Below are 71254 nucleotides of genomic sequence, written 5' to 3'. Positions count from 1 at the left end.
TGCATTTTTCCCTAGTGTTGTAAATGGTTTGTATTTGTGTTCCTTTGGCTAGTAGGGTTTGGCGGTTCTCACATATTGAAATTCTTGTAGTCTTGTTAGTGCTTTTGAACTGGGATCCCTTTTCGTGTTAGAAGGTGAATTATATTTTTTGATCGGTTGTTGATAGCAGATATTTGTCCTGGGATGATTATTTCATGGCAATTGCTTTTTTGTCGGCTGAAAGATCCAAAGATCCTAACAGGCAGGTCATATTTCATATCTTTTGGGGTTAGCTAAACGATATTCTTTAATTCCAGAGTAATTTATGCGGCCAATGCAGTTAGACGGCATAAATATTCAAATTTATTTGGCGGGTTAAAACTGATGGAGCTTGCCTATGTAATGATCTTGTAGGTGGGGGCATGCTTGGTGAGTCAAGATGGTATAATTCTTGGTAAGTTCATTCAGTTCAGCTATCAAATACTTAAGAGTCTATGACTTGTTCCCGACAGATTAGAGTAATTGTAGTGAGGAAAAGTGGTTCATTTTTTCAACAAGTCTGAAAATCAGGATTGAGGACCAAAGATGTTTCATTGAACTATAGCTCACAAAATCTAATGTGTGCGCTAAATCTCCGCCATTACTTTGATTTCTAAGTAGACCTTGAGTGAGTTGCAGGAAAGAGTATTGCTATCTAGCATGTACTCTACATTTCCGTAACCAAACATACTTCTGCTAATGAATCAGTTTTAATAAATGTTGTGATGTTAGATGTCAAATACTCAGTAACTTATTAATGCAAGAGGCCTACTTTGCTATCTTTGTGTCAGGCATTGGCTATAATGGATTTCCAAGAGGTTGTTCAGATGACAAGCTGCCTTGGGCAAAGGTTGGTTGGCATAAACCAAAAAGAGTGAACAGAAAAGTTGCTAAATTTTTAAGAAAATAAGACTTAAATAATCTCTCTGTTTCAGAAATCCAGGACCGGGAATCCTCTGGAGACAAAGTACCCGTAAGTCTTTTGCTTTCAAATTATTACTCTGATTGTAACCTTCTTTGTACGCAAAAGTCTGCTTAAACATACATGGTTCAGAATAGGGTGCATTCTGTCTTGAATCCTGCATGTGGTTCAGTTTTGTCATTGCCACCACCATCACGTTATATTCAGTTTATAATTTTCTTGTTCTATTTTAATGGCTATGTATTTACATGTCTTCATACTGCTCATCGAATCTCACCAAATTTAGATATCTCCATTGTAGTTATGTTTGTCATGCAGAAGTAAATGCTATCCTTAACACAAATCATGCCTCTGCTGCGGGACAGGTGCGCTCCACTGGATTCAGTTTCTTTGTCTTTTATGTCTCATTTGATCTTCTGTTTCCTTTGCTATTTTCATCTGTTAGCCTCTGCTTGGACTGAGCCATTTACACATACACACACACAGTGCACTGAGCCTGGAAATGCTTACACTGATTAGTACTTAAGGAAATTTATTCATTTGCATTACTCTGGATCTGTTACCACCTGCTGCTTAGGGAATTCACACTTTAGTTATTCTTGTTTAATCCTTGCAGCGCCTGTATGTGACCATGTTTCCTTGCAATGAATGTGCTAAGATCATAATCCAGGTTGGTAGCCTTGTTCTGTATGGTGCAAAAGGAACTCTTGCTGATTTTTCTTTTCAAAAAAGAAAAAATCTGAGTTCATTTGAATGCAGCAATAGCACTTGTTCCCCCTGCATTTGTTTGCTAGTAAATTGCGATAAATCTCCTCCTTTTGCTAATTCTATCTCCTCAGACCTGTATAGCATGATGGGGTCAACTTGACCCAGTGCAAAATCCAATTTTTGTCTTTGATCAATCGTACTGGAGAATGTAATTTATGGGAAAGAGTGGAGTGAACAAGTTGGATGCCAGTGTGAGTGTGAGGTACAAGCTCTTTACTCATGCGATCAACCTAATAATGCATTGCATGAGCTGAAATGTAAAATTATATCCTATTGTGATTGGTAGCCACTTCGAATAATCTTTCGCTTTAACATAGCGGAGGAGATTTAAAGATGATCAGAGGCCAATTTTAATAGTTTCGTGGCAGAATTAATTTCTCATTGATCTCTGACTGATTGTATATTTTTTTCCTTCCAACTATTCTGTCGTGCATAATACGCCTGAATTCTTTCTCACAGTCGGGAGTTTCTGAAGTTATTTATTTCGTGGAGAAGAGATTCGAAAATTCAGATGCCGCATATGTTGCCTCACACAAGCTACTTTCATTGGCTGGGGTAAAAGTAAGCTTCCAAATTTCCATCAGAATTCTGTAAAATGGCTTTGCTCAGTTCAATTGACCCTGAAGATTATTACCTTCCTAAAATAAACGCAACTGCCTTCTTTTTCTTTATTTAATTCCTTGTGCGAATTTCATGTAACTGGCCAATATTTACGAGAGCTATAAATAAAGCGGTGTCGTGAGCATATCCTTTGCAGGTCAGGAAACATCAACCACAGATGAATGAAATCCATATCAAGTTCGAGGAACGCTAGATTTTGATGCCCAAGTCTTCTGTTTGAACTTTGACTCTACACATGTGACTTGTCTACCATCATTGTCTTGAAAACTGATTCCAAGATGATGACTGCTCTATGTTATAAAATTCTACAACCTTGTGATAAGGGCATAAGATTTTTCCAATCACAGGTTGGCGAGGCAGATTTTTGTTAAGCGTACAGAGTGAATGTATTTGAGTGCATTCAAAGTCTTAATCTGGCAACTGTAGCCGGAGAGAGACCTGGCTGCGTGCAAGATTTTCCTTGATTCTTTTCATTGTATCTGTCTGAATTGCAAATAGCGTGTTTAATTCGCTTGACTCCGTAACTCAAATCTTAAATTGTCTCCTAATCGAGCCATTTATTATTTTCTCATTATCTTATCCTTTGTGATTTGAGTATATCTCTCTCAACCGTTGCAAGACCAATTTACATGACAATTAACGACTGGTTTTTACCAAACTCTTGGAGCACATTATCACCTGTAGCGTATCTTAATACAGAATTGTATTATGAGCAATGAATATAGCGTAGCTTTATATGGTTCTGTTATTTTAATAATGGGAAGAAGTTTTTTATTTCCTAAAAAAAATCTAAATTATTATCTTGTGCATTGTCAAAAGCAAGAAATAAACTTTGATCCAATGGAGCGAAGTAGAACCTTGTGATGAAACTCTCCTCACTTATCAAATCAAATCAAAATCGAATCACTTTGATGTGTCCCGCGAAGTAAGGAGAACGGCTGAATAAAAGTCCAATCAGGTTGAAATACTTGGTTGTTTTCCCTGTTGGTTACAAATTTCAAAGAATATAAGAAATCTAATTGAGGAAAACAGAAAACTACAAAGTATATAAGAAAGTGTGGATTTCAGGAATTAATATACTCTTTCGATTCTTAATATATGACCTAATTATTAAGTTAATTTTGATTCTAAATATAAGACATATTTTTCATAGTTATCAATTTTTTTTTAAATTTCCTCTATGGATACCCCCTCAATGATAATCAAGTAAGTGAGGGAGTAAGGATATTAAGAGAGTGTTTGGCAACCCTCAAAAACACTTTTAAAAAGTATTTTTTCGTAAAACGAGATAAATTTCTCTACATATTTACTTCGTAAACTGTAAAAGCACTTTTGAAATCATGATTTGGTTTCCATCTAAACACCCCTTAAGAAAGATAATTATAGTGTTTTAGAAAAAACATGTCATATTTTTTATAATTAACTAACTTACCTAACTTTTTAATCTAATCTAAGTAATTAAATAGATTTTATATTAAGAATCAGAAAAATATTATATACTGCTGAGAGAGAAAAATTTGGAAAGCAAGGGTAGGAAAAACATGACAAAATTTGATCCAACTTTCAAGGTTACTTGCGCAACAATCGTAGCGTACAACAAACAAGGCACGACGACAACTTTAGGCGTTTGGCAGAAGCCGTTTATGTGCCACAAGCTATGCTGACCAAATAGGATTTGATTTGCGGATCAACAAAATATCTGTGACAGTAACATACGCAATCTCAAAAAATAGTCTTCTCTTCTGTAATAATCTTGTGTAAGAAACTTTAAAATTCGTGGCTAAATATGTGGTCATGCATAATTGTGGCGTAAAAACTGGGGTTCCAGAAGTTTCTGCAATCACACACCCTCCTGAAAGTTCAACAAGTTATAAAGAAAGAAGAGAAAAGCAGTGTGCACACGCAACGCCAAGACACCAAAGTTGAAGGCAGTGCGAGTGGTTCAGAGCTGATTCAGAGAAAAGAAAAACATGTAATCCCACAAAAATCAGCACCTTATAATAGGGACCATCAAATGTGGTAGGCAAATCCTATTCAATTTTCCATTTAATATATTCAATAATAAGCTAGAACATATTATCTTCGGTCCTTAATATAAGATCCTGTTTGACTTTTATTTTGATCTTAAATATAAGATCTCAATCCATTTTGTCTCTCATATTTACTCAATTTTTTTCCAAGATAGTCATTCTAATAATTATAGTTCTAGTTAATACATTTAATTAGCAAGGATATTTTAGGAAAGATAAGGCTTATTTAGGACAAATAACTAACTCAACTTACTTCTTTAATCCCCTCAAATTAGTCAGCTAGCTCTTATAATTAGGACTGGAGGTAGTATAATTATGTTGCTTATTTGTTAGGACTTTTTAATGATTAAATTGATTAACAAGTGAAGAATAGCATGAAACTGTTATTATTTTTCATATCAGAACTTATCATTTATGGGAGGTCTTTTGAATGATTAAATTACTTATATGACCCTGAAGAATAATTTTCTCTAATAGATAAACAAAGATATATCATATAGAATCAAAAGGATAGATATGAGACAGAAATTTGCAGCCGACAAGTATGAGTGTAATGATATAAGAATAAAATAATGGAGGCCACATCAGTGATGGAGGGAACACCAATGCGCAAGAGATATATAAATTGAATTGGAATTATAGAGCAGACAATAGCCCTCACCCTTCCAACGTCATCTGTCCCCCATTCGTCCTTTTTTCTTTTCCTCCCAACACTCTCTACGCTACCTCCTTTTCATTTCAAGTTGTCCCAATTTAAAAAGAAAAAAAAGAAAAATCAACGCTTCAATTTCAGCCCTTCTTTTTTTTTTTCCCTTTTATTGTACTGCTTCTTAATATAAAATCTTTTTAATTAATTTAAGAGAATTAAAAAACAAGTTAAGTTCGTAAAATATCTTTATTAATTATGCGTATTTAAATTACTCATTGATAGTAACTTCTTAACATATACAACTACTATAGAGTTTACTTGAGAGCGAAATAGATAGATATTATAGATAAAGTGAATTCAAATTTTATATTTAGGATCAAATTAAATATTAAACTAACTCTTATATTAAATAAGGGTTAAGGTGAAATTTTGACTTTAATCTTATTTTTCAAATACAATTTTGTCTCTCATCTTTTTAATAGTCCAATTTTGACCCTGATCTCTTTCTTTTGTATAATTTTGACCCTGATTTTTTTTTTTGGGTATAGTTTTGACCCTAAGAGTCCAAATTTCACCTCAGGATGATGGGCAAAATTACACTCTAAAAAAAGATGAAGAACAAAATTACACTTGAAAAATAAGGTCATGAGCAAAATTGCACCACTAAAAGATCATGGGTAAAATTGTACTTTCAAAATAAAATCAGGATAAAAATTACACCTTAACCATATAATTAGTTGGTAAATATATGATCCACATCATATCCGAGTTTAAATCCCACAATTAATATGATAATCTCACTAATGAATAATAATACAATGTGTGCCTCATTTTTCAATTCTGGTGCACTGTGCAGAATTGAAGACTCAAATCTCGGGTATGCAAGTAATTTTGTTCCTTAGGCAAATAGTACTACAAGAAATATTATAATTAGTAACAGTACAAATTTAAAAAAGTAAATTTTGACGAATATACAGAGTCATCCAATCCAGCTTCATTTCACTAATATTTTTAGTTAAATTCATCACCCCCTCCAATCTTAAAAGTAAAAATTAGTATAAAAACCCCATTTGGTCCTAAACATAAGATGTTAATTTTTAATTGAGAAACTAGTTTCCAATTCAAATAGTTAAAACGACTATTTTAATAAAACCAACACACATTTTTTTAAAAATAATTAATTTAACTATTTTTTAATATATACACATAAAAATTAATTATCGAACACTTAGATTTAACATTGGAAAAAATATATATATTATTATTGGGGACCCAGTTTGAGGAGGACCATGTATAATTGGATAAACGAAACAATTGTTGTTGGTTGTTGTTTTCCATTTTTATAATGTAGCACTTAAATCGGGCGAAAGGTCACACGATTAAATATCATTTTCAATATTAATATCAGTATGCTTTTGATTCTATAATACGGAAGTGACATTATTTCATTTCCTCGTCATCTTAAAAATGACATTTATTTCTTTTTCTATGAGAAATTTCCATTATCCCTTTGGACGGTTTACGATATGATCGGGTGAGTGTGCTTCACACGAAGGCCTTCCAAACACACTTTAAAAGTTTCGATCGGTCCCATCACTATTATTATGCGTTTATTTAATGTTTTGATTTGATGTGTTCATTTTTTTTTTCTTTATTATTATTTAATTTTTAAAAAAAATTCTTATCCTGCGCACTAATACCTCCGATCCTAATTATAAGACCCAGTTAACTTATTTGAGGAGATTAAAGAAGTAAGTTAAGTTAGTTATTTGTAATAAATAAGTTTTGTCATTCCTAAAATATCTTTGCTAATTAAGTGTATTATTTAGAACTATCATTATTAGAAGGACTATCTTAGAAAAAAATACATAAATATGAGAGAAAAAATAGATTGAGATCTTATAATTAAGACCAAATAAAAAGTCAAACGGGATCTTATATTAAGGATCGGAGGTAGTACTTTTCTTAATTAATTGGCTGGATTGAGATTTATCAACTATCTATGTGGATAAAAATGGCCGCTAACTAGGAATACAGGAGATGCAAGTTAGTTCGAGAGTGAAAAAAATATAAATATAAATATAAGAGAATATATTGAGACAAACATTTAACATTATATGGTGTGAAAAATTTATTTTAACCATCAAGTTTATCGCGATTGAAGTCTAGAGTCTTATCTAACTCAGTTTGTGAATTTAATATTAGGTTGGGCCAACCTACTTTTCCCTTTTGAAAAATAAAGATGTTGCCGTTTTTAGCAAAATATAGAATTGAAAAAGACAAGTTTGGTGGTTGACCCGGGTTTGCCCTTTTTTTTTTCAAAAAAAAAATATGTACGTATAAATATTAAAGTGTAGGGGGAAATTATTTTTTTTTTAATTTAAGGTCCGGTTGATACGAAGAAAAATAAGAAGAGAAGAGAGAATATTTTAATAAGCTTAATTTTAAAAATTAAAAATGTGAGATTAAAAGTTTTAAATTAATTTTTATTACTTTTTTTATCACTCGTTCTTTTTATTAAAATTTCAAAACATCACTTTTTTAATTTTTTAAATATAACTCATTAAAATTTTCTTTTCTGTCTCTTCTCTTCTATTTTTCTCATAACAAACAGTAACTAAAGAGACAAAAAGCTTGATTTGCCAAAACGGCTGGCTGTCCGTAACCAAATCCACTGTGTCAGTATTTTTCTTGTACTTGTTAAGCGTATATAATTAAATACTGTCAGTTACCAAAAACGAATAGCTCTCTCAAAAAAAAATTTATTCACGTATACTTAAATCTCATCTAAGGATTAAATACCGTTCTACCAAGATGAATGGTGTAATTTTTTTTCACTCCGAAAGAAAACAAAAAGGTAATGAAGGAAACTTCAATATGCAATGGAGGTTAGGTTGATTTGCTTATATTTATTAGGTGTAATTTTTCAATTAAATTTTGTCACTTGGACTTTTCTAAATAATAAAAAATCATGATGATAAATTTCAAAATTCTACCGTTGGACCTTCATTAATACTCCCCCATCCTAAATATAAGATCCCTTTTATTATTATAAAAGAAACTTATATTTAGGACTAGAGGAATAATAAAAATTACATACGACAAAAGTTGATTGGAGAATTCAACTTAATTATATAAGTAAACCAACCTTAAGTTTTGTCCATATGTTAACAAAATTTGGGTGAATTTTTTTTTTATATTCATTAGGGTAAATTCTCTAATCACATTTATTATTTTACTCTTGTTAGTTTTTATAATACGTGTAGGCGGCTTTTATAAATTCACGTATGAACACTTATAAATTTTTATACCAATTCGTAAAATATAAATTATAATCTATAAATTTTAATATGTAAAGTTGGTATTTTGTTATATGTTGTTAGTTATTAAAATGCGCATATACACTTATAAATTTGGGTATGAATTTGATGCAATGAATATGAGCAATTGAGTTAAGTTTTATATACCTCTTAGAGATAATTAATCTTTCTGTCTTTATATTTTAAACTCATTTGTAATTTAGTTCTTGTATTTTGACTCGATTCAACTCAATCCCTATAGTTTTTGACTTGGTTAATCCCTAAGATTTGACTCGCTGCAACCGATTTCTATATTTTTAACCATTTTATAATTTAGTCCCTCCTTTTATTAAATATATAATTTTATTTTTCAAAAACACAAAGACTAAATTGTAAAATAGGTAAAACTATAAAGATCGAATTACAACAAATCAAATTTCAAAGACTAAGTTAGACACGAGTTAAAATTATAAGGATCAAGTTGCACCAAATCAAAACATAAGAAGTGAGTTATAAGAGCTACAAACGGGTTAAAACTATAAGAACCGAAAGATAAATTTTTCCTATCTTTTATATATGTATCTCTGGTCCTTAATACTCATTCCAGTTTTTATTATAAATTTTAAATAATTAATTCACTCAAAGTGTAAGAACTGAGTTAAAAACAACAAACATGTTAGAAGTATAATTTCATTTACAAATATATCCTTACAACAAATAAAAAAAATAAAAGAGAATGTATGGGAAAATGTGGTAAAAAAATAATCAAGAGCAACATTAAAAAAATATTTAATATTAAGACAAACTGAAAATTAAGGTTTATAAAATAAATCATACTCTTTATTAAATTTAAAGATTACAAATAAGACAAAAAATGTATAAATTTAGTTTATAGTATAAATTACTCCCTCCGTTCTTTATTATAAGAGACGAATAACCGAATTACGTTAATAAAAAAAACAGTTAAAATTAGTTAAGAACAATTAATATGTAAAAAGTATAATTTTTTTTCCAAAAATACCCTCATTAATAAGGAGAGAGAGCATGAGAGAGAATAATAGTAAATTCTTAAAAGAAAGAGAAGTGGAAAGGAGAGAGAGTGTTAGTTGGAGACAATAAATATGGATAAAATAGGAAATTAACACAAAAAAGTAGAAACAACTTTTAAGTGTCTCTTATATTTAGAAACATACTATAAATATTAAATGTCTCTTATAATAAAGAACGGAGGGAGTATATTACTGATCCGATCTCATATTAAATAAAAAGCGCAAGTAGTAGATGGAGGCAGGTGATTGTTGGGAAATTGCGGGACAAACAATTGGCGCGGCTTAATCTTTCGCACAGGACACACGGTGGCAGTAATGAATGATGGAGTAAAGCAGAATCCAGAAAGGTGGGCTGTTCATCAATCCCTACAAACCTACCTTGTTTAGTTGGCCAAGCAACCTTCTTCCTCTTATCTGTTTCTGTTGTTGTTGCCTTGTTTCATCGTACATGTTTTGTTTACATGCACGACACAACAACACGTCCTGCCATAAATGTCGCCGCCGCCGCCGTTTCATTTGCCTCTATCTGCATCGGCCATAGCTATACCTTCCCCTTTTGGCTGCCTTCTCAACTCAATTAATCAAACCTTTGTTTCTTTCAATTTCATTCGGGGAGTCGGGGATAATTGTAATAAGATCATTAAAAAAAAAACATATTCACATAAAAATTTCATAACAATTCAGCGGTAATTATAGATTTCAAAATAAAAAATAACAATAAGGGGTTGTTTGGCAACATCCAAACCATGATTTTAGAAGCACTTTTCTGCAAAACGAAGCAAACTCTTCAACATATTTATTTCATAAACTGTAAAAGTACTTCTGAAACCATGGTTTGATTTCCATCCAAACACTCCCTAAATTTCAGCTGCTCATTTGTTATTAGAATTTTTTACTAAACCTCACAATAATTCTCTCTTTTATTCACTTTAAATATGTTATCTAGCCACGTGCTATATGTCTTGTGTAGCTTTGGGGTGTTTAGATATCTTTAAATGTAATTTTTAAAAGTATTTTTCTGTAAGGCGAAACAAAACTGTTATCATATATATTTTGTATATGTAAAATTACTTTTAAAATTATAATTCAGGTTCAAACACCATTTTATTCTTTCTTGTTTTTGCTTTTGCTTCTTCTAGTTTGTTTATGCTTCACAAACACGTCTTTATATCCAAAGCTTGGAATCATTTCGTGGTGTGGATTTTTAGTATCTCTGGTCTTAATTATAAAATTTTGCTTATAGACTATAAATAAAATTTTATAATTAGAACCGGATTTGGTATTTTCTTAATTTAATGAAGCACACGTGCTAACAAAGATTGGTTCGTTCTTTGTGTTGTAAGGACATATCTGTGTATATGAATATTTTATAAACTCGAAAGGCCTGGTTGTTAATGTCATCATAACCTTAATGAACCTCTAAATGGCTTCATATATTAATTATAACATCTTCTATTAAAGGTTGCACATTTTTCATTTAAACATGTAAATAATAATTAACTCCATTTGATCATTGCAATTTTAAAAAAAGAAATAAATAAAAATAAAATCCTCACGACATCAAAATTACATAACGATTACTAGAATAGGATACACGAGATCTATTGCAAGGAAAATTGGATTTAATAAAAAGAACTTCTATTTATATATATTTATATATTCCCTTTGATCGAGCGAATCCAAGTGAAGAAAAACAATGGACTAATTTTTAAGTTTTTAATTTTACGAGATAAATTTTCATTAGCTATGAATCAAAATACTCCTCCGGTCCTTAATATAGGATCCAATTGTTGAGCTGGGTTTGGTCCTAAATATAAGACCCATTTGTCATATTTATCAATTTTCTCTAAACTACTCCTATGGATACTCCCTCAACCATAATCAAATAGAAGAGGGAGATGAAGTATTAAGAAAGATGATTATGGTGTTTTAGGAAAAATGTCACTTTTCTTATAATTAACCAACTTATTTAACTTCCTTAATTTAATCAAATTAGTTAAATGGGTCTTATATTAAGGACCGGAGGAGTATAAGATTTAAAAACATGATAAAAAATTCAATGAACTTTTTTTGATACAAACTAAACTTTCAGACTATATATACGTATATATATATAGTGTAAATATATATACTCCTCCGGTCCTTATTATAAGACCCCATTTGACTTTTTATTTGGTCCTAATTATAAGACCCAATCCATTTTATCTCTTATATTTATGCATTTTTTTCCAAGATAATCCTTCTAATAATGATAGTTTTAGCCAATATACTTAATTAGCAAGGATATTTTAGGAATGACAACACTTATTTATTATAAATAACCAACTTAACTTACTTCTTTAATCTCTTCAAATAAGTCAATTGGGTCTTATAATTAGGACCGGAGGAGTATTGAATTTCGGCTAACATGAGAATAAGATGTGGGTCATGAGACACCGTCCGCGAATCATATGGTCAAACTCGACTAATAGAAAGCTATGCCCTTAATAATTAATAATATCAATGGTAGGTACATATGTTGATAAAATATATATATATATTTATATATATATAATAGGTACACACACATATATATACATATAAATGGCATATATAAATATATATATATATATATATATATATATATGTACGCACACAAATTAAACAAACACACGATAATAATAACAAATAATAGTTGAAGACGAAAGTCGGTAAACATTGTTCACGTTGCAATGATATGACCATTAAAATGTACTTACATGAATAACAATTAATGCTAATTAATATGGCTTGCCCCCCAAGATGTTTGTCAAAATATAATAAAAAGTGAAGCTAGCTACCTGGCTAATTAAGGACAACTCGCGTACTTAACACGCAATTTAACAACCAGACCACAATCATACCTTACGTAGGACTCATCATCATCTACGTTACACACACACACATATAAATAAATATAAATATACACTCCATATATGCTCTCACTCACACGAGCTTATCCATTTATGTTATGACTGTTCATCTTCCCTGTTAACAACGATAAGATAAGAGTCCCATGAACTTGTAAACCCAATTAATGATTTATCAACTACCAGTATCTATCCAAAACTCAATATTGAAAATAAGCCGCCCAAAACAGCCCAAACTACGTAAGATCTAGGGCAGAAAAATGACCAAACCTGGCTATTACAGACATATATACGACAAAAACATATATACAAATTAAACGTTGGCAAAAAAAAGAAACATATGTACACGCACACAACAATTACGTACGTGACTCTCAATATTTCTGTGGGCGTGACCTTTCAACATTGTTCATTTTCTATACACGAAAGTGTACATATGTACAGTTATTTTCAAAGGAGCTGTTAGCTTTCTTACTGTGATATAAACATGGTAGAGGCCAATTCAATATATTCTATATTTTCAAGTTCAAAGTTATATATATATATATATATATATATATCAACTCAGCTCCATTCAAATTGATGAAGAATTAACGCAGTCTCCGAGATTGAAAAACTTTATCCCACAAATACTCGTACTTTTTTTGGGACATTTGAGAATAAAATTAATTAACTCTGGTTAATATATATTCTACTCCTCAAGTCTTAAATATAAGACTGATTTTGTAATATAATTTATAAATTAGGTTTTATATTTAGAACCTCAAAAGTAGTAATTATTAAATTGTCTTGATACATATTATGAGCTAGCAGCTGATTTTGATAATCTGGGAATTGACTGGTGCTGCTGCTGGCAATTGACCAATGGCTTTAATGGCACGGAAACTCTCCAATAAGTTGAAGGCTATATGTTCAATCTCACTTTTAAGTTCAGGTCGGCGGTATCTGCTTTTTAATTTGCAAAAAAAGATATAATCTATTGGCTATATTATAAAATACCACCTCTAGTCCTAATTATAAGATCTCGTTTGTAATTTACAATTTATATTAGAAAACAAGAAGCTGTTCTCCCGGAAAATATTTAGTCAATTTACTTCGCCAAAAAATATTTATTTTGGTTAAATTATTATTCATTTTAATAAAAACTTTAGAAGAAAAATATTTGTGAATACTAAGAAACAATCTTTTTTTTTTTGCAGCAAAGAGAAAATACAGAAACTAGAATTTCTTATTTGAAGGTGGAAAAAATTAAAACCATCGATCTCCTCTCAAAGCCATTGAAAATACAATACAATTATTAATAATTTCTTCTCCAATTTTTTGCCCATGCTATTATATATATATATGTGACTCTTCTTATAATTTGGCAATGAAAATTTTAAAAATATCTTTCAAACATGTTGAAATTAAACAACACACTAGCGTCCTAAATTATTAATTAATGCCCTCACGAGGGCAAAATATATTTCAGACACAACCAACAATATAGAAGTATGCTCATATCATATATGCATAAAATATTTTAAAATAGAAAAAATTCCACAGGTGAAACCTAAATTAAGGGTTCACATGGATCCCATAATATATTGTAACCTCAATTATTTGTCTCTTCGCGTCCGTAGTGCCGCAATTTTTATTCATCCAATCCCAAAATTCAAAGTCAAATAACCTTATTTTTATCTAATAATCTCCGATGATTCAGTTGCTTTCTCAGGTTTTTCTCCCTATAAATACATATATATACACCCCAAACAATTAAAATGAAAAATAAATAAACAGTCTTCATCACTTATCATCAAATAGGAAACTTGTGGGCTATCTGCTCTTCCAGAATTTTGAGTAAGTCATGCAGCAATATGAATCACGCCATACCCATGCAAGCTAGCTCCCTGTAATTAATTATAGTAATTAATTGGTTAAATTAATTAAAATAACTGACCGGTTTCATGATGACCCTGTGGGTTTCTTCTTGTTTTAGTAAAAGTCATTATATATATATACATCTCTCTAATTCCTCAAGCTTTCTTCTCAATTAAAAGAAATCACACATACACACAGCTTTACTTAATTCCATTGTTGTTTGATAATTAAGAAAGTGACAAAATTAGAATTAAAAAAATGTGGAAATCATGAGAGAATGCAAACGCAGCACTGGTTTTCTACCTAATTGAAATTATTTAACTAATTAATGTTGCTAGTGGGACTGGGAAAAGAGGAAGAGGATTTGTGTTTCACCAACTCCTTGAGATAGGTCCTTATCCACACAAAGTCACACTGATAAGTTTCATATCCAAATTTGAATCATACGATAATTAATGCATACATTAATTTAAGTTTCTTTATGGCCATATATGTCCCCACTTGATCCATCGAGGCTCATAAAAATTATCTCTTCCTACTTAGTTTTAGCGTGATCTGCAAAACTCCTCCTTCTTACACACATATTTATGTCATGATTATCTAGAACTCCAATCTTAAGGATCACAAAATAATATATATATATATATATATATATATATAATGCAGAGGTAATGTTGGAGTATTGCTTTCAAAATGAAAAGATGCATTTTGTTGAAAAACAGTGTTCTTATAAATTAAGAACTAAGAATTAATTGCTAAAGAACGTAATATTTGAGAAAAGTTGCAACAAACGGTGTAGTAACTATCACTTGGTAGAACGTTACGTTATTTCAAGAAAACTCTGCATATTAGAAAGATGTCATTTCTCATGAAAATGTTATTTTAAAATAATAATTGGTTATCGAATTTATGTTAATTAATTCATGAAATAACATATAATGATAATTTTTTAATTGAAGAGGTATGCTATTTCAAGAACACCACTTCAAGGCATCACCTCGTTGTCTATAAGATCATCCTCCCCATCCCTCCATTTAAACACAACAACATCAAAACTCACTATATATCTTTCTGTCATCAATTCAATTTGCACCTGACGATTAGAATAGGTAGAGACAAATCAAACTTAAAGAAAAATGCTGTCCAGACCTTAAAGACTTGGCACATACAATTTTCATATGGCGTTTTTAAGGGGCTGAAAAAAGGATACATATATAAGTAAGTCTAATTAACGTAAAATCTCGTAGATCTGCGATCCCTTCAACTTGTGTTTCGTAAAATATTTTGCTTACAATAATTAATATATATAGCTTGTGTTTTTGTCCATTATTGTTCAACTTGCACGATGCGTAGGAACACAAGAAAGTAAGAAAGATAAAGAGATATTATGCTTTCAAATTAGGGGGCATGCACTTGTTTGTTCAATCAAATCCATCTCATGTGTTTTACCAAATACCAAACTTCTCTTGTTAGCTATATAAAAACAAAGCTTAATCAATATATGAACCTATTCGCGTGTGTTGTGCCGTGAAAGTAAGATCAATCATATTGTGGGGTTGGCTTTAATTTTCTTCTTTGTGGGGTTGGTTTTTTTGTCGAGATCTAGCCACCCAAAGAATTAAAATATGTTGTTGTCATTATTACAATTATAACATATTTGATTATTAATTAAAACAAAATCTGACTTCCTCTATAGACTGTCAATTAATTAACTTATAAATATATGCCGGCCAGTGTATTCAATCCATCTAATTAATTAAAGTCTAAAGGGTCGTTTCGATGCATACTTCTGTTTCTATAATTGACAAAAATGATTAAAAATATATATATTATAGATGCCAGTGCAACTGAGCTTGTTAAGTAATCGGCAAACTACTATTAATTAAATGAGGAAACTATGGGTGATTAATTGATGTGCTAAGTTAAACCAGTTCTTAGATTGTAAGAAAGATATACATGGACCAGCGTATTTGCCAGTTGGAGTGAAAAATATGATAACTCAGGAATTGACCAAGCTTTTTAAATAACTGGTTTCTGTTGCGCGCAGCCAATATAGAAAGTCAATTATAATATTTTGGATATATTGATTACTCAAAGCAACAAAAGATAATTGAGAATTCGTTAGTTAAAAGGTCAATAACAATTGTTCTCACCGAGAGGTTCAATATTTGATGGAGTATTGATGATCATTCTCATAAACTCTTACGTGTCAATTGATAATGGAATAAAAACAAATATGTCTTTTTTTTAATCAATTTTATAGTAAATGTTTTTCTAATATAAAAAATGACAAAATATTAAACTTAAATTAATAAGAAATAATAAATACATTTCTTGGATATAATTCATGGGATATTTTCATCTACAATTATATTAGTTATATCAATGAAATTATTCTATGGGAAAAATATAAATTGAACTATTGTTCTTGTCATTTTTTACTTTGTTGGCCATAGGATATTCACTGTCGGTAACAGTAAGCCGATGACTAATTTTCTCGTATTATAGACTTCCTGAAAGGATTTTAGTACATAAAATCCTCTTTATGCACACCACCAAGGATTAGATCCTGACTATATATATGTTTAAGAAATCTGACTAGTTAAGTGTCAACTGTGCTAAATCTTGTGATTTTTGTTCTTGTTATGTTCATCAGTGAAATGTTGTTCTTTGTCATTTAAATTGACCTTTTGAATTTTCACAAAACAATTGATTATCCACATAATGATAAAAATTATTATTAAGCCGTGTACAATTTTTAATTCTCCAATTTATGTAGATATTAAAATGATATTTATTAAATTGATTGATAAAGGTTATGACCTTACCATCTAATATGTTAATACGTTTTCGATGCAAAAGGTTTAATATAGAAATTTACGGTTGGCAAAAAGAAAATATAGAAATTTATGAAATTAACTAATTAATGCCATCTTTACACAAAATAACATTCCGAACTATAAATTTCATTTATAGGTTAATTTTAGATTCTTAAAATAAGGGTGATGCTTAATTAAAATTCAGAAAATATTCATTAAAGCATGGTCACATATTTATCAACTGAACCGATATTTATCGGTCTTTTTAATGTAAATATATACCATCTAGTATAAATCATAATCACCCATTAAATAGTTTAGTGCATTAATTTTCTCCACTTCTAGCGTAAATTTATTAATTTAAAATGATAAGATTTACCATTTCAAAAGACCAGATAGAGCATGACATCTTTTTCTAAATGAAAAGCTAAATAATCTTTCAGTCCTAAGTATAAAACTCATTTTATAATATAAATTACATTACAAAACAAAGTTTATATTTAAGACTGAAGGAATATAATAAATTAAAAATAATAACTTGTGGCTGAATTCCTCCCACCAAGAGAAATACAATATATGTATACATATACACATACATAAGTATAGTGTAAGATTATAATTATCCAAGTGGCGTGAAATCATTAAGTTAAGTGGACATTTTGAACTTTATATCTTCTATTTAAATGGTCAGTTTAACACTTATCTTTTTAAATAAATGCTTAAATTCAACCTTTATATAATAAAAAAATTATCATCAAAAGAGCTATCATGAAACATGAGGTGTACAATAGAATAATAAAAGGAAAATATAAAAAATATACATTTGAATTTTAAAATTTTAAATTAGTTTTATTCGCTACACTTCAATAACAATTAACAACATATGAAAAGCAAATGAATACACATTTTTGTAGTCATGCCTAATTTGTGATTTTGAAATTTTAAAAGTATTTTTTTTTCAATTTTCTGAATAATAAATTTTTATACAATAAATATTAAAAATATTGCCTCTGGTCCTAATTATAAGATCTCAACTACAAATAATATCTTATAGTTAGGATAAGAGGTAGTATATAATAAATACTAAAATATCTCTAATTCTCTAAGGAGTAGGCAAGCAATGGCTAAGCATGAAGGGTGGATTAGGTGTTTCAAACATAAGAAAACTACGTTGTTACAAGAAATCAAATCACTAACTCTGAAAAGCTTTCCACGAAGATGAATATTAGAAAGTTTGAAGAGACAATAATGTAACTCAAACCTTGTTAAATCATAGCACCCAAAAAAAAAATTGTAATATGGAGTAGGTTAATCATATATAAAATATGTATATTGTTATAATCAAAATAGCTCTAATCCCCTTACGTATATTTTATACTCAGGCAAGTTATGCACTTCACCTTCACATGTTTTGATGAGTTCCCGACCTATTATTTATGATACTGAAATTAATACTATAACCAAGTAATAGGTTGAATAAAATACAATTAATAATGCAAATATGATCAAAAACTTCTAATCATAAGAATACTATTTTAAAATATGATCATTAATATTTTAAACCATTATTACTAAAGGAATTGAATTTTGTCCAATTAAATAAAATCACATTAACAAGTCACTAATTAATTAATTAATTATTAAACTTTTTTATAAAACATGGGCCCACCCTTGCACAGTAGCTTTTGCAGTTGTCTCACTACATATAAGGGTGGCTCCCCTGTTTCTCTTTGTTTCGCCCTGCCCGGCTCCCTCCGCTCCCCTGGAAACCATTAGCCAATCATTTATTCTCCTTCTCGTGGATGCGCCAATATGAGAAGACCTCTCAAACATTCACCTAAACACTTCCATAAACATGATTTCTTCGATGCCTTACCAGACGACCTCGTCCTCTTCATTCTCTCAAAGCTCAGCCACACTGCTTCTTCTCCTTCTCAGTTTATTACTGTTCTGTTAACGTAAATTCCACTGTTCCAACATTCATGAAAGTTCTAACTTTTTTGTTTTGGGTTTTCATGCTTAATGGAACATAATGGATTTTCGTCTTTTCCAGATGCAAGAGACTGAACCAACTGGGTTTGAATCGACTGGTATTATCCAGAGCCGGCGAAAAAATATTTGCGGTGAAAGCCAAAAGCTGGTCTGAAGATGCCCATCGGTTTCTCCGGCGATGTGTTAGTGCTGGCAACGTCCATGCTTCATATACTCTCGGAATGGTCAGTGTGTATCATCAATCATATCCAGCCGGAGAAGGAGAAAGAGATTTACTGAATTATTTCTTGTAATTTGTTTGTTGCAGATCCGGTTTTACTGTTTAGAAAATCGAGATAGCGGGTTTAAGCTTATCGCACAAGCGGCTACGAGATCTCACGCGCCGGCGTTGTACTCACTCGCGGTTATACAGTTCAACGGAAGCGGTGGATCCAAAAGCGACAAGGATCTCAAAGCCGGCGTAGCTCTGTGTGCCCGAGCGTCTCTTCTCGGCCATATCGACGCTCTTCGCGAACTAGGCCATTGCCTTCAAGACGGGTATGGGGTCACTCGGAACATCGCGGAGGGACGGCGCTTACTCATCCAAGCTAACGCGCGTGAGCTCGCTTTCGTCTTACGTTCCGTTTCCAAATCATTTCCCTCCCGGCTCCGCTCCTCCCTGCTGAAGGGGCGCCTCCACCCGCAGCTTGGGAACAACGCATGCCGAATGGAGTGGACTTATCCGTTGCTTAGTGATTACGGGTATAACGTCGCGGTGCCGGAGGTGCATCCGGCGAACAGATTCCTGAGGGATTGGTTCGAGTCGGGTCGTGGGGTGTTAGGGGAGGAGCTGAGACTGTGCGCGCACATTGGGTGTGGGCGGCCGGAGACACGGCCACACGAGTTCCGGCGATGCTCCGTTTGCGGGAAGGTGAACTATTGCTCGCGTGGGTGTCAAGCGCTAGATTGGAAGTTACGACACAAGTTGGAATGCTCGCCGGTTGACGCGTGGGTGGGGGAGAACGTCGGTGTCGGTGGTGGTGACGCTGTTAGAGGAGGAAATGGCGAAGGTGGTGCTGACGTGGTACATAACGGGGTGGCTCAGAACGTGGAGGCTAGGTGAAGAAGTAGATTTTAGCTTTTCTTTTTAATCTATTTATTTTTATGGTGTTTCAGTGTACAGACGGAGGAAGAAATTATTTCTTTTGGGAGCAACTCAATCACAGCTCCTTTTTGGCCAAAAAAAAAAAGTCTACAAAATCGAAAAAAGTGACTTTAGGTGTTAATACTCCTGCATATTTAAATATAATATCTGTCCGATTTTAAAAATAAAATATATTTTATAATATAAATTACACTATAAAATAAGTCTTATATATATTTTATAGATATTATATTTATAAATTTTATATTTAAAATTAAAGTAAAAGATGGGGTGTGGAGTACGACCTTGGCCTTGTTTTCATTTCTTGGGGAAGGGAAGGCACGTTGACGTTGAGATACATGCACCAATATTAAGGCCGTTGATTCGCCCCACCTGGTCAGTGGGAAATGCCAAATATGGAATGGTGTTACAAAGAAATGGTGATTTCTCCAGAAAATGCGGCTTGCAAATTTTTTGGTTCATGTTTCCAATAAACAAAGATAAAATTATAAATTAAAGAGTTAATAATAATTTACTCTCTTTTAATTTTATCCCTGTTTAATGTTGGATCACAAGAAAGAAGAAGGGTGAGTCAGATTAGAGGGTCAAAGTTTAAAAAAAAATAAATTCAAGTGACATTTTGGTCTGGATATTTAAAGGTGAGAAATTTTTTCATATTTAATATGACGGCTGATAACGAATATATTGCCGATCTTTATTGATCTAAGGAAAAAAGCTAGATTTTTTTTTAATTAAATTTTCAAATTTTTTTTAAAAATAGATGTAAATATATTAATTTGGTGGAATTAGTTAGAACTTGACAAGATTTTAAAAAGACTTAGGATGCCATCGAGAACTCCACAGGTAACAAATAGCACTCCTCTAGTTTTTAATATAAGATCTATTTAATTAATTTGATTAGATTAAAAAAGTTAAATAAGTTAGTTAATTATAAAAAAATATGACATATTTTTTTAAAAATACCATAATCATCTTTCTTAATATCTTTCCTCTCCCACTTATTTTATTATGGTTGATGGAGTATCTATAGAGGTAATTTATACAAAAATTGATAAATATAATAAATAGGTCTTATATTTATGACCAAAATTAACTTAATAATTATGTCTTATATTAAGGACCGAAAGAGTATTATTGTTTGAGAGTTATTACAAATAAAATAATGGAATGAATTATAAACTAGTCGTTCTAATATTACTCTTAAGAGTTAAGATCTTTTTTTTTTTTTGGACGGGAGTTAAGATTTAATTTAGATAGAAAGGTGCCGATAAAATTTTATTATTATAGTTTTCTCAGTCTAATCATAACTTAGATTAGGAATAGCATTTCATGTAAATTTTATCCATAAATTAGATTAGAAATAACATGTAATTTTTATCCCAATTATTTTACATTTTAACTTTTATAGTACTTATTATATGCATGAACTCGGTGTTGCATGCCTGCTTTGTTAAACATATTTATTCAAAATCCAATTTTCATAGCATATTGTAAATATATTCAATTTCACACACATTTTATATTTACATTTTAGAAAAATTAATCTTTTAGTCCTTCAACTTTTAATTTAATTATAACCTTCCAGATATGATTTGACTTTTCGCTCGTTTACGTGGAGAAGGAAAAGAAACGAAATGTAAATAAGAAGTGAATGAATGTTACGGGTAGAAGAAGAATAGTCTATACTAACTTTTATGTTTAATATAAGAATTAGTTTGATACTCAATTTAATTTTAAATATAAAATTTTAATCTATTATATCTGTCATATTTATCTATTTTTTTTAAAGATAATCGTTATAGTAACTGTATATGCTAAATGTTTTTTGTCAAATGATAATTTTAGTTAATACATATAACTAGCAATGATATTTTAGGAAAGACAACACATGTTTATTAGAAATAAATAATTTAACTAATTGTTTTCCATTTATTTAAATTAATTAACTAATTCTTAAGGATCAGAGTTAATATATGGGTAAGAAAATTAGGATAAAGGGGAGAAAAGGACGTGGGAAAGTGAAAGGAAAGGAAATGCTGGGAGAAATAGAGGGAAAGATTTGGGAATTAATCAGTGAAAAAGGAGGCTCTGCTTTTCGTGTTTCTTGGAATCCAAATTGAGTGGAGACTTTAATACATACTATCACTCTCGCCCACGAATTGTGCCCTAAGTTATTCATCTTGTCCCTCTTCCTCCCTCTTTCTTTCATTTTCACTTTACTTCCTTCTTTCATTATTTCATTAAACCACACCTTTTATTTCTCCTCCACACACACAACATTAAATGTATTTTTACATAATTTAATACGCGTTTCTGCGTTTGATTATTGAGTTTGATTTATTTATTACTCTGTCTATCAATTAGCCTAATTTTTGGTGTTTCCCTTTAAAGATGAACACGATCAGTAACTATCTTTTTTTTTTTTTCTTCCTTTGGGTAGAATCAATTATTTTATTTTTTTTAGATCGGAATTGATAGTTGTATTATAGTTATTAAAAAAAAATAGTTGTATTCCACTAGGATTTGGAATCACCCAATCACTTTAGCTAAACGTGTCAATTACTCAATTATCAAATGAGATGACATATAAAAAATATAAACAAGAGGTATAAAAACATCAATGTTTAGGGAAAAGAGACGAGGAGTTATTCTATGCTCAGGACGAAATATGTTTTGTGAAAAAAGTTAATTTTATCATTAAAAACAAAGTAAATATAATTTTTGGTCTCTCAAATTTATTCTTATTTTGATTTTGGTCTCTCAGATTTTAAATCATAGGTTATGATCCATCGAGTTTCTTTTTATTTAAAATATTAGTTCCTATAATTTAATAAAGAATTAGACCATTTTACCCTTGAAGAACCAAATCCCATTATTTAAAACTTGAAGAACTAAAATCAAAATAAAGATAAACTTGAGCGACCAAAGATTATATTGACCCTTAAAAATAAATAACAAGATACGATGTTAATGAACTACCATAATTTTATTTCTTAAACTTTTTATATTTTACTAAGTTCTGCCAATAATTAGTCGGTGTTTGATACTTTTAATAAGAAATATTTCACTTTTCGTAAATACACATACATCCATACATACATATATTAGGCTTAAATCTTAGACCTTGTTTAAGAAATATGGGATTTTTCTTTATTCAATCCCATTTTGATTCGCGGTGTTTAAATGAATTTTAAAAATAAACAGCGTGAAAACATGAGCAGCAGAGATATCTTTTTTTTTTTAAAAAAAAAAAGTCAGGAAGTTGAAAAGTGGGCTTGGTGGAGCATTATTAGTGGGTTGAAAAAGCCCATTGGGGGGCTTCCGACCATTTTCAAAGGAGAAATGTCACGGAACTGAACAACGTGGCCGCCGCATATCGCGGAATGTCATGAATCTGTTTGTGAAAAATCACATTTGAGACTAATGACATTAAAATTAAAAAGTTAAAAGGATGTGTTTAAAAAAAAAATTAATAAATCAAAGTACTCCTCCGGTCCTTAATATAGGATCCAATTGTTGAGTTGGTTTTAGTCATAAATATAAAACTTATTTCTCATATTTATAAATTTTCTCTAAATTACCCCTGTAGATACTTCCTCAATCATAATCAAATAGAAGAGGGAGAGAGGTATTAAGAAAGATGATTATGGTGTTTTAGAAAAAATGTGTCGCATTTTTTATAATTAACTAACTTACTTAACTTCTTTAATCTAATTATATTAGTTAAATGAGTCTTATATTAAGGACCGGGGGAGTATATAAAATTAGAGGACTAATAGTTTAATGCGAAGAAGGAGACAATGAGGGAGATTGGTTTAGGGGTAAACTGGTCATATATTTTGGCTTTCATAGAGTGTTTTTGAATTCCGCTTGTTTGCATTTTGATGGAGTTGGCTTTCAGCCTTTCAACTGTGCGCTTGTGTTTTTAATTAAAACAACAAAGGGTTACAGTGTAAATTTATTTAAGAAGTTTTCATTTAGGAGCGCTGGGTATTTAAAAATTTTTTTTAAAAACAAATTACCCTGAGAGTTTAAAATCATCCTAATATTGGCCTTGCCATAAAAAATGTTGATGGTCAACATTATGTATTTTCAAGGTAAATTTAAATTTTCAGGATAAATTTGTTCTAAAAGTTTTTTTTTTTGATACCCAGAGTTCTTAGGTGAAAACATTCAAAACAAATTTACATTTTAACCCAAAAATAAATATTAATAATATGATATCGCAAGCAAGAATGAACCTATAACTTTTTCACTCATGGAGAAGCTTTCATGCTATTAAACTACATCACTAGCAAAGAACTGTGCTTAATTTCTAACCCATGAAATAAGTAATCCCTTGACTTCCAATTTCTTGTAGTCGAAGGATACCTAAGAAGGCATGACTTCATGTTTTTGACTTTGTTGAATGGTTGAGCTTAGCACGGTGGGCATTGATGAAGATTCCCACTAATTAAATTCTAAAGTGGCATCATTCATTTGAGCCCAGCCCCAATAATAGAATTTCACTGGGGAGTGAAGGATGCCATGATTGAGATCCAAGATCATCACAAGGATTGCCTAATTTCCATCTCAAATGATGAGCAACTCAGACATGAAATAAGACACTTTTTCGGAAGGAACGATGATTCTAAGTTCACCTTTGCCCTTAATATTATTGGCAAAAGGAGACCAACACAATGAGTGCCCTCTTATTAAATCAATCCCATCCAACCCAGAATTGCGTGGGATTGTTGTGTCATAATCAATATTAAGTTAATTAGTGTTCATTCACTATTAATTAAATGAATTTTGTGCCATAACAACTAGCTTTACAAATTTATAATACGTGTGTTTGTAACAAAAAAAATTTTTAAGTGAAAAGTATTTGATAGTATAATTTTGAAGTGAGGAAATAAGTAAATTTTGTATACATCACTCTTGAATCAAAGTTACTTTCACATTATTTAGTTAAAACTATATTTTGAGCAGAACCAACACATTGGATATCTGACAATAAACGCACAAGAGACTAGACAACATTGCATTATCAATCAAATAATTTATTTACTTTGATTAATGTACTAAAATGAGATAAATTTTACATCAAGCATGATACTCCTCCCGTCCTTAATACTCCTCCGGTCCTTATTATAAGACCCAATTTAACTTTTTATTTGGTCCTAATTATAAGACCCAAATCTATTTTGTCTCTTATATTTATGCATTTTTTTTCAAGATAATCCTTCTAATAATGATAGTTTTAGCCAATATACTTAATTAGCAAGGATATTTTAGAAATGACAACACTTATTTATTATAAATAACCAACTTAACTTACTTCCTTAATCTCCTCAAATAAGTCAATTGGGTCTTATAATTAGGACCGGAGGAGTATATGATATAATTGTTGACTAAATTTTGATTCTAAATGGAAGATTTATTTATCATATTTATCAGTTTTTTCCCTAAATTATTGTTATCGATATTATCTTGACCATAATTAAGTATGAAACGGATAGAGAATATTAAAGAAGATAACTATAGTATTTAAAAAATAGGTAAATTATTTTTTAAATCTAATCAAATTAGATAAATAAATTTTATATTAAGAAAAATATGAGTACCACCGTTGAATTAAACTAAAACCATGTAAATTGGCAATCTTATCTCTCACAAAATAAGAGGCTGCGGTGCCCTCAAAGCCCGATAGCCTACCCGCCACTTTCCACCGTTAACCTCATCTCTTCTCATCAAACGCCTCCATCACCAGTCACCTTCACTCCACTCTCTCTCAGCTCCGAATCAATGGCGTCTCTACGCCAGACCCCAAACTCACTCCAATCCAATTACTCTCCACTCCCCAGAAACTTCGTCTCCTCGAAACCCCTCCTCAACCTCTCGTTCTCCGCCTCTAACGTTCCTTCTTCTCTCCAACTCAACTTCGCCGCCGCCGCCGCCGCCACTGGCCGCCGCTCCCATGGCGGCGTTCTCGGAGCTAAGATGGTTTCTAGCGCCGCCGCCAGCTACGCCCTCGCCCTCGCCGATGTTGCCAAGGCCAACAACACCCTCGACTCTACAACTGCCGACATCGAGAAAATCGAGGAAATCTTCGCCGATCCTGGGGTATTCTCCTTTTTCAACAACCCTACCATAGAGACAGAGAAGAAGAAAAAGGTCGTGGAGGAAATCGCCACTTCCTCCAGCTTGCAGCCTCACACTCAGAATTTCCTCAACATTCTGGTGGACGCGAAGAGGATCGATCTGATCAAGGATATAGCGAGGGAGTACGAATTTGTGTACAACGATTTGACGGACACGGAGCTCGCGATCGTGAGCTCGGTGGTGAAGCTGGAATCGCAGCACTTGGCTCAGATAGCGAAGCAGGTTCAGAAGCTGACAGGTGCAAAAAATGTGAGAATTAAGACCTTGATTGATCCAAGTTTGGTGGCTGGATTCACAATCAGGTATGGGAATTCAGGATCTAAGTTGATTGACATGAGTGTGAATAAGCAACTTGAAGAAATTGCTGCGCAGCTCGATTTGGGCGATATCACGCTCAATGTATGATGAGCTTTTCTTGGTGGAAAAAGTTCCATCGTGAATAGTTCGATTCAATTTTCGCTGCTTTAATAAACTGTCAAGGGTGTAAAAGATTCTTGCGGTAGCATACATATATCCGTGTGTGTGTGTGATTTTAATCTTTGGTGAGTTTGAATTTGGAATTGGAATTGGAGTGTGGTGACTCGTGAGAGCAATTTTTGTGTTTCGACTCTTGGACACAGATGGTTCTGCAAAAATTCTTCAGAAAGTGAACAGAAAACATGATTCTTCAAAGCAAGCTTTTAATCTATGTTTACAATTTTGGGTGAACTCTGCTCGAATCCTCACAGGGCAGAAAACGCTGAGGATCAAAGAGCTGATGGATAATTAGATGAATATCAGTGAATTGCTAGGGTGCTTTGAGGATTCAGTTCGAATTGACATGTCATGCTATGTTCTTCTGTTCTCCGAAATTCCTACAGAAGGTTGACCGCCTGCGAATTCCCACGGAGTGGAGCTCTGATTTGTAATATACTCGTAGTATTGATAGCAAATCACATTGATATAATTTACCGCAAAATCTTACAGAAGAGCTAATCTTATCGGGTCTAATTAGTGATATATTAAATCTATATTTCAATCCCCTAACCATAACATCATTAACATGGTTAATCTCAAATGATGTTTCTTCTCGATCATTGTTATTTTTAAAATTTAACTTAATATATTAGTATTTAAGAATTTGTTGTAAATACTTATGAATTTTAATGTCAGTTTTTTTTTGGTAATAGCATTAGGCTTAGAAAATTTTAAAAAAATTATAAAATTGAGATATTAAAATAAAATTTTATGAGAAATTAAAAAAGTTAGAGATGTATTTTTGCTTATCAATTCATAGTCCATGTCTTCATAAGTCATAAGTCTCAAGGGTCTGCTTAGTACGAGAAAAATAGCAAAAAAATTAAAATTTTTTAAAATAAATTTTATTTACAAAATTAAAGAAGTGAGGTTTTAAAATTTTAATAGGAAGAAGTTGTAAGATAGAAGAATAATAAAAAATAATTAAAAACTTTTAATTCTGTTTTTTAATTTTTTAAATCTAACTTACTAAAAATTTTTTTTCCCTCCTTCCTGATAAGAAAGCAACTATTCAGTTAATCGCACTCCCCCTTACTTCAAAAAACAAATACAATGTACATGTGAATTTTTTTGTTGTAGACATAAGTATCTTCCTATTAGAGGTAATTATATTCGAGGTACTATCAAGTGCTAAATATGAGTATTTCTCTCAATGAAGATTTAAATTTTAGTTTACCATATTATTAAAGACTAGTTGCTTTAACTAAATCTGTACATGTTAATTTTTATTTCTAATCAAGTGGGTTAAGGCTGGTCACACCGTCCATTATCGGTCTTCTCCCAAGCCCAAACTCGTAACTAGCGCGTATGAGTCCGTATGGCCATGCCCCTTTGAGTCCAGTGGGGGGGGGGGGAACCTCTTAGACATGAAGTTTTAGCGTCAAATCCAAATGAATATACTACCTCCGGTCCTAATTATAAGAGTCAATTGACTAATTTGAGGAGATTAAGGAAGTAAGTTGAGTTAGTTATTTGCCCTAAATAGGTGTTGTATTTCCTAAAATATCTTTGCTAATCAAGTGTATTGACTAGAACTCTTATTATTAGAAGGGTTACTTTGGAAAAAAATATATAAATATGAGAGATAAAGTATATTAGGGTCTTATATTTAGGATCAAAATAAAAGTCAAATAGGGTCTTATATTAAGGACCGGAGGTAGTATATAATAAAAAAAATTCTTCTTTAAGATAACTATTTTTAATTGATTTTGACAATATTCGGATTTACTCTATGGAAAAAAAAGACTTGAACAACAAAACTTACATTTTAAAAAAGGGAAGAAAAATGCTTTCTTAGTATCAATGAAAGGATACTGGATACACTATAAATAAAATTAGAATATTAAAAATGCCAGTATCCAAGTTTTGATGATGACAAAGAAAATTAAATTTTTTTTTAGACAATTCCATTTTAAATCTTTCTTGTTGATAAGATTATTGATAATTTTCTTTATTGATAAGTTGTTCGATAAATTTGGTTTCATTTCTTGAAACAAGTCTTTTCATTAAATAGTTTTTGAGTGATGATTATTGATAATTTTGTTTATAAAAAAGGTTATCAATAACCAGCTTGAATTAAAGTATAAAACTGAGTTTCTAATAATCTTTTGTTGATAAGATTATCGATCATCCTGTTTATTGATAAGTTTTTTAATAACTTACTTAACTTGGATTCTGAAATAATTTTTTCTTATAATATTTATCCATAAGATTATTGATAAATGCTTTTATCGATAAGAATATTGATAAATTCGTAACCTTTACAAGTTTTAGCCTTTTAGTTTATCGATAAGTTTAGCAATAACTCTTTTCTTGATTCCTTTAAGGCACTTATGGATTAAGTTTTCAGTAGAAGTGTTTATGAACTTAGATTTTACCCACTTTAGTTTTCCTGTCTTTCGTATTTTATTGATAAGATGATCGGTAAGAGTTATCATCGATAAAATTCAAGTTCACTTCTTATTCTTTTTTCACCTTTTTGAACAATTATCTATAATACATGACATAATTAGTCATATATGATTAATAAAAATCTGATTATACGTGTATATATATATATCTGTGTGTGGATATCACGAATTTTTACATCCAAATCAAAAGTATTCTAAAATTTTAACTCAGCAAGAGTCTATAAAATTGACACGTATTTTAATAGTTATAACTCAAAAGTATTCCAAAATTTTAAGACTACCATCTAAACTAAAATTATATAAACATATTAACTCTAACAGATCTAGCTATTTATAATAGATACAATATTATTTGTGAATAAAATTTTTTCATATAATACAACATTTAAACTTAAATAGATAAATTTATTTATTACCCAAAATTTAAATATTTTACATTAAAATCCCAATTATAAAACTCAACCCAAACTTTTTTCCTCAACCCAAACAACTCCTCAACCCAAACTTAAATATTTTAAACTTAAATAGATAAATATTTTACGTTTAAAATTTTTCCTCAACCCAAACAACTCCTTCAAATTATAAATAAATTTTAGTTTTATTTAACTTCATAAAACTCAATTTATAATTTAAGTTTCAAGCTAAAAAAATTTCAATAATATATCTTTAACGTATTTAATATTACCATTGAAACTTCAATAATATATTAAATAACCTAGATAAATTATTTAACTTAAATTTAATCCTTATAAACATTTTATATGTCTTTAATAACAAAATTTTCAACTAAAATCTTAATTTAAAATTCTCAAAATAACCAATGAACAGATATAAATTGATTAAAATTCATTAATTATGTATCTTTAAATTTTTATAGTTATTTATTGTCAAAACTCTCTACTTTCTCTATACTCAAACTGCAAAATTTTCTCTAAACATTATAATAATACTATCGGTATAAAGCTCTAAATATATAGAAAATATTTATAAAGAAAATTTAATAAAAATAAGTATTTTTGTATATTTAAATGATACTCCCTCATGTTCAAAATATAAGCTGAGGTTAGTTCATTTACGTTTATCAAGAAATGAAATAAAAGTAGTTTAAAATAACAAATGTGTATGGAATATATATATTTTTCAAATATGCCCTTATTGAAGCTTCTTTCTTCTATTCACTTTGTTTAAAATACTTTTCTCTTTTCCCATGTCTTGTAAACCAGTCACTTTTTGTAATTAATGCCATCAATAACCAAAAAAATTAAATGCATATGTTAGGGATAAAATTGAAAAATACTCATTAAATGGTTAGAAAAATTTGAAATATTATCTTATATAAAAAAAAAAACCAAGCCCATCAACCAAATATTAGCTTATATTTCAAACCGGAGGGAGTATTTAAGTATTGTCTTATCTTTTAAACACTAGGCACCTTGCAACTCAGCCTGTTGCTCGTTCTCTCTTGCTCTGCCTCACTCTCTCTTTCTCTTTCTCTTCTCTTGGGAGAATACTTGGTTGTGAGGGAATATTTAATACCCTTACATTTAATTCTTATCCTCAAATTTCTTCACCCTATCAACTCTATCTCCCTCCTTCAATGACCTCCTCCCTCGTTTTTCCCTTCTTAATTAATAATCTCAAATTAACTTATAAAATTTTGCAGTAGGAGCTAACTATCACTGGCCATTGGAAGAAGGTCTACAAAAACTTCAAATTCTGAAAAAGGTTAAATTCTTCTTCTGGCAAGTTATCTATGAGAGACTCCCAACAAATTTCCTCAGAGCTCACAAAGGAGTAGAGATCAATGACGAATGCCCTTTTGAGTGCCAAAAAGAAGAGTATTTTACATATTCTACGTGATTGTGAGATGGCTCGAAATGTGTGGGTCAAGGTTGTTTTGATTTGCAGGTGTGGATAAAATTTAATTTCAGCAAGGAACTGGCAAAGGAGGGATTCAATAGATGGCCATGGAGGAGAGTCTTTTGTTACCTATGTTGGTTACTTTGGAAGAATGGGTGCAGTGGAGTCACGTACGGAACCAGAATTCAAGTTGCAAGTATCACCCATGCTCGCTTATACCACATGATGGAATCCTCGGAGGGTAGCAAATGCAAACACCAGATTTTTAGAAGCATAATTGGAACGAATGACACTTGGGAACCACCTAAGGAAGAATATGTTAGACTTGATGTAGATGGATTTGTCATCATTGGACAGCAAGCTGTGTGTGGAGGCTTAATTAGAGATTCACAAGGTCATTGGATTGGAGGCTTCCAAAGAAAACTTCATCACATTCCTTCGACAGCCGCGGAGGTATGGGCGATACTAACAGGATTGGAGGTATGCAGACAGTATGGTATCCCCAAGGTTAAAGTGTACTTTGACTTGCTAGAGGCAATTTATCTCATCATGAACGACTGTGGTAACTATAACTTCCTGGGGCCAGAAATTAATTTAATCAGAAGTATGATTTATTCAGATTGGGAGGTTGAGATCCACCATGCTTCGAGAGAGTCCATGAAATGCGCTGATTATCTGGCAAAGGAGGTTCATCATTTGGAGGAAGACTTCAAGGTCTTGTAGCAACCACCAGTGGGCTGCGTTCCATTCTTGACTTTAGATTCTATGTAGACATAGGATTCTAAATGCCTGTTTTGTTGCAAACTCAAGACTTTGTCTTGCCCAAAAAAAAAACCTCTAGCTTTTTCACTGAATTCAATGGGAAAGCTGGTTCTTTTTTTTTTTTTTAATTTAAAAATTTAACTTAACTTAAATAATATTTTTTAATAATAATTTTTTTATTTTATTTTATTTAAAAATAATATTTTCTAAGAATTCTCCTTTTTATATTATTATTTTTAATAATTTTTTATATCAAAAATAAAAATCAGGCTGTTACATTATCGAGAAGATTATTAAGATTAGTAATTATTGAGTTTCTTATCAATAAACATACTTTCAATTCAATAATAATCCCTGAGCTAACTAAGGCTTACAATAAGAGGAGAGTAACAAGCAGGTTGGGTAGTCCGAGACTTAACCCATAGCCTATCCATTTAATGTTACATGGGTACGGGCTAGCCTGTACCAGTAATCAACTCGTTTAAATCCGTTATAAACTGGTTAGGGATAAATGGGTGGGTTACATGAGTTATGAACTAACCCGCTTATTTATTATTATTATTTTTATTGAGAATTGAAAACTGCATTAAAAATTCAAGCTTATACAACTTAAAAACAAAAGACCATCTAAACCTTCATCAAAGATTCACCCAAACTCAAAAGATAGAGGTTGATCAAGGATACAAAAAAAAATTATAGAAAAATTCATAGCTATAAAGGCAGAATAATTTGTCAAAATTCCTTTTGATAGGAATTTTTTTTTTTTAAAAAAAGAGGAGGCAATTAATTGGAAAAAAATGAAAAATGTAAACTTGGAGGAGCACATAGGAATCGAACTAGTGTTAGTAGTTTCAAAACCCAACTTGTTTGCCATTTCACCAAGTGGGAGGAACACACAATGGGAGGAAACATTATTATTTTGTGAACAAAAAACATATTTTTTTTAAAAAATAAAAGTGTATATAAGCCGGCACGTGCAGCCTGGGGGTGTACCCATAACCCACCCGTATAATGAGTAAGCCCACCCGTTATAGGCTGTTTTTGGGCAGGTTTAAATGGGCAAATTTCTACCAAGTTTGGGCGGCTTTAACAGGTTACGGGCTACTTGCTCAGCCTAGTTTATGTGTTTGAACTTTATTTTTTGTTCATCATTTAACTATTCTTACTACTCTTGTTTACTAATGACAAGTTTGAGCAAACTTAATACAGGAACAAATGCCCCAGCCGGAAAAATAATTTATCAAGCTACTTTTGTTAGAAACATTAAATGCTCTTCAATTATTACAAGCTACTAATGTTCTCAATCGGATTTTACAACGATAACATTGCTTTAAGTCTAATAGATAGTTAATGAGGATCAACTATAAATAGGCGAAGCATTCAATGGAGCAAAGAACAAGAGAAGAGAATGAACAATTATGCTGTCGAATTTATTATTTTGTTTTATTAAGCTCATCAATTGTACTTTAGTGTTTATTTATTACTTTGTGAGAGAAATATACTTAAACATTTATTACTCCTTTGAAAATTACTTAAGCTTGTGGAAATCTTGAGTGGGTTGTAATTTTACAGGAAGTAAAAAGAAATGATTAAGAGTGATCAATTACTATACTGTGGCGCTAAGAGCCTATTTATAAATCTTGGAGTATAGTTGAACTCTTAAAGAGCTTATAAAGACTGAGCGTAGGTCAAGTGGTTAAGAACGAACCAGTATAAATTACTATGTGCATCTTGATTTATCTTCTAGCTTAGTGGTATCCTTCTAACTCAATCTCCTTTAGTTCACTATTAGTGTTTTTAAGTTTAAAAATTTTATTTTCACCCAATTCATCTCTCTCTTAGTGTACTCTTATTCTAACAAAAAAAAGATAATATTAGAATGTTAAATATGCTATAAATAAGATTATAGTGGTGGAAGCTAATTTGTTCAAGATACTTTGTATTGTCTATTTTAATTAAGTATAGACTAAATTATATTTTTAGTCCTTTAACTTTACACAAAATTTTATTTTGGTCCCTTAATTTTTAAAAAGTAAAGTTTTAGTCCTCAAACCCTAAAATTATTTAAAAAAAAATGATAATATTAAGTTCTTGAATGTTGATAAAATATTACGAAATACTAACATATTAAGTTTAATATTTAAAACAATCATAATTGTTGCAAAAAGTTATCATTTAAGGCTAACAATTTTGGGATTAAATGACTAAAAGTATACTTTTTAAAGTTAAGAGACCAAACTAAAATTTTACGTAAAGTTAAAGAACTAAATATATACTTTAGGCTTAAGTATAAAATGCATAGAATCCCTTAACGACAGGGAGGTCCAGTACTGGAAACAGTAGCAAGCGCTGTCGTTTTACCCCCCCCCCCCCCAAAAAAAAAAAGCCCCCCTCTAATTAGCTGAGCCGGAAATGCTGCTGTTGTTTTGGGTCGCAGTTGTCGCGGCGGAGAGCAAAATGGCGGACTCTGCGGCGGAGGGAGCCCCGGAAGCGCCCATAAACTCCGGTCCGAACCAAACTGACCATAGCGAAGAATGGGAAACCATGGCTCGAGCTTGGCTTTCTTCTTTCCCTGAGGCTGAAGAAGTCACCATGGCCGAGGTCGAAGCCTGGATCGACTCCAACCATGATTCTTTACCCGAGGGCCTCAAATCCATGCCTCGTTCTGATCTCTGTCACAGGCTTATTTCCATTCAAAATTGCATGAGATTCCCCCCTCAGGTGCTGCTTTCTACTTGCTTCCCCTTCCCTTTGCGGTGTTCCAGCTTCGAATTGCGCTCGTTATTAAATTTTCAATCTATTTGCGTGCTTGAGTTTTTTTTTAACATCGTCAGTAGTATGCTATTACCGTATTCTGTTTCTCGTCATTTTTGTGGCCAGGTCAGCCCATGGAGAATTGGAGAGTTAGTGAGTAAGAAATATTAAATGTGGTTTCTGTCGCATTTTGGATGTGCTTGTGGGTGACACGTGCAATTAATGTTAATCCTGTGATTAACGTTAAATTTTAAATTGGAGCTTTTTCTTAGGTGCCAGATAGGCGCAATATCCTGAAAATATAAACACATTAGAGGATTCTCTAGACTACAAGAATGGGATAACCCTCATGTGAACTTTCTTCCTTTCCCTGGCTGATGTTACTTTAGTTCAATTTGTTAGGATTCCTTCAATTTGTGTCTTTCCCGGTTCCGCTACCAAATCTTGGAATAAGTTGACATGTTACAGCTTTTTAGGAGGTTCTTATATGCAATAATGTGGTAAGTAATAGTCATGCTTAACCTGGTTCCACTTGTAGAAATTCTAGGTTCAGAAGACTAGAGATGAGAATAATCTTGCTTGATAAATGGGAAAACCGGAGTTGAAGGTTTCCATTTAGCAGTATCACTTTTTAATTGATGGTGATCAACGGAGATTGTATTGGTGCCTTTGAATTTATGAGGGAAAGACTAACTTATGAAGATTACAACTTAAGAAACATTTGTCTTGTCCCACAAATTAGAGTTTTTCTTTCCCTTTCTGTGTGCAAAATAGAGTAAGTGGATAACAAGGTCCATGGATATAGGCATGGTCTGTAAAAACTAGGACCTTCTGTGCGTGCATTTTTGTTTAATTATATGCAATTATGCATATTATTTTATGACAATAGAAGATTGTTTGGATATAAAGACATTATATAACTTTTTAAGAATGGTTGGTCTTGTAAGACGAGGTTATTTCAACAATAATAGAAGGAAACAAGATGCCTATAAAGCACCTCATGCAGTTATTCTTCATTTAAGAATATAGGCTTTTTCATTGTTTTCTGGTCATATATATTTAACATTCTTCATACCATGGTGGAAAATTTTGAATAAATGCATAAACAATAAAAAGGTGCCTATTAAGTATTAACACCTGACACTTTCTTGTCGTTCAATGTGGCAGGAAAAGGAGGCAAATCAGCTTGATATTCCACATGCTCGATTTCAGCGCACAGATCAATGGATACCAGTTTATTCATGGTTGGAGACTTTGGATAAGGATGAAGTGGTTAAGTCCAAAGAGATTTCTGATTGGCTAACTGAAAACCCTAAGGTCCAAGAGAAGTTGTGTTCAAGGCATTCTCGATATCATTTGATGCACTATATCAAAAAATGCCATTTAAAGATATTAAAGAGAAGGGAAAAGAAGAAGGTACCAAATTTTTTCCCCTTATCTTGCTAGTCCTCATGTTTTTCTTTTGGGGTCTTTGAATTTACAGTTCAATCTGTACCGTGAACATGCGGCGAACTTTTATGCCGTGGGTGTCTATATTCAATCTCAAACAAAGTACTCGTTGTAGTTTTTGATTTATATATTTCACATCAGCATTAAAATGACTTAATCTTTGAAGACGTAAAATTGTTGATAACTGGGAATCTGCTTATACATTTAGAGTATCTTTTACTAATTGCATATTTGAACAGGTTTTAGATCAGCCTGACAAGGATGCTTCACTGAAGGTTCAGAAAGATGTGCCGATGAAACACTCGGCCCCACTTCCATGTATGTTTATTTGTCTTAACTTCTCATTGCATATCTTTCTTCAACAATTTAGAAAAGAATGTTCGCTTCACTTTCCATCCTATTGAACCTTATGCCCCCTATCACTGTAGTAATTGCCAAGCAAAAACTGGCACATTTTTTCGAAGTAACTTATCTGGCAGGATAATGCTGACACCTTATCTTTAAGGGAAGGGTAGAGAATAGAAGGGAGGGGATGATATTATTGAAACGGCAATATGCAGACAACCATAAATGTTATGAGTGTGCAATCAATTTGGTTCTTATTTCATAGTTGCAGTTTGGGCAGCTACCCTGTTTATTTGTGGTGATTATACCTGAGATCATTCCGTCTTGCCTTCTTAGCTGTTTTTCTCCCCCCTTGTGTGTGTGCATGTGCGTGTTTAAGCAAGCTTGTTCCGGTTTGGCCCCAAAAAAAAAAGAAAAAAAAGCAGCTTGTTCTGGAATGTAGTTCTTTTGAGTTCATTTCTTTTGACTGGATTGGGAATATTGATTACAGTATATTTTTAGGATTGGGAATTTTGGGCGAAGCATATTTCCTTTCTTCCGGCCATCCCATTTCCATTTTTAGTTCCTTTGCAGGCATAAGCTGTTCTTCTGAGTTTTGGATATCATATGTCTAATCCCGTTGCTGAGCCTGCGTTATCTTCAAAATGAGCGTCTTTTGAACTACGCAGGTGTTACGGGAAATAGTTTAACTAAATTCTGTTAATTATGCTTAATTTTTGAAGAAAAAGTACAGCGTAATTCTGTAGTCCTATACCTTTTAATGGCTAAGCTTTCTCACCGTTAAGTCTGACGTGTTATTGATCCTCTACTTATGTTGCAGGTAGTTCATTAAACAATATTCCCAAAGATAGCGACTTGTACATTACCAAAAGAAATGAAGCTTATCGCAAATATGAGATGTAAGTCAACTTGTGGGTCCTTTCTCTTCAGCTTGCATCTTAGAGGAAATTTCTTTGTTAAACCCAATCTGAAAATTGAGACTCACGTCTTATACTTCGTGTTTTTATCTTTTGAACAATTGGTTTGGTCTGTTTCTCTTTCGCGCACAAGATCTGGCAAAACAACCCATAACATCATTATAAAGTAATAAATCTTTATCTTGACGGGTTTTCAGTTTAGTGGAGTTGGAGAAGCTGCTTTCCCCAACAATCTCTAAGCTTTCTGAGACAAAATGAAGCAGACAGAGAAACTTAAAACCATTGACGTTCGAAGGCAAATCCTCCAGCTGCTTCGCTCTCTCTGCATCATTTTGACGGAAACAACGTTGCCTCTTCAGAGTGCTTACTGATCATCACATCAGCCGCCGCATTGTTCATAGAATCATAGTCATAATGAGCATTGCTTTAAGCTTTTATTATGTCTTCAATCATAGCTATTTAGATTTGGAAAGAGTTCAGGCTTAATATTTAGGTTTTGATTATTGAAGTGTTTTCTTTTCTCTTTTTTTTTCCCAAAAAGCATAAGAGTGACAAGTATACAGTGTTTTAAATTTTTTTTTTAATTTCCTCTAAATGATTTTAGTCATTAAAAAAATCTCAATTCATAGATATATATGTTTAATATACAATATATAAAAAGACAAATTATTCATAATTCATAAATTATAAATAATGCAGTTTACTTTAAATTTTATGTTTGTAAGGCAACTCATTAGTCTCAACTATTAATTATTTTTAAAAATAAAAATTAGAATGTCATTAGTATATTAATAATATGAGTCTGACATCTCCGTACCTCAAGCTCGACATATATGTCGCATGACAAGGGGAAAATGATTAAAAAATAAACTGAAAAACTGCTGAATCTTAAATCAGATTTTTTTCCCCTCGATATTTTAACAAGAAGTCAAATAACAATGAATCCGTAATTTGGGATTATGTAATTTTCATGTTTTTCTTTTTCTCCATTCTCCCCATAATAAAAAGGTTCTTTGTGCATCATCAGATGGTTTGTATTTGTTCATCCATTTTCACATAATTTTAATAGTAATATTTTGTTGTCTGAACGTATAAGCCACATTTGAGTTGTGGATTAAAAGAAATTTTGGACCTATCATCAACGGGAAAATTGAGAATAAATCTTTCATTATAAATTTAATTAGTAAATGGTTCTTAAGATGATTGACTACATAAGAAAAGATTAGTTACACACAAAGAAAAGTAAGTTGCACGAAAAGAAGATGGTTTGCACAAAATATTATTTTGATATAAGAAATTAGTATGTATATAGGGAAGATAACTTACATATAAGAGAATTTTATTTGCATAAAGATAAATGAGTTGCATATCGTACAAAGAAAAATTATTGCATATAAGAAAGATAAATTGCACGCAAAAAAAAGTTAAGTTGTACAAAGTCTTTAAGTTCCATTTACTAATTAATTTTTTAATGAGAAATTTATCCCCAATTTTCCTATCATCAACTGTATAAGCTTATAGTACATGCATATATTCGATGTGGACATTCATATCAATTTTCATTACTTTACACGTAATCAGTATATATAATTGCATTTCATCAAAAAAAAAAAGTATATATAATTGCAGAACAAATTAACGTGTTTGTGAGTGACTGTTATATTTATCATGTACAACGTAAATTGAATTAAAATAAACTGAACCTAACACCTTTCTTTCTTTGAGATTCGGCTGATTCAAGCAAAACAGATAAATTCTTCATGGGGTTCTAGGAAAGTTCTTAAATTTCCCCTGCCATGTTTTTGCCGAAGCCCTGCCTTCAATTATGAATGCCTTCAAGATTCAACGTAAATTCGAAAGTATTCCTGTTAGAAGAGTTTTAACTTTAAATATTTTCGGCTTGACAAGGATTAGATTCAAATCCAAAGTGACTTGAATTACTCAAAAAATATATATTCATAAAAATTGATGATAAGTTTTAGTTATTGAAAATGATTAATTTTTTTAAAAATCTGTTCATATTTAAACTTTTCAACATTATAAAATAAGTCCGCCATTAAATTAGACAATATTAATACCCTTTGATATGTATAGCATGTTTATTTGAAAGACGAAATGTAAAAACCAAACTATTTGGGTAATTTCGACAGAGATTAAATTTACAATAATTTGATGAATATAATTTGATATGGACATTCATATCAATTTTCATTACTTTGCACATAAGCATTAAGCAGCACTATATAATTGGTAATTACAGAACAAACGTTTGTGAACAACAGAGTCACTAGGAAGGACGACTTATATATATATATATATATATATATATATATATATATATATATATTCTTTTGCTTGTGTCAGAAAACTCGGCAAAACTTGATTTGTTTAATTGAAAAGAAATGTTTTAATCAATAAAATCTGCCTAATTAGCCAGCCAAACATTGAATGAAGAGCCTCCCGTCGTGGGAATGCGAATAATATAAGCCACAATCACTGCTAGACAGATGTTGACTATGTAATGTGTGTGTGTTAAAAAAAAAAAAGAGTAAGAGAGATGCGTTTTTATGAAATATGATTTATGTATATAAGTTGATATGATATTATATAATGGATTTTATTTTTCAATTGGACGCAAATAAAATAAAAGCAAAGTATTGCATAACCTTCGACTTCCTGTCATATGCTTGTCTTTTTTCTTTCCACTCCATACTTTCTTATATATATATATATATATATATATAAAAGAACTGGCATGGTGACACATTTTTTTATGCATTGAAAGAGCCTCTTCTTCACATAAAATAGTTTGAAAGTGGATCTTTCATTTATATGCTTTCATTTTGGTCAAAGCAATTGTCTAAGCTTTTTGATAAGATTAATAATATGAGCTCAACCGAAGACTGGCAATGCATTATTCAAACACAAGAGGTGGCAGATTCAATAATTGAGGCATCTCTAATCATATATTATTCATGTTCATGCACGGACCACATTACAAATGGCTCCAACTTGAAGTCAAATGCTAAAACTTGAACTTTGATGTTTCACAGTGCACTCACAATGAGCTGCTTGAAATTTGCATTGATGATTCTATTGTCAGCTTATTTGGCATCGGCTCATTCCACTGGGCATGCAGGAGATGGAGTGCAGGCTCTGTCCAAGATTGCTATTCACAGAGCCACTTTTGAGCTTCACCATAATGCCTCCATTAAAGCCCATCCTCTTCTCCTAGGCATCAAGGTCACTTCTCCATCCTTACCATTGAAACTTGATTTGAAACCATGATTTAGCACAAATAAATCTGTTACTGTTCTGAAACTTACAAGTTTGGATTGATGAAGGAGATGATAATGATGCTGGGCAAGTTTCTGTGTTGTTGCTGTAAAAATGCAGGGGAAGGATTCTGAGTGGATCACTGTGGAACTTCAGAGTCCTAGTCCCAGTGAAGATGACTGGGTTGCTGTGTTTTCTCCAGCAAATTTCAAGTAATGTCTGTTTGATTCGGTTTTTCTTAATTGGAATTATCTCAGAGTTTTGGGAATGTAAATGGGTTTGGTTCTTTGTGAAATGGGCAGCTCATCATTTTGTCCAGATGATGATAAGTCAGAAAACTCAAGACAAGTGGCACCCTTTATATGCTCCGCTCCTATAAAGGTAACAACGTCATGTTCTGATTTCGGTACCTCTTAAAATAATCATTTTTCTCTTCTTCTATGTGTCAAAAGTCTTGGCACATATTTAACTGGTACAGAGCAGAAGTGCCGTTTTTGAGCTAATTCAAACGGGCACAAAGTGAAACAGTTCAACAACTTGAAAAACTCAAACTTGTCTTTCTGTTTATTCTCAATTTTGCAGTATAAGTTCGCCAACGAATCCAATGAGGACTACACCAAGACAGGCCAAGCATCTCTCAGATTTCTGCTGATCAATCAGCGATCAGATTTCTCATTTGCATTATTCTCAGGAGGATTGTCAAATGTGTGTTCATCTGTTTTGTGGCATTCCTTCGTTTACATAACAAAATTTTGAAGATATTAATGAAAAATGTGTTAAATGCAGCCAAAGTTGGTGGCAATTTCAAATACAATCACCTTTGTGAATCCAAAGGCTCCACTCTATCCACGCCTTTCTCAGGGTAAAGCTTGGGACGAAGTAAGTTTCTGCACATCAATAATATATCATTATGCTAAACTACTCTCAAAAAGATGTTATTTTGAGTTAGTTAAAGGTTCAAATTTTCTAGAATTCTCTTAGGAAGTTCAAAGTAGCAGCTATATGACTTATGCAGAGATTGTGGCACCGATCTCTTGGATTTTTATTCAGGAACTAACTAAGCTTGTTCCTTAATATGGGTTTCTGATAAGAAAGATGCATAATTGTAGATGACAGTTACGTGGACAAGCGGCTATAACATTGACGAAGCTGTGCCTTTTGTGGAGTGGGGCCTTAAGGGAGCATCACAAACGCAATCACCAGCTTCAACCTTGACTTTTAATAGAGGCAGTATGTGTGGTATGTGTAGTTTCCCATGGTTCTCCACATGGATTTGGATTGTTCAAATTAACAAAACCCTCAAAATTTTCTCAAAATGACCATCACTTTTAAGCCTTAAGCCTTAAATTGGGAAAATTCTCAAACCTTCTATAGTTAATGAAAGGAGGAGAGGATTCTCTTCGAGTACAGAGAAGGATGATCCATGTAGAGAGAGAAGTGGAGGAAAAATTTAGTGGACCCTACATGTTAGGTGGGACCTCTTTTTAGGCACTCCAGACTTGAGACTTTATCTCGTCATTTATCTTCCACTGGCTCAATTTGAAGACTTTTCATAAAATCCTAGAACTTTATTAGCATCTGGAAAGTACTGAAAAGGAAAATCAGAAGAGAATCCAAACACTCCACACGGCTAACATATTTTTGGCTATGAAATCCCTTTTTTGGTTTTCATAAGTCATCAAACAAGACCTATAACATGGAGTTAATGTTCCCAATGTGCATTGTAAATAACCAATTGTTCTTGCACATGCGCAGGTCCACCAGCACGAACTGTTGGATGGCGTCATCCTGGTTTTTTCCATACCAGTTTCTTGAAAGATTTATGGCCAAACTCATTGTATGCACATTAACCATTTGATTTTACGCCTAAAACAAAAGGGCATAAAAAATGATCAACTTTTTGAAAAATTTGATGATTCTTGTCATTTCAGGTACACTTACAAGTTAGGCCATAGATTGTTCAATGGCTCATATGTCTGGAGTAAAACATACCAATTCAAGTCTTTCCCATCTCCAGGACAGGACTCATTGCAACGTGTTATAATATTCGGCGACATGGGAAAGGTAACAATTGTAATTGCTTATATGTTTCAAGTGATCTTCTTCTCTTTCTTATTGATGAAAACTACTTAGTGCAGTGTTCTTAATCTATATCCACTCAACAAAAATATTTCAGGCTGAGCGTGATGGATCCAATGAGTATAATAATTATCAGCCAGGCTCTCTGAATACCACAGATCAACTCATCAAAGACTTAGACAACATTGATATAGTTTTCCACATTGGAGACATCACTTATGCCAACGGATATATCTCCCAGTGGGACCAATTTACCTCACAAGTGGAACCCATAGCATCAAGAGTGCCTTATATGATTGCAAGGTGTGTTTAGTTACAATCTGCATGCAATATTTGTGTTTTTTGGATTACTTCACACTCACTTGGAGTACTACTTCTTACAGTGGCAATCATGAACGTGATGTTCCTGGGACTGGTTCCTTTTACGACACGAATGATTCAGGTGGAGAGTGTGGTGTACTAGCTGAGACCATGTTTTATGTTCCAGCTGAAAACCGAGCTAAATTCTGGTAAACATTAGACGTGATTCTGGGAATATCAGTTCTTGAAATAAAAAACAAGAATGGTTCATTTATTTTCAACTTTGTTCTTATTTGCATCAACATAGTTTTCTATAAAGAGTGGCAATGAATTGTTTTAGCTGAATACTATGTATTGCTTTTTCGCAGGTATGGGACAGATTTTGGAATGTTCCACTTCTGTATAGCAGACAGTGAACATGATTGGAGGGAGGGAAGTGCTCAGTACAAGTTCATTGAGAATTGCCTTGCATCAGCAGACAGACAGAAACAGCCATGGTTGATTTTTGTTGCTCATCGTGTTCTTGGTTATTCCTCTGCTTACTTGGACCAAGGTTACTCTGGAGAACCTATGGGAAGAGATAGCTTACAAAAGCTCTGGCAGAAATATAAAGTAGACATTGCATTTTATGGTCACATCCACAACTACGAAAGAACTTGCCCCATTTATCAGGTACCCTTTGATAAAGAGAGTTTCGTGTCTCTCGTATTTTGCTTGCAGTCACAATATACGTCGTAAATTAATACATTGTATAAGGGTTTTCCGGGGCTTTTATCCACACTCTTGTTCATTTAGTGGCAGTTGAAGAGGAAATGACATGCAAATGGTGAATTAAGATGAAATGAGTTTTCTTTTATATATATATATATATGACTATCTGATTGGGTTAAATTTGAGAATTATTAGGTCTAATTAGATATAATTTTATAAAAACGCTTTTTACATTTACAAAAACTCAAATTTGAGATTTCATATTTAAGTGACCAAAGTCCTTTCTACCAGGATCAACACCTGTTAGTGAAATAAGTTTTCTTTATGTCTATTTCTCTTCAATTGTATTTGGTGTGTTATATGGAATGGAAAGGATCATATTTCCTTTTATATGAGTGATCTATAGGCATAATCTGTTTCAAGAAATCAATGAAGACACACTAAAATGAGTGTTACAGGTGGTAAAATCCATGGATATCTACACTGCTTTTTGAGCTTTTATTGATATTTTCCTAATATGTAATGCAGAGTCAGTGTGTTAACTCAGAGAAGCATCACTATTCAGGAATAGTAAATGGAACAATCCATGTGGTGGTGGGTGGTGGAGGGAGCCACTTGTCAGAGTTCGGAGCAGGGAAGCCTGGGTGGAGTATTTTCAGAGATTCTGACTTTGGTTTTGTTAAAATGACAGCGTTTAATCACTCAACTCTTCTGTTTGAGTACAAGAAGAGCAGTGATGGGAAGGTCTATGATTCCTTCACAATCTCAAGGGACTATAGGGATGTCTTGGCCTGTGTTCAGGACGGTTGTGAACCCATTACTCTGGCCGCTTGAAATTCATTCGCAAAAAAACAAAACTACAAGAAAGTGCTTGTTTTGATTAATAAATTACACGTTGGTGCATGCTTGTTGGTTAGTACTTGAGAAAATAAGTATGGAATTAATAGGGATTGGGTTTTACAGAAATGACTAGTCTCTCACACCACGGTTAACTAAGATTTGAATCCCCATTAAGAAATGGAAGAGGAATGCCTCCACTAGTTCCTCTTTCCACTTAATGTTTCCATCATTGGATCAAACTTCAACGGTTATGATTTATTTTATAAGGAAATTATTAAAATATTAAATATTAACTAATAAAAAATACTCCTCCGGTTTAATGTAGGACCCAATTGTTGAGTTGGTTTTGGTTCTAAATATAAGAACCATTTCTCATATTTATCAATTTTCTCTAAATTACCCCTATAGATACTCCCTCAACCATAGTCAAGTAGAAGAGGGAGAGAAGGTATTAAGAAAGATGATTATGGTATTTTAGGAAAAACATGTCATATTTCTTATAATTAACTAACTTACCTAACTTTCTTAATCTAATCAAATTAGTTAAATGGGTCTTATATTAAGGATCGGAGGAGTATATAAATAAATTTATATTGTTAAGGGTTAAAATTTGATATAAGTAGTTTAATATCATAAATTTTTATTATATTTAATATTATAATAATATTTTTACCCAATTTTAAATCTCAGCCACTAGAAGTTAATCTAATGATGGAGAAATTAAGTGAAAAGAGAAGTTAGTGGAGACATTCTTCTCCCCTAAAAAATGTGAATACATTTAATGTTTGACAATGTTTCGAACATGATTATGTTTCATAAGAGGATACATGTACCTTGTGGACAAAAAAAGGAAGCATGGAAATTCTTGCCCAATTGAAATGCCTGCACAATCATTCTACAGCTAAAAATAAAAGCACATAAATTGTGTCATAGTACTGGTAAATTGTTAGTAGATCGTATATTTATCCATCATTAAATAGTCCCTAGCTTTATCAACTTTGCCTAGATGTTTACAAGTTGTCAAACACACCGACGGAACTTACGTAATCTGGCTTTAAACTTGAGGAAGATTCAAGTTCAAAGAAGAACTCAACTGCTTCTCTTTCAAGACCATTCATGGCTAGCCCTATAATAATGGAGCTCCTGCCAACATGATAACCCTTTCCTAGGACACTCCTCAAACATTTGGAGAGAGCATTTTCAATAGATCCACATTAGCAATATATGTCAATTATTGCTGTCAAAACATTAACGTTAAACTCAAAGTCATTCTTATACAATCATGAATCCATTTCCCTTGTTGAAGTAAGCCCATGAGCACAAGCATTCAACAAGCTTACCATTATAAACTCACGAGGCTCAACCCCTTCTTCCTGCATCCTGTGAAAAAGCTCTAATAATGTCTCCATTAGTTTCCTGTTTCTTACAGACCCGCTAATCATAGAATTCCATGTGACAGGAGCTCTTGTAAGCATTTCATCAAACAGGTTCTTGGCCTCTTCAATTTCCCTGCATTTAGAAAGACCTATGATCAATGAGTTCCAAATTATAACATCAAATTCAAAGAGACCATCAAACACTCTCCTCGCTTCACTCAAGAGCCCACTATTCGCATACATATATACCAGTCAACTATGAATAAATCCATCATTTTCAAGAGCCAATTTCAAAACTCTCTCCCATGAAGATGAGCTCCTTCATGTCCAAGCCCCACCTGAGCAAGTAATAAAAAGCGACATTCAAGTTTAATCTCTAAGTACAACATTTTAACGAAATGAATAATATACTAATTAGATAAAACAACAGGGCACATCGAACTATCATTCATAAAAGGACCAAGACAGAGGAGAGCAACGTTAAAGGAAGTTTTCAACGTTTCGGAAGAAGCATGGTACCATACCTGAATTGAACTCAAAGTAAAGAAAGCCTCTCTTTTTTGCATAACTTCGTAGTTCTATCAAATGGAACCACCAAAGCCGCTGCCCTTGCCCACTAAATTGTATACACGAAGACCCACTAAATGGTACAAATTAAATTTCAGTTGAAAAATCAGCTAAATTAATCAGTCAAAGGGAGAGAGAGTATAGATTGAGGCCTCACCAATTGAGGATTGAAAAGGGAGGAAGGAGAGATTGGGGACTAGAAATGTTGGGGGAGTGAGGAAGCAGCAATGAGGGAAAGAGGAGTAAGGATACGAGGGTGCTGGGGACATCAATGAAGTGAGGAGATGGCGAGCACTGAGACTAGAGAACGGGCCATGAACACTGAAGGATGAATCTTCAAGCCGTCAAGCAAAGAAAAGTGTTCGATCAAGAAGAAAGGCCGTGCCCCATTTTTTGAAACAAGAAATTAGGAAGTTCAGAACAAAAAATTAAAAAATTGTCTTCTGTTTTTAGTTTTTCAAAACAAATTTTTTATTTTTCATTTTTAAAAACAGTAGACTAAAAATAACTTGCCAAACAAGATTTTTTATGCTGTTGTTTTTAAAAACAAAAAACTGTTTTCAAAATAGGTAAACAAACAGGTTCAATATTTCTATGAATATATCATTCAATATAAAATGAAAAGTTCAGAACAGTTTGTATTATACACAACCTGCTAAGTCACAAACGATGCTCACAATTTATATAATAATATGCGTTTAGCATTTACAAGGGAAATTGGTATTTACCGCAAAAGGCAGATGTGGCAAGAAGAACAAGAAAGAGAGTTGATGTGAAAGAAAATGTTCCCATGATTTCTCTGTTCTGATCTGAGAATTTGTGAAGACACCACGTCAAGAGAATTGTTTGGTCTTCTTGTTCACTAGAGCTCATCTCTTAAATACAAGTGAATTATGGATAAAGATTTGGATTTGGTATTGGTAATATTTTCTAATTGAAGAGATAAATCATAGTATTTAATGAATTGGATTTTGTTGTTGTTGTGAATGATCGATGCATTAGATTTTTTTAATAATTCGGAAACTACGTAAATGTTATCATATTCACTGGATGTTCCTGATCTCCTAAAATTCAAGGAATCTAATTATGACTTCCATGCATCACTCTATCCATTGAAGAAATCAAGGATATGATGAACGGAGCCAAATTGCAACAAAAAATAGACGGACAATGAATATTTGATTTTGAGAAATGCACGTCATTATGTTGGTATGGATACGATGTAACTGATGCGTTGGTATTTAGACCCGTCCCTAATACTTGTCATATATATTACTCAATGCAAATGAGAAACAAGGCTCCCTATTTATCCTCTCTTAAAAGTTTTCTTTGGATCTTATCATGTTATTCTCATGTTCACTAGTTTTATAATGAAATTTATAACATTATTCTCGCTTATTTCTAAATGAATTTTTTTTTGGTCGTACAAAAGAATTATTTTGGGCCGGCCTTCAACTTCTAGATCCATCTGGAAACATTACAAATGAGAACATCTTAGGAAAAGGACAACGTGCACGGATGATTTGTGCCACCGATTAGGGGGCAAGAGTAAACCCAAAATACTTAAATCGATTTTACAATACCAATATTTGAGTGAACTTCCAAGAAGGAAAAAAAATGGGGCTTCGCATTGAGAAGGGGCCGCGCGAAACGCAGGCCCCCACTGCCACAAATTATGACGTAGGCTCCACCACTTAGGTAGACCTTAGGCTTGCACCCCTCCGAAGTGCAATGGAGGTCACACGCCTAGGCCATGGGCCTTGATGATCGCCCATTGACCCCGTCCAGGTAAGTATGTTGCAACTGTGCCCCTTTCCTTCCATTTATACTATCTCTCCCTCCCTCTCACTTCCAATCTTTCCAATGTGGGACTCTCACCACGTCGATGAATGTGTGTGTGTGTAGAGAGAGAGAGGGAGGGATATATTATCTATCCGCCGGCTCCCTTCCCTTCCTAGTTAATCCATCCTATCATCTGGTCATTTTCTCCTGTTTGTGAGCGGACGCAGTGTTGCACTAGCTGCAAATTGCTTACTTGTGCTTCTATTTTTTTCCCAGACACTGGCATATTCCTTCAGCTCACGCCGCCATTCCCTTGGAAAGTGTCGCAAGAGATATCGCTTCTTTTACAGTTTAAAAATCGCAGTACAATTTCAGTGAATTAAGATGAAATGAATTTCCTCTTATAGAATTGTTGGGCCCAATTAGGTATAGCTTCTCAAAAGCATTTTTACATTTACACAAACTTAAACTCTAGACTTTGTGCTTATATGATCAACACAAAGTCTCTTCTATTATGACTGACACTTGTTGATGAAATAAGTTTTCTTTGTCTATTTTATTTCAACCATATTTAATTATTTGGTGTGTTATGCGGAATGGAAAGGATCATATTTCCTTTTATATGAGCCATCTGTAGGCATAATCTGTTTCAAGAAATCAATGAATACACAAATAAGGCTGCTTCTTGTTGTTACGAATATAATAAGTACACGTCGATGCATGTTTGTTGGTTAGTACTTAAGGGAAGGTAGTATGGAGGTTGACCTTTCATTTCAGAAGCTTGAGTACCTGAGAATTGTCAGAATACTTTCAAGACATGGCAAGGAATTTTACAAATCTCACTAGGAATATTATATACAAGTTTTCAAAATTTCAATGACTACCAAGAGATTTGAAGGGATCTAGAAAGTGACTCCGTCCTCCCTATCCTTCCCTTTCCTAGGCTTGTTGAAGCCGCGGCTTCATTTTCTCTCCATAGTGGAGGTTTCTGATGGCAACTTGGGGGTTTCGCTTGCTCATCCCTAAAGTTTTGTGGGGGCAAAAGGAGGATGGTGATCGTGGATCGATTCAATGGTACTGGAAGTTTGTACGCAAAGCTTATGGCAACTGAGATCTCAAGTCGATTGGCTAGAGCGTTGAAGTTTGTTCACCTGGGTGGACAGATGGGATTAAAGGAAGGTTTTTTAGGGAGCTCCGTGGTTCTGGAAAGTTCCTTGGCTTCTCTTTTCATGAATCTTGGTAGTTGGCCTCCAACCCCTTTGCTGCATGAGGGATTTTGTCTGGTTCTGCTAGGGTTGGGGGGACCTTCGGCAGAGTTTATGGAGTCTTGGTTGCCCCTGTTAGTTATTAGGAGTACACTTTTCTTCTTGTTTTGTGCTTGTGGGAGTCTTTTGGTTTATGTTTTTTCGTTTCTTTGTGGTTTGCTATCGTTAATGAAGGTTGGTATTGGCTGTATTTTACCAAGATCAGTGCGTCTCTTGAGGTTGTTCGCGATCTCAAGATGTTTTTTTACCTCTCTGTTTTTGGAGGAATATTTGGTGCTGTATTTGGTTTCGCAACCTTGGCACTAAAAAAAGTGAGCTCTTTAGAGCTTGTCTTTGAACAATCACCCTCTGCTGCTCAACAAAGCTTGTTCTATATTTTTTCTTTTGATCATGGCAGAATAAAAGCTGACCTATTCACCTTCATCCTTCAAGATGTAGGTTTCTTTTGGCCTTATTGGTTTGAGTCTATATTTGTCGTCCTTTTGCTAGTTATATGTTATTGGTCTTTAGTTCAGTCTCTGGTCTTTCAAAGTCTGCGTTAGTGGTTGTATTTCTTTTCATATAATGAAATTTTCCTTCCCGTTGGCAAAAATAAAAAATAAAAATTGAAGGGATGTGGGAGAAATTTGGAAAACGTGTGAAATGATCTAAAACAATATACTACCTTTGGTCCTTAATATAAGTCTCGTTTGCCTTTTATTTTACTCCTAATTATAAAACCCCAATCCATTTTATTTCTTATATTGATGTATTTTTTTAAGATAGTCCATCTAATAATGGTAATTCTAACCAATTAACTTGATTAACAAAGATATTTTAGAAAAAATAATACATATTTATTACAAAGAATTAACATAATTTATTTTCTTAATCTCCTCAAATTAGCCAACTAGCTTTTATAATTAGAACCGAAGGTAGTAATATCAAGTAAAGTCTTAATATAAGTCTCGTTTGCTTTTATTTTACTCCTAATTATAAAACCCCAATCCATTTTATTTCTTATATTGATGCATTTTTTTAAGATAGTCCATCTAATAATGGTAATTCTAACCAATAAACTTGATTAACAAAGATATTTTAGAAAAAATAACACATATTTATTACAAAGAACTAACATAATTTATTTTCTTAATCTCCTTAAATTAGTCAACTAGCTTTTATAATTAGGACCGAAGGTAGTAATATCAAGCTAAAATATTAATTGGGATCAAAGTTTAAACACCAATTATTATTTATCACGCAGTTCAAGGTTCTGTAGAACATTGTTACGTGGTAGGGAATTAAGTTGGGATTAATTAGATTTAGAGGTTTTTTTTTTTTTCCCCCGATGTAGTTGTGGCCTTCTGCCCAAAACGGTGAGAGTTATTTCCAAGACAAACGCACATTCTATCCAAACACACAGCCTTCCCATTGTCACATACGCTCACCGGCGGACTACAATCGCTATCTGAGTACGTTGTGAAATTGCTGCACACAATGGTATTACTCTTTCGGTTCTAAATATAAGATTCATTTTGTAGTACAAAACTAATTTTACATTATAAAATAAGTTTTATATTTAGAACCGAAAAGATATTAGTTACTGGGGAGCACAATTCACACCTAATATAAATATTTTTTTTGAAAAAAAAAACACACATGCAACAATGTAAAAGAATAAAACTAGCTTAATGTAAGCAATATATATATATATATATATATAGTAAAAGGGTTAAAATAAGTATCAACTATTAGAATTTGTACTCTTTTATTTTTACTGTATAAATTTAATTATTTCTTTGTTATGGTACCGGTGAAATTCTTTTTCATCACATTTTTAAGAAAAAATCACAAATAAAGACCCTGGATTATCAAAATTACATCGAGATCACCTGAATAAGCAAAATTACCATAAAGGATCCAATCTCATATTGTAAATATGAAATCTTGATAAAATGTTTGAAATGTCCCTCAACCAAATGACAAATTCATTTAGCGAATGACAAATTTAATAGACCAAATTACAACTTGATTGAAGGTATGCCAAATGATAAGTTGACTATGGGAAATAACAAGCTTACTTTAACGAATAACAATTTCAGTAGATCAAATCACAACTTGACTAAGAAACATTTCAAACATTTCGTCAAGATTTCATATTTGCAATATGAGATTGGGTCCTTCATGGTAATTTTACTTCTTCAAGTGACCTATGTGTAATTTTAGTGATTCAAAGGGTCTTTATTTGTCATTTCCCAATTTTCAATATAAACACTCAAAGAAGTTTTTTTCTCTGTCTATTTTATGACAAATTTAAAATATCGCCAAAGAAGTAAAAAAATGATCTTCTTTTATGAAATAGTAAAAAAAAATTCAAGATATATCATTATTATACTTTATAAATTTTACCAATTTTTTTTTACAATTCATGTAAGAGAAAATTATACACATATTTTGAGATGATAATTTTTAAATGGCAAAAAATATAAATTTTTTAAGGCACGAGTGAAACTTTCTTGCTGAGAAATTGAGGCGTTAGAAGTGATTTTACTAGGGGTATCATATAGAATTTTTCCCTTTCGCGTGGGCAAGTGCCCGTCTCAGCCCGCACATTTATTTTAGATAAAATTATGTCATGCCAGTAAATTGTTGGTATCTTTTAGTGAAGTTTAATCAAGTTTAATTGTAGCCATCAAACTATGATCAAATTTAAAATGTGGAAACATATAGAGAGTCACAATGTTCACAAGAAGCCGTGAATTGCCCAAATTATTTCAAATCTTGTGAAGTATACAAGCATCAGTTTTGTTTTTTAAAATATATGATATATTACATGATTAACTGACAACCAACAGAAAAAAAAACTGCATCCGGTTCTAAATATAAGACTTATTTTATAAAATGGGTATTATATTTAAAACTGAAAGAATATATAACAACAATATCCATATCAATATATCAATCAATATGAAATGTAAAATTAATAACAATTTATATTATACACAAGCTCAGCCACAAACGGTGGTCAAAATCCATATATAACATGTTTATCATCTCCAAAAGAAAATGACATTCACCGGAAAATGCAGATGTGGCAAGGAGAACAAGAAAGAGAGCTGATGTGAAAGAAATTTTTGCCATAATTTCTTTGTTCTGAGAATTTGTGAAGATATGTGTCAAGAGAATTGTTTGCGCTTCTTGTTCACTTGAGCTTCGTCTTAAATACATGGTAGCAAGTGAATTATGGACAAAGATTTGGATTCGGTAATATTTTCTTACTTAGAAAATAAATCATGGTATTTAATGAATTATATTTTTTGTGTAATTGATTGATGCATTAGATTTTAATAATTCAGAAACTACGTAAATATTGCTGGCACAAAAAAACTACGTAAATATTATATTATTCACTGGATGTTTTGTTTGCAATTTGGCCCCCATTCATCATATTCTAGATTTCGTTACTGGATAAAATGATACTTGAAAGTCATAATCACAAGGAGAACAAAAAAATAATAAAATTAAAAATAAAATGATTTGCACGTAATTTAATATTTTTCATGGGAATAGTTCAAGATTATTCAATCTCAAAATCTGGGAGTTTTGATTTAATCTTAATATATCAAAAATTACGTAAAAATTAGTTTTTATGAAATAATATAAAATGCATAAAATATATAGGACAACATTAAATACTTATGTTAAAATATTTTTTTGTTTGAAAGTACACGACTTTTATAGAAAATAATTATTATTATTATAAATGAATTACCTTGGGTCAGCCTCCAACTTCTAAAGTTATGTGGAAAGATGGAAATGAGAACATCTGCGAGCTGCAGCAAAAAGGACGGCGCAAAGGGTTACGTTGGGCACAAAGTACGAAAAAAATACAAACAAACAAACCCAGCTCATTTAAGCAAACTTCCGATCCGAAACATCCTCAAATGGACCAATGTACCCGCAAGCAATAATTGAACTTTGTATCGGGAAGGGGCCGCGCGAACGCAGGCCCCCACTGCCACAAATTATGACGTAGGCTCCACCAATTAGGTAGACCTTAGGCATGCGCCCCTCCGTAGTGCAATGGAGGTCACAGGCCTAGGCCATGGGCCTTCATGATCACCCATTGACCCCGTCCAGGTAAGTATGTTGCAATTGTGCCCCTTCCCTTCCTTTTATACTCTCTCTTCCTCTCTCCTGCTTTCCATCTTTCCAATGTGGGACTCTCACTACGGTAATGCAATATATTCAGCCTGACTTCCTTCCTGCACCTAAAGGTACTTGGATGGAAACACATGATGAGTTTAAAAGTAATTTTATATTATATGAATTAATATGTGAAAAGTTTGTTTTGATTTACAGAAAAATATTTTTTAGAAGCATTTTGTTCAAATGTTCAAACACCCTCTTAGTTAATCTATCCCTAGCATCCGGTCATTTTCTCCTGCTTTGCTAGCGGACAGGGTGTTGCACTAGCCGAAAATTGCATGAATTTAACTATCACTTTCTCAAATATAAAAATAAATTGGCATTTATAAAGCTAAGGGAGGTAGTGAAAACTGTACATGTTCTTTTATTTTTGTGTTGGTTATTACTTGTGCTTCTATTTTCTTCCAAACATTGGCATATTCCTTCAGCTCACACTGCGCGCCATTCTTCTGGAAAGTATGGCAAGAGATATCCCTACTTTTACAGTTTAATAAATTGCAGAGCAAATTTCAGTTCGTGAAATGTGAGATTATTGCATACCTAATAATTGGGAAAAAAAATGTATTGAAAGTTTTAAAAGAATTGCATCATATGTGATATCAAACATCATCTAATTATGTACCCCTGCTTGCTACTGGAGGAATCAGTAGTATTTTGACATATTAACAGTTTAAGCATCAAAGGTTAAAATGATTGCCGCTGGGATGAAGGATAGGATTACTATTTGTTGCGTTTATTATGGTTTATTTTCGTTAGCTTCATCATCTGGTAGGGGCAAAATTCTCAAGTCACTAGCGAGCGAAAACCAAATCCAAATCTTTTCCACTTAATTCATGAGTTGCATTTGAATTATCATAATATTTCACTTATTTTTTAGTGAAGAATTCTACATACATGCAAATTTCATATTTATCTTCTTAAAATGACTGGCAGGAAATGAAAAGACACGAATCCTGTTCCTGTGTGAACAACCCATTAGAACCGGCGAGTTCGGGGAACGCGTAATTAAATATATGTACACATCAACCCAAAACATGGTTGTAATGACATTTTAACGGCAAATCAATAATATAGAAAGGTTTGGAGTTAATGAGGGCGAATTCATTCACAGTGAGAGTGCTATATAGCAGAACGGAATGAGATCGGGGACAGTTATGCGTACCAACAAGCAGAACCAGGAAATCTACCCTGAAGGAAGTAGCAAAATTGTGGTGATGTGAAGAAAATTAATCTTGGAAAGTTTTGCTTCTTCTTGCTTTTCGATTCAGAATGTCTTAGCTTTATGTGTGTGTGTGTACAAGATGATATCTATCATATCAAGTTGTCCTAATCACGTGTGAGGTATGACTGTGTCGTGCTAGTATTCGTTCTCTGCTATTTTCCTCTTATTTTTTTGCCCAATCTAAACGTAGCTTTCATCTACCAGCAGTACAAATAATCTATAAATTTTAGGTTGTGTAAAAACATGATTTTATAACTTGGGAAATCGGAAAAAATGAAGATTATAACATGACTGACGCCAGTAATAATCACTGTGTTAAACAATGTCATCTATCTAACATGAAAATGAGTGGAAGCACGGTTAAAAATGTCTCGCAAATGCAAATTATATAGAGAGAGAGAGATAATAATAGGAAGCAAAGATTTTATTTGATAGAAATGGTACTTTATTTAGGTGCCAGTTAATTATTAATTAGAAGGCAGGAGGCAGAAAGAGTAAATTAAGAGAGGTGAAATTTGGGGTGGTCAGCAGGGCCACAGGTGCAAACACACTCGCCATTCCAGCACGCAACTTGAATACAAGGCTCTTGGCACACTAAATGGATGCAATCCCCAAACACGCTGCACTTCTGTGCTAAAATTCCACCAATGCCTTCTCCATTCTTCTTACTATTTCCTTCTACTCTCGAAACCCCTGACCATTCATTTTTCCCCAAAAAAAAAAAATAAACTCATTAAATTAGCAATATATATATATAAGGAACTTGATGTAATATAAGAGAGCGATATGATATTTACCAAGACACGCAGATGCAGCAAGAAGGGCAAGCATGAGAGCTAGCTTGTAAGAAGTATTTTCCATGATTCCTTATTTCTCAGAATTAGAAACAAAAGAGATGTATGTGCCAACAGAACTACTGGCTCTGCTTCCTTCGGTATGATCTGTTCGGCTCGTCTTACTCACATTTATACTCAATTCAAAGGCATGGATAATAAATGTTTTGGCCCAGGGTTATGGAAAATGATTTTTGATTCATGATTTCTAATCTGAACTTCCTTAATCGTTATCTTGTAGAGAAAACATTTTCGGAACATTCATTCAAATACTTAATGCCAATGTTTGTTAAGAAATCAAGGAGATGTATATTATTGAAATTTTAATTGCAAATCTTGACCCTTAAAGAAATAAATTTTAATAGCAAAACATAGTAATAAATTGGATCTGATCAGGAGGGGAAAAAAATGGGCATAGAATAGGAAAGGGCGGAAATACTTGGATTTTTAGCCATCTTTTTTTATAAACTCTGTAAAATACCGTGAAAAAAAATGACCAAAATGATGCAATTAAATTCAGTGATGTATGTTCAGACATAAACAGAATCAGTGATGCGCGTAATTAAGTTGCCACTAAGTCATCACGTTCTACGTAAGTACGTAATGTAGAAATTTGAAGTAAGTGACTACTAAACATGCTGGAAAATGGAAACAGAATAACTGAATATTGGAAAATGCTTTTACAATTTGCGAAATCTAAAAAGGTGCTCAACACATCTCTGAGAGATTATTAGTAATTAATTTGTATAAACAGATTTTTTTAATGTTATTTTATATAAATCCAAAATAATATTTTTATTTTTCTCATTTTTATCCCCAAGTACATTAAACTTCTTGAATTACCTGGAAAAATTCGAAATGAGAAACCCTCCCCCGCCCACAACGTACGTGTAGCGCAAGCTCAGACCGACACGCTTTGGGCTGAAAATCTCGTACAAAAGATGGCCCAAAAAATTTGAATGTGCCAACAGAAAAAAATCATTGAGTTTTGTAATGGGCAGGGGCCGCGCGAACGCAGGCCCCCACTACCACAAATTATGACGTAGGCTCCACCTATTAGGTAGACCTTAGGCGTGCGCCCCTCCGGAGTGCAATGGAAGTCACACGCCTAGGCCATGGGCCTTCATGATCACCCATCGACCCCGTCCAGGTAAGTATGTTGTAACATTGCCCGTTCCCTTCATTTTATACCCTCTCTTCCGCTCTCCCACTTCACATTTCCCGATGTGGGACTGGCGGAAAATTGCAGAAACTTTAATTCCTTCCTAGCTAATAGATCCGTCTCATCTGGGCATTTCTCCTGCTTTGCACTAGCTGAAAATTATATATATTAGCTAAGAAAAGTAATTTAAACTGTGTATGTTCTTTTATTTCTGTGGCGGTTATTACATTCGCTTTAGTTTCTTCCAAACATTATATATTCATTTGCAGAGTATCGCAAGAGATATCACTACTTACTCATTTGAATATATTGGTGTACAAGTTTCAGTTCATGAAATGCGATGTGATGAGATTATTATTGATAAAAAAATGAATTGGAAAAATATGCATCACATGTGATACGACGTTAAGAATGTTAAGAAGTAGTTTGACTTTTAATTTGTCTTAAATATAAGATTCTGATTCATTTTATTTCTCATATTTATTCTTTTTTCTCAAAATAATTCTTATAATAACTATACATGTTAAATGTTTAATCAAATGGTGGGTCTGACTAATGCTCATGATTGGCAAGAGTATTTTAGAGAATATAAATAGCTAACTTAGTAAACTTCTTTAATATATTTAAATTAGTTAATTAACTCTCGTATTAAAGATCAAGGTAATATCAAAATCCTCTCATTATCTGAGGAATTAATTTTAGTAATAATATGTAGTATTTTGACGTGTTAACAGTTTAAGCATCAATGGTTAAAACGATTGCCAATTTGCCATTGGGATGAAGGATAGGATTTATATTTTGCTGCGCTTATTATAATTTATTTTCGTTGGCTTCGTTATCTGACGGGGACTAATTATTACACAAGTCATTAGCGAGTGAAAACCAAATAAACCAATTCTTAATTAAATTCCAATTATTTTTTGGCGACAAAATTCACACATATGTAAATTTCATATTGATCTTTTTAAAATTAACTGACAAGAAATAAGAAGACACCAATGAATGTTCTGTGAACAACTCAGAACCAGCGAGTTGATTGAACTCGTGATTCGGTGATTGCATGCGTATGCATGAAGACCAAAACATAGCTTTAATGACATGTTAAAGGAATATTAATACTACATTATATTACATTCGATCTATAATATAAGAGGTAGTTTGATATTCAATTTGGTTATAAATATAAAATTCTAATCTACTTTATCTATTATATTTATTTATTATTTCTCAAAGTAATTCTTGTAGCAGTTGCAGATGTTAAAGGTATTATTAAATAGTAATTCTAGCTAATACACATGATTAGCAAAGATATTTTTGGAGAGACCACCTATTTATTATAAACAACCCACTTAACTAATTTTTTAATATCCTCAAATTAGTCAACTAGCTCGAAATTATTTAAGTTAGTTATTTATAATAAACAGGTATTGTTTTTCTTAAAGTGTCCTTATTAATCACGTGTATTGACTAGAACTATTATTATAAGAATTATCTTAAAATAAATAAATAAATAAATAAAAAATAAAAGTCAAATGAGATTTTGTATTGAGGATCGGAAATAATAGTAATTAGTTTTTGAAATCTTAACGTGGGTGAATGCGTTCATTCACTGTGACAGGGCTTGCCACGAGGGCACTTCACTACCTTGTGCGGACGGCATTCATATGATATTACTTCCGGTTTTTAATATAAGATTTTATTTTATTTTTATTTTGATCTTAAATATAAGATCCTAATCCACTTTGTTTCTCATATTTATACATTTTTTTTCAAAGTAGTCATTCTAACAATAATGGTTTTAGCCAATATACTTGATTAGTAAAGATATCTTAGGAAAGATAACACATAGTTATTACAAATAACTAACTTAACTTATTTTCTTAATCTCCTCAAATTAGTCAACTAACTCTTGTAATTAGGACCAAAGACAGTGGCATGTATGTCATTTCTATAATTCTAATAAATCCAAACATAGCCTTAAATCCGGAAAAAATGAAGGTTATTACATCATTGAGACTAGTAACGATTACTTGGTGTAAACAAAGTTATTTAACATTAAAATGAGTCAAAACATGATTCAAATCCAAGTCTCACAAATTAACAATCATACATACACACACTTACCAAAAAAAAATTGTATATATATAGAGAGAGAGAAGCAAAGATTTTATTGGATTGAACTGGTAGTTTTATTTAGGTGCCAAGGCAGGCACAAATAGATTGGCAATAACACTTGAAATAGATGATGAAGTTGCAATTAATTATATTTTGGTTTGGGTGCAAGTACAAACACACTTGCCACCTCTGCACGCAACATTAGTACAAGGCAATTGACACGGTATTAAATGTCCCGCAATCGCCAGCCCCTGTGCATTTCTCTGCTAAAACTCCACCAATGCCTTCTCCATTATTATTATTATTATTATTATTATTTCCTTCTCCTGTCGAAAGCCCTGCCCATTCATTTCCCCAAAAATAATTAAATTAAATTTATTAAATCATAACTATACATAAACACACTTGGTTTCGTACCATCTTTCGTCCGAGTGGTATTAGGCAAACCAAAAACATTGTATTAGGGGCCAAAAATCCTTACGTGCAAATTTCAAGATTAAAATCACTTGTGTCAAATTTGAGGAGTCAAAATTAAAATGAGATAAAATTTTAGTAAGTTAAAAGATCATATTAACCATATATAAAAGAGAAACTAAGCGAGTGATATGACATTACCAAGACACGCAGTTGCAGCAAGAAGGGCAAGCAGGAGAGCTAGCTTGTAGGAAACCTTTTCCATGGTTTCTTATGTCTGAAGATTTATGAAATAAAATATATGTGGCAATAAATATCGTCAGTTCGGTTCATCTTATGCATAGTTATAGTAAATTGAAGGGTATGGATGATCAGGTTTTGGAAACTAATTTGTGGTTGATGATTTTCTTATGAGCTTTCTAATTATTATCTTCTACAGAAAATATGCTCGGAATATATATGGGCGATTTTTGTTCAGAAATTAAGGAGATGGATATTATTGAAATTTTACTGACAAATTTCTTGAGGCTTGAAAAAATAAATTTCCAATTCTTAAACATTGCTGAAATCGATGGAAATTGATCTTCATTATTAAATAAATGCAAAAGGAAAATTCTATATTTGCTGCCCAAAGAAAAGCAAGGAAAATTCTCTTATGTTTTCATTTGGAGAATGCCTAATTTGGAACTTGGAAGCTTCCGGCTAACCTTGCACGATTGAAACAAACATGATGTGCATTAATGAAAATCTACATAAATTAGCCAAGCAGGCATGTCAAGACTGGAAGCAAAATTTAGGGAGCATGACCTATGTATATAAATTAATTCCTTACCTTTTTAATTTAAAAACGTATAATAACATGCCAATGAAACCGCAAAATATATAGGGAAGTGGGGAGCTTCGCGGATTTTTTGTGATCTACTTCTGTAAATTTTATAAAAATATAGTGAAAATGACCAACATAATGTAATTAAATCCAGTGATGTATATATGCTCAGGCCAAAAATAAAATAGGTGATGTAATTAACTTGCAACTGAGTCGTTATGTTCTACGTATTTAACTAAACATGCGGGAAATGGGAAGATAGTATATTTGAAAATTGAAAAATGATTTTTTATCTGGAAAAATTCGAAATGAGAACATCTCTGGGCTGTAAAAAAGAGCGGCATAAACACAGACCTACATCATCTGGGTCCACTACTGAGTCAGCCACAAGCAGGCCCAAAATGATTCACAAAGTAGTAAATGGCCCTCACTAAGGTACCCCCAATAGATAAGCCCAATAACAGACCTACCGTTGTCGATGGCCTCTTTAAATCATATTCTGGGTTTCGAATTGGGAAGGGGCCGCGCGAACGCAGGCCCCCACTGCCACAAATTATGACGTAGGCTCCACCTATTAGGTAGACCTTAGGCATGCGCCCCTCCGTAGTGCAATGGAGGTCACAGGCCTAGGCCATGGGCCTTCATGATCACCCATTGACCCCGTCCAGGTAAGTATGTTGCAATTGTGCACCTTCCTTTTGTTTTATACTCTCTCTTCCTCCCCCTCGCCTCTCTCCTCTCCGATGTGGGACTCTAACCTTCATATTCTTCACGCAATCTTGGCATTTTCTGGTGCCCTGTTCTTAACACGATTTGACACAAATTTTACTTCTTGGCAAAAGGATTTGAAAATATACAGGATCTAGTTAAGGATTCGTGAAGTACAACTCGTTAAAACTAGAATAAGTAGTTAAAAATAGTGTTTCGATTACAATAAACGCACTGCTGTCATCTTCATATTAAAACCAAAGATTTTATTAGACTCGTCCAAAGTTGCGCATGGCTCATTCACAATTGTGTCTTTGGGAACATCGAAAACCACATATCTAAGAGTGCATTTTCGTTTTTGCATATTTTACCAGTGCCAGGGCCCTGTGGCGTTGGGCTCATCACTTTTTTCGTTTAGGGGGTGTTTAGATGAGCATAAAAGTGCTTTTTAAAAATATTTTTTCGTAAATCGAGGTAAACTCATTTACATATTTACTTCATATGCTATAAAAACACTTTTAAAATTATGGTTTTGTTTCTATCCAAACATCCCCTCACAGTACCCTGCAAAGATTCTTCTACTCATGCTTCTGAATCTAAAACCATCATAACTAAGAGGTTATTGTGAGTGATTATTAATTAAATATAATCATACTACTATATATATCTTATGTACTCATCCTTATATTCAAATGCCCAACAAAAATGTGCTAACTACTAGATAGCTTTAAAACTCGAAAGCTGAAGGGAAACTACCTGATCTCAAAGAAGCAGAAGGAACTTCTCAAGATTCAATGGCAAATCGAATTTAAACACGTCTTCAAGGAAGGGAATCAGGTTGCGGATAAACTCGCCACTCTGAGCAATGAAATAAATAGGAGAAGACTTACTTGGGACACGCCACCGGATTGGATAGAAGACCTTGTGAAACTAGATGCTTCTGAATTTGAAACTCAGAAGAATAATTGTCATGTAACGGTTTGGGCTTCGCCCCTTTCTTTCACCAAAAGAAGAAAAAAAACTCGAAAGCCGATTTCTGGTACAAATCAAGATCAATGCACGAGACAATATCAGCTTTTACAAATGTTTTCTGCACACACAAAAAGAAAATTGAGGCAGAGTGGGTGGAGCCAGTGATGAAGGAGGTGTTGGCAACACCTGCAAAATAATAAAAATATGATTCGAGTCGTGTCCAAGGACACCGTCCTTAAGAGTTATTCCGCCACATAGGTTAGAATAAAAGGCGGCACTCCCCAGGATTAAACGAACCCTTCTTGCGTGGAGCAAGGTGACAGAACAGCAGAAATTTAAAACTCAGGAGAAAGAGAGGGGGGAGATTGAGCTCGGGGATAGAACTTGACGCCCACTGACCATACACCACACATTGCCTTTTATAGGCAGATAATATGTGACCGTTGGCTGCCATAATGCTGATTAAATATTATTTTAATGACAATTAAAAGAGCGGTTTTAAAACAATTAATTAAGGTAAATTAAATCATTTTAAAGCTATTAAATCTGGTTAATGAAAGAATAAAACTGACTAATAAAAACACATAAATGCTTCAACGGTCATCTCTAACGGTCGATTCTAAAGATTCCTCTTCTCAACTATTTTATTAGCTCAAGCTCACATCTTAGTAAATACTCCTCCGGTCCTAATTATAAGACCCAATTGACTTATTTGAGGAGATTAAGGAAGTAAGTTAAGTTGGTTATTTATAATAAATAAGTGTTGTCATTCCTAAAATATCCTTGCTAATTAAGTATATTGGCTAAAACTATCATTATTAAAAGGATTATCTTGGAAAAAAATGCATAAATATAAGAGACAAAATGGATTGTGGTCTTATAATTAGGACCAAATAAAAAGTCAAATGGGGTCTTATAATAAGAACCGGAGGAGTACTAAGGTTTTCTCAATCTTAAGTAATATGAGACTTCTTTTGACACACTCACAAACTAAAACTCTAACAGGAGGATCAATTGAAAGCCGTAGCTCGAAGTGAACATTTTCCTTGAATATGAAATAGCAGAGGAGTTTGAAATTATTGCAAGTTTTAGTTTCTTCTTCTATTCAATTCAGCTTGTCTTCTCCATTTTCACTGGAGAGAAAATGCGTGATGCTGATCGATTATGCTTTCAGCCGTTATCAATGTAGATCCGCATGTACCATTTACCATGCAAGATAGCTCCTTTATGACTATTGCGGATCTGGAATTATATAATATAATTGCCTCATTTTAATCTTATCATCCTTTTTATAGGCAGAGAATATTTTCTTATTAATATAACACACCTCATTAAATTTATTATACAAATATACAAAATCTTATCCTTGATTTATTATTCTATACTTTATTATTTTCTTGAAAATACTTATTAAATATGTGTAAATTTGAAAAGTTATTGAATTTTAAGTTAAGGTTTTTTTTTATTCCGATGAAACATATTGAAAGTGTTTTTTAAATGAAGTTAAAGGAATAAAATATATACTCTTCTAATTCTATTTATAAAATAAAAATACAAGGTTTTTTTATTTATAAGTCGTGTTATCAAATTGTTCATATGAATGTATAATTTTATTTTTCAGGTTAATATAATTTTTTGCTCTTCAGATTTGCTTTCATTTTAAGTTTAGTCCTTTAAATTTTAAATTATAGGTTTTGGTCATTCAAGTTTCTTTTCAACTAAAATAGTGGTTCCTAATCCAATAAAAATTTAGATCATTTTACCCCCGATAAACCAAAATCTATAGTTTGAAACTTAAAAGACTAAAACCAAAATAATGACAAACTTAAGGGACCAAAAATTATATTAATCCTTTTAATTATTATTGTGTAAAGTTTGTCCTCAATTCTCATTAAGTATAGTGTATATTAGATTAAAGTGAGGTTGAAAATTTATTAAATTTTAAAATAGAGTTGATAAAAATTAAATTTTAATTGGTCAATTGTACTAAATACTCCTTCTAGTTCTATTTATAAGTCTTAAATTCAGGAAAGGTATGATCCATTTTATAAGTTTTAATTTGTGTCTGTCTTAATATTTAATGTATTTTTTTAATGTTACTCTTAATTATCTTTCGCTTATCATATTTCCCTATACATTCTTTTTATCCTTTTTTTCATTTATTAAAAAAATATATTTGGAAATAAAAATCTATTTCTAACCTATTTATTATTTATAATTAATTTTAACTAATTATTTATTATCTATGAATTAGTTATTTAAAGTTGAAAAAAGCTCCTATAAAGGATTTTAATTTATTTACTTCACTGAACCTGAGCGCAAGAAGCCCGCTTTACAGGTAACTAGGTTAGAGAATCCTAGAATAATTGGAGTTGGCGTTTCTTTCACATAATTCAAACGGCATGTGCCTCTTGCCTTTCAATATGCATTTTAATAATTTTACCTTCGGTCTTAATTATAAAACCTTATTTGTAGTGTACCAATAAGATTTTATAATTAAGACTAGAAGTAATAACATTAACAACGACATGACAGAGAAAACCGCATGCACATTTGTCCAAATAAAAAATTTATCAAAAATGGGGAAGAAAAATTAGTGATTTATGGATGATAAAGAAACATTTAACGTGATATTAACGATGGCTTTTAAATTAACCACTACAATTATTCCATATTTACAAAGCCACAACTTGTGTGACTTTTTTTTTTTTGGAGAATTATAGAGATCAAAAAAATAATTATCAATAAATATTAATAACAAGTGAACAGTTGCCATTTCCTACTCCAAAATTTTGTCATTACAAGTTGCACTTTTTAGTAATTATATTTCTTAGTTGAAATTTTATAGCAATTATCTCTAATTTTTTTAGGGTTATGATAAAAAATACCTATAAATTTATATCAAAAATTCACCAAACATCACATACTTTTGTTGTATGCAGATCTACCTATGCAAATTTAAAATGAATGCAAAAATAATACCATCGTTAAAACACCCCAATGTTTGTTACTTTTGTTAATAAGATTCACAGTATTTTTAATGAAAATATCAAAATATCCTAAATTAAAAAAAGGTTAATGGTAAAAAAAATCGATAAACTTGCGCCAAACAAAAAATGTATATAGTCTCTGATCATTATCTCCTTTTTTTAATTGAGATATTTTGTTAGTTTCATTAAAAATATTGTGGCCTCATTACCAAAAATAATAGAAAGGAAGGGGCATTAAAGTACATAGTGTTTGGTTTGGTACAAGTTTATTACTACTCCGATCTTAATTATAAAACATCATTTGTATATAAACAGGATCTTATAGTTAGGACCGGAGGTAGTAATAGTTTTAACTCTTAACTGTTTATTTTTAACCCTTAATCTTTTATTTTTATACGCATGAGATAATTGTGACACCGGATACAAAAGCCAACATCATTATTGAGGCAGACGCACCACCCAGCATCATGTACGTTGTTGCTGGTAAAAAAAAAAAAAATCATGTACGTTGTTGGTTATGAAATAACACCACGTTCCCTATTATATTGGACGCAGCTTCCCTCCTTTTCCCTTACCATCCGCTGCCCTCCTTTACCTTTGATACTGCGCCGTTTTGAGTGAAAGCAAAGGAGGGTGAAGGCTTTTTTTTTTTAATTTAAAAAAATATCTAATACCTTAAAATATTTTTTTCAGTGTCATTTCCTATCCTAAATTAATTGTTAATACACTCAACAAGGTAAAATAATTTTTTAGTAGCACCTAATATTTAACACCCAGCATTCTAAGATATTTCTTAATAGCACTTAGTATTGTAAAATAATTTTTGGTCCACTTAGAAGGCTAAAATATTTTTTTTCAATAACACCTATGTAACATCCAACATGCTGCGGTATTTTTTTAGTAGTACCAAGTAGCTTGTGCTAAATTTTAGTGACCATAGAATATTATATGACAAATTACTTCAAGATACTAAATGTTATTAAAAATATTTTTGGGTGTTGGATATATTAAAAATTAATTTATGATATTGAGTGTTATTAGAGAAATACTTTGACATGATGGGTATTACTTAAAAAATTTAGGATACTGGATGCTATTAAAAAATATTTAGGACACTGAGAGTTAGATATTAAGTACTATTAGAAAAATATTTTAGAGCAGTAAGTGTATTAAGAATTTATTTAGGATACTTAATAATACTAAAAAAAATATTTTAGAGCACTGATTTTTTTTTTAAATAGAAAAGCACTCACTCTCTCGTTTTTCACTCAAAACGCCGCGGCTTTGCGGGCAGAGGAGGGCAGCGGATGGTAAGGGAAAAGGAGAGAAGCCGCGTCTGTTCCTATGACCCTTCCCTTTGTAGAGTTGTCTGTCATTAAGCACGGTTATTAAGGTACTATTTGGTATGGGAGATATGGAAAAGAGAAGGAAATTTTTTTTAATAAACTCTATTTAAAAAATAAAAAAATGGGGTTTTAAAATTTTAGTAAAAAGAAAATAATAATATAAAAGAGTAATAAAAATTAATTAAAAGTTTTTAACTCCACTTTTTAATTTTTTAAATCAAACTTATTAAAATTTTTCTTCACCTCTCCTCCTCTCATTTTCCCTCACATCAAACGAATCCTTAGAAAAAGTCAAATCCTATACAGTTCCCTTTTTTTAAAGGTTTCCAGAATAACAAGATGATACAACTCAGCCCCTAGATATGATTTAGTACAATTCAGTCTCTGTACTTTTGATTCGGTTAAAACTCACTTCATTGCGTGAGTTGTTGGTTATGAAATAACACCATCATTGTTGAGTACGACTTCCTTTCCTTTTTCTTTCTTTGTTTTTTTTTTTTGCCAGACTTCCTTTCCTTTTTCGACCTCACTTGCTCCCCACAACTTCTCTTCTTTAAAATGTGGGACTCCAGCCTTCACATTATTCATGTCATCTCGGCATTTTTTGGTGCTTGTTCCCAAGTCAGCACAGTCTGACGCCTGAAAAACTGAAAATTTCAGTCCTTGGTAAGAGGATTTGAAAATCTACAGAACCTAAATTATGGCTTTACGAAATACACCACATTAATAAACTAGAATAATAGTTAAAACTAGTATTTCCATTACAATAAACGCAGTGTTATTTTCATATCAAAACCAAGGATTTTTTTAGACTCATCCACGTTGAGTATGGCTTGCTCACAATTCAGTTCTTTTCTTTTTGTCGAGTTATAGCAATAACTAATCTTGTTACATCGTAAACTATTTAAAACAATTTTAGTGCTAATCTTAAAACCCTCTCAGTTCAGTCTTTGGAAAAAAATCAAAAATCACGCATCCAGGAACACCTTTTCGGTGTTGCATAATTTACCGGTGCTGTTGGGCCCGGCACTTTTCTTTGTCTACCACATGGTACTAGCTCGCAAAGATTCTTTTGCGCACGTTTCTGAATTTGATAGCATGGTAATTTAGGGTTTGTTGGATTCTTATTTTAAAAACAATTTTTTGTTTTTAAAAACAAAAAAAACGTGATTGATGATTTATTTTTAGTTGATTGTTTTACAAAACCAAAACAACTTTTACATATTTTTGTTTTTGCTTTTGTGTTTTTATTTTTTATTTTTTGAAAAAATTTTTGAGAAATCTTTTTCTCTTCTCACTTATTATTCACGACTTATCATTATCAGTGACAATCATCACTTACCATATGTGGTTTTTTATGGTTTTTTCTCTTAAATATGATTTTTTAAAAATTATTATCCAAACAAATTCTTTTATTTTTTGTTTTCAAAAATAGTTTTAAGAAACAATTTTATAAAATTGTTTTGAAAATAAGAAAACAAAAAATAAAAAAACACAGGCACTTTATGGTTATTATGATTAATTATTGGCTTAATTAAATAATCCCCTTATTCTATTTATAAGTTTAAATTTGGAGAGGAGTGTGATTCGTTTTATAAACTTTAATTTAGGCTTGCTTTTATATTTAATGCTTTTTTTCAATTTTGCCTTTAATTTGCGTTATTTTTTTAACCTTATTTCCTCACACATTCTATTTGATTTTTTTCTCATTTATTATAAGAGCATATTTGAAAACAAAAGTGCTCTTCTTTTAATTTGCGTTAATATAGGACCTAATTATTGAGTTGATTTTGATTCTAAATATAAGACTTATTTATTATATTTATTAATTTTTTCTAAATTATTCCTATAGATCACCCTTAGCCATAATCAAGTAAAAGAGGAAAGATAATATTAAGGAAGATGATTGTAGTGTTTTAGAAAAAAACACGTCATATTTCTTATAATTAACTAACTTATCTAACTTTCTTAATCTAATCAAATTAGTTAAATATGTCTTATATTAAAAATCAGAAGAGTATATTTTAAACATGTTTACTGCTTTTAACTAATTATTTGTTATCCATAAATTAATTATTTGAAACTTATAATAAGTATTTGATGGAGTATAGTCATACCAATGTGTCTTCTTTGAAACGTTCATCCATGCCCTTTCAGTCCTTATTATTTGTCACTTGCAGGAGTTTCTAATATATTAATCAGAGCATTAAATAATAAAATCTTTATCTTTTATCCTTATTAAAAAGATATAGATACTAGGGGGATAAAAACTATATACTTTCTCTCACTTGTTCCTTTTCTCTTCACTTTATTGTAATTGATAGGAGTAAAATTGAAATAAAATATTAAAAATGATATTAATGACAAATAAAAAAAATCAAAATCTTCTCTTAGACAAATAATAAGATTAGGATGGTATATTCAAATTCCCAACAAAATTTGTGCTAGCTACCAGGGTGTTTGCATCTGCTTTTATTAAATGCTTTATATGTGGCATTGGGTATCTCACAAAGTCAAAAGTTATTTTCCGACACAAATCAGTCACTGTACGAGACGATATCAGCTTTTACAAAAAGAAATTGAAGCAGAGGGGTGCCGGGTGGGTGGATCGGGTTATGAAGGAGGATAAATTGAAAGCAATAACCGGGAGTGAACATTTTCTTGAATCTGAAATAACAGAGTTGTTTGAGATGATTTCAAAATTAAATTTCTTCTCCTTCTTCTTCTTTTTATTGGAAAGAAAATGTGTGATGCTTATCCATTGATCTCAGGTCTCAGCCATCATCAATGTAGACCCGGAAATACATATGGTAAAATTGAAATGTTGTCAAATGTTTGGACGGAATTAATGTGTTTTCAATTTTTTATTGATTTCAATAAAATACTCTTGTAATGTTAACATAAGATCCAACTAGAATGTTGGTTATGGTCCTAAAAGTAGGACTTAATTCTTTTATTTTATCCTCTTTTATTATTTTTTTTGAAAACTAATTACGTAACTTACAAAAATATATGCTCCATTTGGTCTTTTTTTATAAGAGCCAAAATTTTGAATTGCCTTATTTCTTTTATAGATCTCATTTGTAGTTATTTAAACATTTAATGTATTTTTATCATTGTTTTCCTTTATTAATTTCAAATATGCATACTTAAAATATTTATTATATATTTTTTAGTTATCCCTTATAAATAAGGGCATATGTAAAAAAATTATTTCTTGTATATTTATTAGTTTTAACTAATTTTAATTATTTTTTGAATCGCGTCATTCAATTATCAGGCTCTTATAAAAAAACCGAAGAGAGTATAATTTAATGTTGCATAAAAATATTTTAAAATATAATGCCAAGTTTGTTAGAGTTAAATAACTTACTTAGCTTTTTAAATTTTTTAATTAGATCAGCGATTTTTAATACATCAAATATAAGGGGAAAACACAAAAGTCTTATAAATTAGAAAAACAATAAATTGAGAGATTTTAGGTGATGTTTAGATAAAAATCAATCATAATTTTAAAAATATTTTTATGAAAAATAAATATCCGTACATAGAGTAGTTTGTGTCGTGTTTTAAAAAATCATTCTGATTCCGCCGTTATTCACTTCACTGACTCGCAGCTCAGGAAGCCAGCGTTACAGGTAAGAGAATCCTGAAATAATTGAAGTTAGAGAATGAACAGGTGAAGCTTTTCCTTCACATAATCCAACGGCACGTGCCTCTTGCCTTTCCATGCATTTCAATAATAGTAATATTAATGACGACGCGATGGAGACCACAAAACCACATGCACATTTATCAGAATTAAAAAGGATTAGTGATTTATGCATGACAAAGACACATTTGGCTTGCGTGCTATAATTATGATTCGTTAGCCAGAAAACAAAATGTTCAATTGGAAATTCTTACTGTCGGTGTCCATACTTTATCTCATTCGTATGCCCTTTATAAATAAATTAGACAAAACATCGTGTTTACATAAATAAATCATATCGTAGCTATACGTTCTCTCAGTTTTTTATTTAGTTTTTATGTATTTTTTTAATTAAATTATTTAATTTTATTTTCTTAGTATTTTAAACATTACTAAAAGTCAATCCCATTAAATGTTTGATTCTCCAGACTGCAGGATAATAAATGGATATAATATACAATACTCCTCCATCCTTAATATAGAACCCAATTCTTAAATTGGTTTTGGTCCTAAATATAAGACCCATTTCTCATATTTATCATTTTCTCTAAATTCACCCCTATAGATACTCCCTCAACCATAACAAGTAGAAGAGGGAGATGGGGTACTAAGAAAGATGAGTATGGTGTTTTAGGAAAAATATGTCATTTTTTTTATAATTAACTAACTTACCTAACTTTCTTAATCTAATCAAATTAATTAATATCTTATATTAAAGGACCAGAAGAGTACATTATCTATGATTCTATCCTGTTCAATGAATGAGTGATATGGTCCTGTCAACCCCCATCTTCCTATCAGAAGATTAATATATATATATATATTTTATAAACACTCTCAAAAGATATTAATTTCTCATAGTTTAATATAAATAGCGACTCAAGTAATGATATTCGATATTATAACATAAATATGCAAATTTTAGCAAATAATAGGGTAGCAATATTGAGAGTTTGGAATTAGCTTCTAGGGCGCATTTATATTAGGGAAATGGCAGGAAAGAGAGAAGAAGGAAGGAAAATTTTAATGAATTTGATTTGAAAAATTGAAGATGTGGTTTTAAAAGTTTTTAATTAATTTTTTGATATCTCATTTTATATATTTTTTGTGAAAATTTTATAATCTCACTTTTTTATTTTTAGTTTAAAATCAAACTCATTCAAACTTTTTCTCCCCTCTCTTTTCCTCTTCTTATACCAAACATAAAGTTAAGCTTCAGGTAATAACTTAAAAAAAGGTTAGTGGTCTAATGATGACATCATATATGTTAATATATTACATCTACAGACAACAAAGGCGTCAAATCAATAGTGTGAATTTTTTTATTATTTGTTTTGAATCCATTCAATTTACGCATGATTGCTTGTATTGTTT

At 32.0% G+C, this 71254-nt stretch overlaps 6 protein-coding genes, 1 long non-coding RNA gene and 4 other non-coding genes across 14 annotated transcripts in view; 5 read left to right on the top strand and 6 right to left on the bottom strand.

Annotated features, from left to right (window-relative positions):
• Window positions 1-2908, top strand: part of LOC114723437 (deoxycytidylate deaminase) — a 3321-nt gene extending 413 nt beyond the window's left edge. Inside the window, exons 2-9 of one of the 2 annotated variants that reach the window (XM_028909624.1) lie at window positions 170-245; window positions 394-433; window positions 810-868; window positions 954-991; window positions 1242-1305; window positions 1557-1610; window positions 2168-2269; window positions 2466-2908. In XM_028909624.1, the coding sequence (XP_028765457.1) occupies window positions 170-245; window positions 394-433; window positions 810-868; window positions 954-991; window positions 1242-1305; window positions 1557-1610; window positions 2168-2269; window positions 2466-2522 (490 nt within the window). In that variant the 3' untranslated portion in view covers window positions 2523-2908. The remainder of the gene's footprint in view (window positions 1-169; window positions 246-393; window positions 434-809; window positions 869-953; window positions 992-1241; window positions 1306-1556; window positions 1611-2167; window positions 2270-2465) is intronic. The other variant, XM_028909625.1, reaches the window with a different exon arrangement.
• A 15772-nt stretch (window positions 2909-18680) lies between these two features.
• LOC114723438 (F-box protein At5g50450) lies at window positions 18681-20198 on the top strand. Its single transcript, XM_028909626.1, has 3 exons — window positions 18681-18881; window positions 18977-19139; window positions 19223-20198. Exons 1-3 carry the CDS (start codon window positions 18736-18738, stop codon window positions 20015-20017), a joined length of 1104 nt encoding a protein of 367 aa, XP_028765459.1. The 5' UTR covers window positions 18681-18735; the 3' UTR covers window positions 20018-20198.
• Window positions 20199-25783: 5585 nt separating this feature from the next.
• Window positions 25784-27042, top strand: LOC114723440 (ATP synthase delta chain, chloroplastic-like). The gene has a single exon (XM_028909627.1). The coding sequence runs from the start codon at window positions 25847-25849 to the stop codon at window positions 26606-26608; it is 762 nt and encodes a 253-aa protein (XP_028765460.1). The 5' UTR covers window positions 25784-25846; the 3' UTR covers window positions 26609-27042.
• Window positions 27043-34184: 7142 nt separating this feature from the next.
• LOC114723436 (uncharacterized) lies at window positions 34185-37745 on the top strand. Of its 2 annotated transcripts, none has more exons than XM_028909623.1 (5): window positions 34185-34473; window positions 35674-35922; window positions 36195-36273; window positions 37121-37199; window positions 37420-37745. In XM_028909623.1, exons 1-5 carry the CDS (start codon window positions 34210-34212, stop codon window positions 37454-37456), a joined length of 708 nt encoding a protein of 235 aa, XP_028765456.1. In that variant the 5' UTR covers window positions 34185-34209; the 3' UTR covers window positions 37457-37745. The 2 variants fall into 2 exon arrangements, with proteins under 2 accessions (XP_028765456.1, XP_028765455.1); XM_028909622.1 differs by having other exon boundaries at window positions 37415-37745.
• A 2516-nt stretch (window positions 37746-40261) lies between these two features.
• LOC114723435 (probable inactive purple acid phosphatase 27) lies at window positions 40262-44549 on the top strand. 2 transcript variants are annotated; one of them, XM_028909620.1, is made up of 12 exons: window positions 40262-40460; window positions 40614-40705; window positions 40796-40874; window positions 41076-41198; window positions 41280-41372; window positions 41603-41732; window positions 42249-42330; window positions 42425-42557; window positions 42670-42875; window positions 42956-43081; window positions 43241-43544; window positions 44112-44549. In XM_028909620.1, exons 1-12 carry the CDS (start codon window positions 40281-40283, stop codon window positions 44415-44417), a joined length of 1854 nt encoding a protein of 617 aa, XP_028765453.1. In that variant the 5' UTR covers window positions 40262-40280; the 3' UTR covers window positions 44418-44549. The 2 variants fall into 2 exon arrangements, with proteins under 2 accessions (XP_028765453.1, XP_028765454.1); XM_028909621.1 differs by having other exon boundaries at window positions 40379-40460; window positions 40562-40705.
• Window positions 44550-45393: 844 nt separating this feature from the next.
• LOC114723441 (pentatricopeptide repeat-containing protein At3g26630, chloroplastic-like) lies at window positions 45394-48434 on the bottom strand. Its single transcript, XM_028909628.1, has 4 exons — window positions 48402-48434; window positions 46524-46666; window positions 46324-46439; window positions 45394-45948 (listed from the first exon to the last, which is right to left on the bottom strand). Exons 1-4 carry the CDS (start codon window positions 48432-48434, stop codon window positions 45704-45706), a joined length of 537 nt encoding a protein of 178 aa, XP_028765461.1. The 3' UTR covers window positions 45394-45703.
• On the bottom strand, window positions 48001-48162 carry LOC114723443 (U1 spliceosomal RNA). The gene has a single exon (XR_003738245.1). It is a non-coding gene; the product is annotated as a U1 spliceosomal RNA (small nuclear RNA).
• A 4945-nt stretch (window positions 48435-53379) lies between the features above and the next one.
• Window positions 53380-53540, bottom strand: LOC114723444 (U1 spliceosomal RNA). The gene has a single exon (XR_003738246.1). It is a non-coding gene; the product is annotated as a U1 spliceosomal RNA (small nuclear RNA).
• Window positions 53541-55229: 1689 nt separating this feature from the next.
• Window positions 55230-55702, bottom strand: LOC114723434 (uncharacterized). The gene is made up of 2 exons (XR_003738244.1): window positions 55621-55702; window positions 55230-55516 (listed from the first exon to the last, which is right to left on the bottom strand). It is a non-coding gene; the product is annotated as an uncharacterized LOC114723434 (long non-coding RNA).
• A 951-nt stretch (window positions 55703-56653) lies between these two features.
• On the bottom strand, window positions 56654-56814 carry LOC114723446 (U1 spliceosomal RNA). Its single transcript, XR_003738248.1, has one exon. It is a non-coding gene; the product is annotated as a U1 spliceosomal RNA (small nuclear RNA).
• Window positions 56815-60688: 3874 nt separating this feature from the next.
• On the bottom strand, window positions 60689-60849 carry LOC114723445 (U1 spliceosomal RNA). Its single transcript, XR_003738247.1, has one exon. It is a non-coding gene; the product is annotated as a U1 spliceosomal RNA (small nuclear RNA).
• Window positions 60850-71254: the final 10405 nt, after the last annotated feature.

Source organism: Neltuma alba, unplaced genomic scaffold (assembly GCF_004799145.2).
Source record: "Neltuma alba isolate B1F8T4 unplaced genomic scaffold, ASM479914v2 tig00012139_pilon, whole genome shotgun sequence".
NCBI classification, from domain to species: Eukaryota; Viridiplantae; Streptophyta; class Magnoliopsida; order Fabales; family Fabaceae; genus Neltuma; species Neltuma alba.
This window is presented reverse-complemented; position numbering and strand designations above follow the sequence as displayed.

Bases quoted from the DNA above. Each gene is read 5' to 3' on its own strand.
- LOC114723438 (XM_028909626.1), top strand. From the start codon at position 18,736: ATGAGAAGACCTCTCAAACATTCACCTAAACACTTCCATAAACATGAT. The intron at 18,882-18,976 runs GTAAATTCCACT...CGTCTTTTCCAG, and splicing joins TTTATTACTGTTCTGTTAAC to ATGCAAGAGACTGAACCAAC. The intron at 19,140-19,222 runs GTCAGTGTGTAT...TGTTTGTTGCAG, and splicing joins CTTCATATACTCTCGGAATG to ATCCGGTTTTACTGTTTAGA.
- LOC114723440 (XM_028909627.1), top strand. From the start codon at position 25,847: ATGGCGTCTCTACGCCAGACCCCAAACTCACTCCAATCCAATTACTCT.
- LOC114723436 (XM_028909622.1), top strand. From the start codon at position 34,210: ATGGCGGACTCTGCGGCGGAGGGAGCCCCGGAAGCGCCCATAAACTCC. The intron at 34,474-35,673 runs GTGCTGCTTTCT...TCAATGTGGCAG, and splicing joins GCATGAGATTCCCCCCTCAG to GAAAAGGAGGCAAATCAGCT. The intron at 36,274-37,120 runs GTATGTTTATTT...CTTATGTTGCAG, and splicing joins ACACTCGGCCCCACTTCCAT to GTAGTTCATTAAACAATATT.
- LOC114723435 (XM_028909620.1), top strand. From the start codon at position 40,281: ATGAGCTGCTTGAAATTTGCATTGATGATTCTATTGTCAGCTTATTTG. The intron at 40,461-40,613 runs GTCACTTCTCCA...GTAAAAATGCAG, and splicing joins CTCTTCTCCTAGGCATCAAG to GGGAAGGATTCTGAGTGGAT. The intron at 42,876-42,955 runs GTGTGTTTAGTT...TACTTCTTACAG, and splicing joins GTGCCTTATATGATTGCAAG to TGGCAATCATGAACGTGATG.
- LOC114723441 (XM_028909628.1), bottom strand. From the start codon at position 48,434: ATGCCAGTGTCTGGGAAAAAAATAGAAGCACAA. The intron at 46,667-48,401 runs GTAAGCAATTTG...CCCGTTCTCTAG, and splicing joins GGAAAAAAATAGAAGCACAA to TCTCAGTGCTCGCCATCTCC. The intron at 45,949-46,323 runs GTATGGTACCAT...CATTGATCATAG, and splicing joins TTACTTTGAGTTCAATTCAG to GTCTTTCTAAATGCAGGGAA.